The sequence below is a fragment of the Nicotiana sylvestris genome, chromosome 9 (genome assembly GCF_000393655.2).
Source record: "Nicotiana sylvestris chromosome 9, ASM39365v2, whole genome shotgun sequence".
NCBI lineage: Eukaryota > Viridiplantae > Streptophyta > Magnoliopsida > Solanales > Solanaceae > Nicotiana > Nicotiana sylvestris.
The window spans coordinates 34,970,089-35,042,177 of NC_091065.1; the positions used below are offsets into that span (position 1 = coordinate 34,970,089).

General features: G+C 37.3%; 3 protein-coding genes and 1 long non-coding RNA gene across 5 annotated transcripts; all 4 read right to left on the minus strand.

Annotated features, from left to right (window-relative positions):
- Positions 1 to 12,545: 12,545 nt before the first annotated feature.
- On the minus strand, positions 12,546 to 14,733 carry LOC104240453 (uncharacterized). Its single transcript, XM_009795296.2, has 2 exons — positions 13,855 to 14,733; positions 12,546 to 13,700 (listed from the first exon to the last, which is right to left on the minus strand). The coding sequence occupies exons 1-2, from the start codon at positions 14,029 to 14,031 to the stop codon at positions 13,383 to 13,385; spliced, it is 495 nt and encodes a 164-aa protein (XP_009793598.1). The 5' UTR covers positions 14,032 to 14,733; the 3' UTR covers positions 12,546 to 13,382.
- Positions 14,734 to 15,953: 1,220 nt separating this feature from the next.
- On the minus strand, positions 15,954 to 31,893 carry LOC104240452 (uncharacterized). Its single transcript, XM_070155912.1, has 6 exons — positions 31,463 to 31,893; positions 28,975 to 29,038; positions 20,252 to 20,326; positions 16,897 to 17,026; positions 16,690 to 16,812; positions 15,954 to 16,545 (listed from the first exon to the last, which is right to left on the minus strand). Exons 1-6 carry the CDS (start codon positions 31,620 to 31,622, stop codon positions 16,402 to 16,404), a joined length of 696 nt encoding a protein of 231 aa, XP_070012013.1. The 5' UTR covers positions 31,623 to 31,893; the 3' UTR covers positions 15,954 to 16,401.
- A 23,486-nt stretch (positions 31,894 to 55,379) lies between these two features.
- LOC138878774 (uncharacterized) lies at positions 55,380 to 59,909 on the minus strand. 2 transcript variants are annotated; one of them, XR_011402552.1, is made up of 4 exons: positions 59,838 to 59,909; positions 59,130 to 59,182; positions 58,383 to 58,518; positions 55,380 to 55,435 (listed from the first exon to the last, which is right to left on the minus strand). It is a non-coding gene; the product is annotated as an uncharacterized lncRNA (long non-coding RNA). The 2 variants fall into 2 exon arrangements; XR_011402551.1 differs by lacking the exon at positions 55,380 to 55,435 and having other exon boundaries at positions 58,142 to 58,518.
- A 7,109-nt stretch (positions 59,910 to 67,018) lies between these two features.
- LOC104221859 (probable arabinosyltransferase ARAD1) lies at positions 67,019 to 70,718 on the minus strand. The gene is made up of 2 exons (XM_009772996.2): positions 69,043 to 70,718; positions 67,019 to 67,791 (listed from the first exon to the last, which is right to left on the minus strand). The coding sequence occupies exons 1-2, from the start codon at positions 69,958 to 69,960 to the stop codon at positions 67,240 to 67,242; spliced, it is 1,470 nt and encodes a 489-aa protein (XP_009771298.1). The 5' UTR covers positions 69,961 to 70,718; the 3' UTR covers positions 67,019 to 67,239.
- Between the last annotated feature and the right edge of the window lie 1,371 nt (positions 70,719 to 72,089).

Genomic DNA, 72,089 nt, shown 5'->3' on the forward strand with positions numbered 1-72,089 from the left:
GGCACCGCATCTGCGTAAATATGGTCGCAGGTGCAGAAGCTGGGTTTTAGTGAATTGTCGCAGATGCAACTTTAGTTCCGCAAAAGCGGGACCGCAGGTGCGGTCCCATTACCGCAGAAGTGGATTCGCTAGGTAAAACATATAAATAGTTGTCTTCGCGAATTTGAGTTATTTTTCACCTCTTTTCAAACGGGAAGAAGCTTTGGGGAGTATTTTCAAGGGAGATTTTCATAGGAACTCATTGGGATAAGGTCTTTGGTCCTTAAAATCGTTATTGAGGTGATTTTTATCATTGTAAGCATGAAATTTGAGGCAAAATCTGTGGTAAATTAGGGGTTAGGGCTTGGTTAATTAGAGAGCTTTGAGTGATGATTTGAGGGATCATTTGAGGTCTGATTTTGGTACTCTTGGTATGACTGAACTCATGAGAGTGTGAGGATTCTGAAAATATAAATTTTACCCGATTCCAAGACGTGGGCCAGAGGGGCGTTTTGGTCATTTTACCTAATTTCGCGTATTAGCTTAGAATTTATTTGTAGAATCAGTTACTTGAAGTGTTATTTACATTATTCAATTGAATTGAATAGATTTGGGCCATTTGGAGTCGAGTACTCGTGGCAAGAATGTAGTTTCGGGTTGACTTTGAGTCGGTTCGAGGTAAGTGGCTTGCCTAACCTTGTGTGGGGGAACCCCCCTTGGGATTTGGTATTATTGATATTTGAAATGCCTTGTACGTGAGGTGACGAGTGCATACTTTTGCTAATTGTTGAAAATCTGATTTTCATTAAGAAATTACAATTGTGTTTTCTTTTCCTATTTATACTACTTGCAATTTAAGCATGTTGTTAGCTTAGGGAAGCATGTCTAATTGACTTAATTGCATTACTTGATCAAACTACCCTATTTGGATCACGTGCAGCATGCTAGGCTAGAAATACCTGTTTTACCTTGGTATGGAATTTGAATTGAACTGTGTATTCTTCTTGCTGTTGCTATGTGTTTACTTTGGGACTACGAGACGGTATCCCGGGAGCTCCTCCTGTATGTTTACTTTGGGACTACGGAATGGTATTCCACGATATCCCTCTGTACATTTACATTGGAACTACGGGACTGCACCTGGTAGATTCCCCATGTACTGAGTATTTACATTTGGGACTACGGATCGGTATTTCGGGAGATCCCCTCACATTTTGAGTTGGACTACGGGATGGTATTCCGGGAGATCCACTGGATATTTATATTTGGGACTAGAGGATGGTATCCTGGGAGATCCCCGGTTATTATCTCTGTGTTGAGCTGTATTTTCTTTCCGTATTTACCTTGCCTCTATAGTAGTTGTTGATGTTCTTTCTATCCTGTGTTACTTTTACTGTTGCACTTATTTATATTGTCTTGTTCTATACTTTTAAACCTTGTATTTCATTTAACCTCAATAGGGCCCTCACCTTCCTTGTCACTACCCGACCGAGATTAGGCTTAGCACTTATTAAGTACCGCTGTGGTATATTCATGCCCTTTCTGCGCATGTTTTTCATGTGCAGATCTAGGTACTTCCACTCAGTCTTATCATCCTTGAGGTGAGACGCTTTTGTAGAGACTTCGAGGTATATCTGCTACGTACGCAAACCGAGGACTCCCTTTCTATCTTTCTGTAATAGTATAGTCCTTTTGTATTTTCCTGTTGTTAAACATTTCTAGAGTTAGAGCTTTTTATATATCTCCTAGCTTGTGATTCACGGGGTTCCGAATTTTGGGAGTGTTAGGTTGATATTTTGTACTGTTATATGCCAGGAGGCATCTTAAATATTGTTTCATTTTTCTAACTCAGTTTTTAAATTATTTTTTTTGGCAATTGTTTCTTTTCCGCATTTGTTAGGCCTACCTAGTCGTAGCGACTAGGTGCCGTCACGATAGTTCACGGAGGGCGAACTGGGGTCGTGACACTTTAATAGATGCAGGTGGTTCCACAACAGGCGGTATTGATCAGTGATAGCAGTACACCCTCTCCTCAGCTGACTTGGTGAGCGCTGCTTCATTCCGGAGTCTTGTATCTCTTGTCCTCTATGTATAGTGTTTTGAGGTATAATCGGAGCCTTGTTGCTGGCACTATCGTAATACTCTTTTGTTTTTGTTAGAGGCTCTGTGGACATAGTGTGGGTTGTATATTGGTGTTTGGAAAGTCAAACTAGTAATGTTGTATTTGTATCACATGTTCAACTTCAAACTATGAATGTGTAATGTATTTTGAGACTTATAAATGAAGTAACTAATGGTAATGAAATTGTGTTGTTCACATGATCTTTTTATTGCCTAATTAATGGATATGCACCTTCACCTTATTCATGGGTAAGTTTGGGTAGAAGGCATTTAATAGGTTTGCTTGGCTGCGTATCTCAGTTGAGCACCGGTCATGCTCCCCAAGGTCGGGGCTTGACAAAAACTGGCACATGAGGGTTCAAAGCTTTCCAAGTTTTACTAGGGCTAGGGTTTGTATTCCGCAAAGTTGTTTCCTTCTCAACTAGTTCTAGTTGCTTCCTTGATTCCTTCCGTTCATTATCCACCTCCAAAACTGCATATTTGTTGGTTGTTTTCACATGTTGACCTTCTCCATTATTAGCTGAACCAATTTCATTTCCAAATTTTATTTGTTCTCCATCCCCATTACCTTTGTTGAAAACTCTATTGTCTGTAACTTGATTCCACTGCTCCTTAGGATTACCAACTACTTTACCACTGGTTAAAAACTTAATAGGAGGTTTATTCCAATTGAAATAATATATATTTTAGGTCTTGGAACTAAAATTGAAATAGAATTCGGCCAGCCTCACTCGTACATAAAGCATCATATTATTGTTGTTGAAGAACAACAACATAGTTTCAAGAACTCACTCAAGGAAAATAGCAATTCATAGCAAGAGGTGTTTTCAAGGATTCAAACTGCTCAAATGAAGAACATGTTCCCGAAGACAAAGTTGCTCCAGTTCTTCAATTGTTTAGGGTTGAGTCAATTGTTCTTTAATTGTAACTTATTCTACTTATTGAAAAATGTAATTATAGATGAATAATTCTTGAGAATTTATTTCGATGTTTAAGTTAGAGTTAGGTTAGAAAGGGGTAGCTACAATTGGCTTTATTGTAAGGGCTAGGTACTAGAGTTAGTTCCTTTGGTTGTTGAGTTGTAACCTAAAATCGCTATTTGAAGCTAGTGAGATTTTTAGACAAATCCTACAAGGGTAGGCCATGGTTTTTACGCCCTTGAGTAAGGAGGTTTTTCACTTAAACTTATTAAGTAGTTTAATTTTCGCACTTTATTTTCTATTTGTGTCTGAATTACTTAGGTTAAAGAATCGGGTTATTCAACAGGCGAAACATTTGGTAAGATACAATTCATCCACCTTTTGTGTCTAGGCGCATCCTAACAATAATAGTTATTTAAATTAAGTTATTTCTCATTGGTTTATCTTAAATATACTATGCATATTTTATGCCAACTTTTCAATTTATAAATTTATTTCTCCAGATTTAATGTCTATTTGTTCAACCATTTATTTTCTTCTTTTTCGGACAACTTTGTTAAAGACTTGGCTGAAACTCCATCATTTAATTAACCAAATAAAATTAATTTTAGCCAAAAATAATGGATACCAACAGTGTATTTCTTTTTATTTATTTTTTAGATGTAATGACTGATGATAGGTTATAATTACGTATTTTAGTCGATTATTACATTCCAATTCACTGCACTTCAGTTGAGTTTGCGCTTTAATCGCTAGTGTTTTGCACTAATTGTGTGTTTTGTGCCTTGTAGGAGTGATTACGAGCTATGTAGATGTTATGGAATGAATTCAAGTGATTTGGAGCTTTGAAATCTGAGTAAAAGCCTAAGGAATTAAGTCGGGATCGGGTTCGGGGATCAACGGATGATTGTTAAGAATGAACGAAGAATCGAGTAGGCATATTATACAGTGTCTAGTAAAATGCACATATGTTTTTGCTCAGAACTCCATTTGGGCTTCACAATATACGTTTGGAAAGCTAATTCAAAGAGTTACAGCTTTTGTGTTTTACGTTTTTCCAAATTCCAAACGGTCCACAGTCAGGTACGCGGTCGAATCCGCGGCCGCGAACGTCCTGACCAAGAAAAATGTCCTTTTTAGCGTAGGAGAAGGTATAATTGTTTGGGTCCAACCCTACTTGGTATATATACATGGAAAAATGTTATTTTGGTGACTTTGGACACACTTTAGACCTAGGAAGAGCACAGAGCCGTCGTGGAGATCGGAGATTCGACCTAAGGAGGCAAGAATACACTAGGAGCAAGGCGGAGAATTCTTCCACTAGTTTTTCACTTCCTTCTTCCTATTTTCATTATTGGTTATGAATTCTAGTTTGTAGTTATGCATACTATTATGAATAGTTAATTTGTTATCTAGGGTTTTGATGGAACCTATTGGAGGATGATTTTCCTGTTACGTTAATATAGTTTTGCTGTAGTATTTTCTCTATTTGTTCAACTATATTATTATTGTGGTTGGTTGAAGAGCTCTCAATCGACTGTACCTATTTAGTGTGTATTACTCAGGAGAGAGTGCATATTTAGGTAGTTGTTGGACAATATCACTCCTAACATATATGAGGGATCAATACGGGGGGTTTAAAGGTGGGATTAGGGATAACGAAACCTTGGGTGCGATCCGAGTGAGCCGTAATTAATACCAACTAGCGTAATTCAGGAGAATATGTCTAGTAAATTGTGGTAATTACTCAGGAGAGACTTACGACAGTCAGATCGCCTATGATCGGTAGAGAATACTTAGGCAAATTTATAAAAAACGTAGCGGAAAAAATTCCGATAATAGGGCAATCATAACCCTAGACCTCCTTAATCTTTTCTCAAACCCTTAGTATCCCTAGTTATTAATCTACTACTTTAACTTGTTAGTTAATTAGATATAAGAATCTTAATATTTATAACATAGGAATTGTTCGAGCTTGTCTTTTTAGCAATATTGAACAGTTGTAGCTAAGTCTTAGTTCTCTGTGGAGATTCGACTCCGGACTTGTAAACCGGATTATATTTGCAACGACCGCGTTGTCCTTTTTATAAGGCATAGTTGGGCATGATCAAATTTTGGCGCAGTTGCTGGGGAACTAACAGTGTAGCTGTAGGTGTACATATTTCTAGGTTGCAAGTTTGAACTATTATTTCTTTTTTGTATTTGATTTTTTTTATTTTGTTTTATTTGTTGATTTTAAAAACATGGCATCTTGGAATTATGAGAATTTTGATGTTGGTAATTCTACTTTTGATCCTCCTTATGTATATTGTGGAGGAAACCACCCAGGGTAAAATTATCAAAATATTCCCGAGAGCGAGTTATGTGCACCAACTCAATCTTATGTGTGGAATGTGTGTGTTATGTGTGGTGGTCAAGATGGTCACTTTCATGGTTGTGCTTATATTTATTATCTTCCCCCAACCCCTTACTATGATGGTTCTACTTTTTCTTGTGAGGATAATAGGAATAAAGAACCTAGCGAAGCTGACCTAAAGGAGATCAAAGATATATTAAAGTGCCATGTGGAACAATATGATGAGAAACCACGGCAGATACAAAGGTAAGAGGCAACTATTCACAACTTGGAGGCTCAAGCGAATAAATTAATTGAACCTTGTAAAGCACAACAAGTTGACATTGTGGATAGTAACCAATATGAGTATGAATTGGCTACAGAAATTGCCATTATACTGGATGAGTTAAAAAAATACGGGGATGAGCTAGAGGAGAAGGTTAGAGTAGAACAACAACAATCAATCGAACTAGATTTTGAGGATGTCGGTGTCGTAGAAGAGATACTAGAGTCAACCAAGGATATTGAGCATGCATATTTAGTTGACTTTAGTGTCATTAGTGTTGAGGATGTTGACAATCCCAATATTTACATAGTTGAGCACATTGGTCCACATTTCAAGCATTTTTCCACATTGTGTTTGGATGATGATATGGAAATAGAGTAGTCCGAGCCACTTGAGGAGTCAAGGAGTAAAGAACAAGATGCCTACATTCTGGAATTCTTCTTGTTGAAAGTCGGGAATACACATCTCATCCAAAGGCCAAGAAGTGCAGAATACTACATTGTTTTATTGGGCCAGTCAGATTCATTCTACCACCCCAGGAGCATGATCATAGAGCAGAATCAAAACTTGGATCCAATTGATAAGTTCAAAGTGGAGGCAGAAAGTGATTCGCGTTGTGCCGCGACGTTAATCAAGCGCTTGTTGGAGGCAACCCAGCTTTACTGCTTTCTTTCATTTTTTATTTTTTTATAAATTTTTTTAATTGTATTATTTTTGTAGTGTCGATTTTTGATTTTCTAGGAGCATGGAAAGCAAAGCTATTGGAAGGATGCAACAGCAAACCAAATGATTGACTAAGTGTGAGGTACCCGCACGAAGGACCAGGCCTTGGAGAAGTCTGAGTACCCCATGAGCTGCTAGTGCTTCGGCCTTTGGCCTACCAGGGAGTTTCTTTTACCCTATTATTAGTATGGTGTGCATTGGGGACAATGCACAATTTTAAGTGCAGGGTGAGGAGATTGTCTAGGTGACTTTTTATGCTATTCTAGTTGTGTTAGTTTAATTGAATAATTTTTTTTATTTTTTTAGATAAAAGAAAAAAAAGAGTAGACTTTTCCCGACGATGGATATCCTAGATAATTTTCTTGAGGGATTTAAGTCTAAAGAAAAAAAAGATTTTCTATGTAGGTAGTGTAGTAATTCCCCCTTGATTTTTCTTTGTATTGTGGTTCTTTTCCAAGGGTTTTGTTTGAACCGGGTGTAGTTAGTTTTTTTTTTAGAGTAGGATCCATTGTGATATGAATTTAATTGAAGCAATATCTCTTGACTTTGTTATGCCTTGAGAATAGTGAGTACATTGGATGTGACGCTTAGGCTCATTTTTTTACTCTTGTATAAGCACCTTAAATTGTATAAGCTTAACTTTACTTAACTGCTTTGACTAGAGTGTCTTGATGAGTCCAATCCTGAGTGCCATGTGTGTCAGAGGTTTGGGTGTTATTATGTGCATTGCATTTGATGCCTAGAACTTGCCTCGTGTGTTTGAAAATCGAAATAGTAGTTTTGTTCAGTCTTGGAAGTGATATAGGCGTTTCTTTGTTGAGCCATATATATATATATATATATTACCCGCCTAATTGCTATATATATATATTACCTGCCTAATTGTTATGTATCGTAGTTAACCCCTTCGAGCATGTAATCCTGTTTCTTTGGCAACCACATTACAAGCCTTACCCATTTGTTTGAATTAACCATCTATTTGAACCTTTTAACCTCTCATGAGCACTTTAATTGTTATGAACTTTGTAAAAGTTAAAGTGTGGGGTGGTTTGAATTTTGAATGGAACTAATGAAATAAGGAGAAAGGTGCACAGTTTAGAATAAGTAAGAGCCACTTGAATTGGAAAAGAAAAAGAAAAGAAAGGAAAAAATTAGTTGTATTGCTGTGAAAAATATTCTTTGATAGTGGTAACTCTTGATGTAATTGCGCTTAAGTAATTTGGGAGTTGACGTATATTGATGTGAAGGTGGAGTCATGGTTTGACATAAGTGTGGGATTTTAAATGTTAAAGTATATGTATTAAAGTGCTTAGGGAGGTGTAGTCACTCTTATATCTAAATGTATCCTACCTATCCCGCAGCTTACATTACAACCAAATAAAGTCCTACTTAATCCTAAACTGAATGACATCGATTAGTAGAGGAGTACAATACGGGAAAGCCTATGTTGCATCTTTTGTGGTATATGAATGTTATTTTTGAGAGTGAGTGAATTCTTTATATCTTGAGTTCCTAATTGTTCTTAAATTTGATTGTGTGGAACTACTCTCTTTTGTTATGTGAAAGCACTTGATTCATGAAGGAAAAGTAATTTCAGTGACCTCTATGTTAGAATAAGTGGGTGAGTTGTGAATAATGTGTGGTACTTGTGAGTCAAATCTTGAGGTGAAGATGTTACGCTTTTGTGCTTAGTCTATTTTAAATATTCTTGGTGTGATGAGTTAGGAGAATTGTTTAAAAGGATCGTGTCTATATAAAGTGTAGTTTGATTGCTCGAGAACGAGCAATGGTTTAAGTGTGGGGTGTTGATGATAGGCTATAATTACGTATTTTAGTCGATTATTACATTCCAATTCACTGCACTTCAGTTGAGTTTGCGCTTTAATCGCTAGTATTTTGCACTAATTGTGTGTTTTGTGCCTTGTAGGAGTGATTCCGAGCTATGTAGATGTTATGGAATGAATTCAAGTGATTTGGAGCTTTGAAATCAGAGTAAAAGCCCAAGGAATTAAGTCGGGATCGTGTTCAAGGATCAACGGATGATAGTTAAGAATGAACGAAGAATCGAGTAGGCATATTGTGCACTGTCTAGTAAAATGCACATAAATATTTGTTCAGAACTCCATTTGGGCTCCACAATATATGGTTGGAAAAGGTAATTCAAAGAGCTACAACTTTCATGTTTTACGTTTTTCCAAATTCCAAACAATCCGCGATTAGGTACGCGGTCGAATCTGCGGCCACGGACAGAACACTATGCAAAATCCGCGGTCAGGTCCGCGGTCGAATCCGCGGCCGCGGACGTCCTGACCTGGAAAAGCGTCCTTTCTAGTGTAGGAAAAGGTATAATTGTTTGGGACCAACCCTACTTGGTATATATACATGGAAAAACGTTATTTTGGTGACTCTGGACACACTTTAGACCTAGGAAGAGCACGGAGCCGTCGTGGAGATCGGAGATTCGACCTAAGGAGGCAAGAACACACTAGGAGCAAGGCGGAGAATTCTTCCACGAATTTTTCACTTCCTTCTTCCTATTTCCATTATTGGTTATGAATTCTAGTATTGTAGTTATGCATACTATTATGAATAGCTAATTTGTTATCTAGGGTTTTGATGGAACCTATTGGAGGGTAATTTTCCTGTTACGTTAATATAGTTTTGCCGTAGTATTTTCTTTATTTATTCAACTATATTATTATTGTGGTTGGTTGAAGAGATCTCAGTCGACTGTGCATATTTAGTATGTATTACTCGGGAGAGAGTGCATATTTAGGTAGTTGTTGAACAACATCACTCCTAACGTATATGAGGGATCAATACGGAGAGTTTAAAGGTGGGATTAGGGATAACGAAACCTTGGGTGCAATCCGAGTGAGCCGTAATTAATGCCAGCTAGCGTAATTCGGGAGAATATGTCTAATAAATTGTGGTAATTACTCGGGAGAGAGTTACAACAGTCAGAGCGCTCATGATCGTTAGAGAATACTTAGGCGAATTTATAGAAAACGTAGCGGAAGAATTCCGATAATAGGGAAAATCATAACCCTAGACCTCCTTAATCTTTTCTCCAACCCTTAGTATCCCTAGTTGTTAATCTACTAATTTAATTTGTTAGTTAATTAGATACAAGAATTTTAATATTTATAACATAGGAACTGTTTGAGCTTGTCTTCTTAGCAATATTGAACAGTTGTAGCTAAGCCTTAGTTCTCTGTTGGATTCGACTCCGGACTTGTAAACCGGATTATATTTGCAATGACCGCTTTGTCCTTTTTATAAGGCATAGTTGGGCGTGATCAATGACTATTTAATTCCATCGTGTATTTTTTCTTGTTGAAGGAAAAAAAGAAAATTACACCTAATGACCTTTAAAATTGATGATCTTGAATTTTTTACCACCGCTGGTTCCATAGGCAAATCTTTAAGGTCAAAAGCCAAAGGTATTGCCCATAGAGGGACATGTTATACTTAAAGTTCTGTCCGTGGGGCAAACGGAGTAAAAGAAAATTAATATAGCACCAAAATATCCTATTTCTGCAAATCATCCGGAAAAAAAAAGTCCACTAGAGTTCTATTATTTTTGCCAAATAAAAAAAGTTTTGTCAAAATAATGGAGTTGCAACAGTGTACTTTTTTATTTCTTTTTTAGATGCAATAACTATTTATTCCAATTGTGCAATTTTTTTTTTCTTTTTGGACCAAATCCGTAAAAAGATACTTGGCTAGAGCTCCATTATTTATTTATTTTTACCAAATAAAAAAGCTTTAGCCAGGATAATGAAGTCCCGACTACATATTTCTTTTTATATCTTCGTTGGAATTTGGATACAACGATTATTATTATTTTTTGAACTATATATTCCTTTTTTCGAGCCAAACCTGTAAAAATATTTGACTGAAACTTCATCATTGGAGCCAAACAAAAGATTTAGCTTAAATAATGAGTTCCAGCCAAGTTTTTTACATATATATAAAAGCCAAGCGGACAAAAAAGTTTCATGTGACAGATAGTATATATCAATCCTTGAGATGAGATAGTTCTAGGGTGCAAAAGATATCAAATATCCAAGTGCAAGGAGGTAATTAAGATTCCTCATAGTCCAAGTGTACAACTAATAATCTATGTCAAGTTTCCAATATTCTGCCTTTCTTTAATTTGTAGAAGCTATTTTTTTTTTTCCGGAAAAGAAAAAGTTCCTCAGCATGACTTTTAGGGGCGCATTAAGATGTTAGTGTGGTGTGTTAGGAAATATTAGGTGTATCTTTCCATGTATAAGAAATATAATGTGTGGTATATTTCCAATCTTTGGATAGGTATATATTGTATTTCATAAGCATCAACTGATTTAAGCATTCTCCAGACTTCTCTTGTTTCCTTACACCGTTTGAATGTCAAACAGTCTTTGTGCGAGACAAATGTTTGAATCGCGCAACATTGTGCTTATTGCTTTTCCCTTGATAGATCGGGGATAATTTCCCTTATTTCCAGCATTTTAAGCCTCTTTCTACAGAGGACTCAAAAGCATTCCACGGAGCAGAAAGCATTGGAGACAAGTATGAAGCCTTGGGAAGTGTCAAGGGTGGTTTGGTTACTTTCTACAAGCATTTGGACGTAGAAAACCTGATAGTAAGATATTTAGATATAAAGCTAATCGGTCGACAATCAAAGAGGCACACCGACTCTCACGAGCAGAAAAGGACTGCTGATAAGAGAACGGTAAAGGAAAGCACAATGGCAAGCTCGCAGAATGACTACGTTCGTTCTTTTCTAAGGCTCCAAGGCTTCTTGCTCTCTTGAATGCTTTTGAGGAGTCATTAGCAGAGCCTTAGAGATCCTTAAGCGCCGAGATAAGGATAACATCACTAAAGCTGTCAATATGGGTTGTTACATCACTAGAGCTGTCAATATGGGCCGTTACATCACTAGAGCTATCAATATGGGCTGGGCCGGGCTAGCCCAGCCCGTAGTAGGCTGGGCTGGACTAGCCCACCATTTTGATGGACCTTATAACGGTCAACCCACCCCAGCCCTATGTGGGTCACGGGCCGGCCCATCATTTTTAAAAATATAATTTTATATTTTTTCTTTAAGTTCTGACCTAAAAAAAGATAATTATTTAAAAGTTAAAAAAAATCGCAAAACTTAATAACTTTTTATATTGTTCCAATATATCACAATAAATACTAAAAAAAGTAAAAGACATGACTATATTTCATTCACTAAAAGTCAAAACTTAAAACAAACTATTCAAGAGAACGTTCATGATGCTTATGAGATATCCAATACACCATCTTCATCAAACACATTTGAATCCGCTTGTGACAAGGTTGTCTAACATCTTCACTTTCATCTACAATATTAATTAGTTAAATATTAAAAATAATTAAATTTTAAAAATTAATAATATTTAAATTCACATAAAAAAATATTACCAGTTTGAGTTCGGGAAAACCTGTACAGCCAATTTCAAGTAGTAACAAGTGTTTGGACATTTTCATAATAAATGCAACTTCTGTACTTTGTAAGAACACGCCACCAATGCTAAATGGTGATTCCGATGGTACAATGGTAATAAGAATGCTAAGTACATCACGCACCATTATTGAAAGATCGGGATATTTTCTAGAATGATCCTTCCAATACATGACAACATCATCTCTTGAAACTTCTCAAGATCAAGTTTTGGTTCCTCTTAGTAAAGATCCAATTCTGACTTTTTATCTCTAAAGGCAGTATACTTTTTATTTTTACATATTTTAAATAAATATTTTATTAGGCCCACGGGCCGGGCCGGCCCAGCCTCAGTCAAGCCTCACGGGCCACGAGCTTACTCGGGTCGGGCTTAAAAGCCTCATTTTTAAACAGGCTCCAAAAATTCTAGCCCAGCCCTGCTAAATCACAGGCTGGGCTGGGCTGGGCTGGCCCAACGGGCCAAGCCCATATTGACGGCTCTAAACATCACCAATCTGTTGTGGATGAGACTAGCATAAAGCACATTTGTTGGTTCTTGATAAAAGAAATTAAGGGAAATAACTGGGAAAGATGACAAAAAAATAAAAAGAGTATACTGGAATAGATGTAAAAGGAACTGAAGCTGAAAATTCTATGTTATTTTATTGCATTTAGACTATAATTTATAAGAGAAATACTAACTTAACAGACCTAAAAATCAGCACAAAATCTACTGAAAATAACTAACTCCTAGAGACTAGTTCACTCCTAAAGACTAGTTCAAAATTATTTCAAATTCAAACTAAATTACTGTAGTAAATAACTCTTAAGCTGAAACAGTAAAATAATTTTACTGAGAGCGGCTTCTAAAGCATATTTCTAACACTCCCCCTTGCTTTTGAAGCTGCAAATTCTGAATTTGTGTCTTGTAAACCTTTAACTGGAAGCGCCTTTGTACGTAAATCTGCCAACTGATCTTTGGACTTGCAGTGAATCGAGTGCACTTATGTATTTTGCTGCATCTCATGATTGTCAATGAAATAAGTTGGCTCGTTTTTCAGCTCCATTTGCATCTTGCCTTGAGACTTGCCAACTTTCTTCCAGATTTGCATTTTCTGAAATATTGAAAACTTCTTCCTTGCCTCATTTTCACATATGTCCTCAGTTGGAAAATTACCTGCACTTAGTAGATTCTTTTGGCTCCATTCTTCATCTTCGGTTGGATCAAATGAGAAGTTTTTACCTCTCATTTTAACCCTTAAAATCTCAAGTCCAGTTGCATCATAAATGAAACAATATTTATCTTCAAAGGATACTTTAAATCATTTTTCCATTAGTTGTCCAACAGTTAATAAATTTTGATCAATATCAAAAACATAAAGAACGTCTGAAATTTTCTTAGTACATGAATTTGTTGGGATTGCAACAGTTCCTTTTCCTTTAGCAAGAATATAATCACCATTTCCAATTCTGACTTTCTTATTTGCTATAGACGTGAACTCTTTGAAAAGATTTCTGTCATATGTCATGTGGTTTGTACAACCACTGTCAATCAACCAAAAATCAGATTATTTTGGTTGAAAGAATAGTTGCCACAAACAAGTGATCTTCTTCTTCTTCATTGGCGACTTGGGCATCTGCTTCATGCTTTTGATATTTGCCTTTGCAAATTACAGCTTCATGACCAAGTTGGTTGCAAACTTTGCACTTTGCATCTGGCCTCTTCCAACATTTGAATGGTGAATGACCTTTTTTGCCACAGTACTGACAAGGTGGGTAATTTTTCTTTACATTATTACCCTTGCTTTGAGTTTTGTGGTTGGTTGCCAAGGCTCCTTCAACCATACCATCTTGCCTCATAAGCCTCCTTTGCTCTTGTGCCTGCAATGTATTTAACAATTCTGCCAAGGTAATCTTGGATAGATCCTTTGTATTTTCCAAGGTAGTTATGGATACTTCATATTTTTCAGGCACCGTAACAAGAATATTTTTCAACAATTCTTGAATCTTTAAATTTAGTGCCAAGCAACCTTACCTTATTAACAATGCCAAGCAACTGATCTGAGTATTCTTTGACGGTCTCAGATTCTTTCATTTTCTGCAACTCGAATTCCCTTATTAAATTCAGCAACTTCATGCCTCGAATTTTTTCATCTCCTGTATATTCTCCCTTCAAATAATCCCATATTTCTTTTGTTGATTTGAGAGCCATAACTTTCGTGAAAATTGTTGCACACACCAGCAAACAAAGTTGCTTTCGCCTTTGATTTCCTGGTTTTCTTTTCCTTGTGACTCTTGATCTGGGCTACCGTGGGATTGTTAGGCAGCGGAAGAACATCATAATCCTCTTCCACGGCCTCCCAAAGATCTAAAACCTCCAAGTAAGCCTTCATCCTCACTGCCCACAATTGGTAATTTTCACCATTAAAGACTGGAGGAGCCAATTGAGAAAAACTCATTTCAGTCGAAAAAGATTTTACTTAGGTCCCTTAAGAAGATGGTTCTGATACCAATTGTTGGTTCTTGATAAAAGAAATTAAGGGAAATAACTGGGGAAGATGACAAGAAAATAAAAGGAGTATGCTAGAATAGATGTAAAAGGAACTGAAGCTGAAAATTCTATGTTATTTTACTGCATTTGGACTACAATTTATAAGAGAAATACTAACTTAAAAGACCTAAAAATCAGCACAAAATCTACTAAAAATAACTAACTCTTAGCGACTAGTTCACTCCTAAAGACTAGTTCAAAATTATTTCAAATTCAAACTAAATTACTGCAGTAAATAACTCTTAAGCTGAAACAGTAAAATAATTTTACTAAGAGTAGCTTCTAAAGCATATTTCTAACAACATTTCATGCAATTCATACCGATGAGAAACATTCTATGATCCTTAACTTACCTTATCTAACTTGGACAATTACCTTATCTAACTTGAACGTCGCGTTGATTGACATGCCTACTTGGATTATAGAATGAGGGGGGTAAATGCATTGCCCTCTGATATAACCCAAGAAGAACCTACACCAAAAGCTAGCTATTGAAGTAGAAGAACCACACACCAAAAGCTAGCTATTGAAGTGGGAGAGCCCCGACCACGCTCCGCATACATCGTTCAGACAGTTGTGCACTAGACCTTTCTAACCTCCTGAGAACATTGCAATAACGATGTCACCATCCATAGCACAGTGGGCACAGAGGGTGGTGGGTGGATCTGATACCATTGATACAACTCAGGAAAAGACACACCCCAAAAGCTAGTTATTAAGGAGGGAGAGTCAAAGGCTATGTAACCCCCACATGAGCACAATGCAATACCGTGGGACTCAAGTCTTATACCTTACAATAGACCATAACACCCTCAGTTATGAGATTTCCAGCCTTAGCAAAGCCAAGACTGGAGAATTGCTTTGCCATCTTGAACATCCCACTGAATCATTGGACCTACCTATGAACAAGAATATTCCAAAAGGGAAGGCTCAGATGCTGGCAATAAATAGAGTGAGGATGACAACTTTTACGGGTACCATCTTTTGCTGTCTGATTACCAATGTCTGCAAAGAAATTTAAAGGACATTACTTACTTGTGGACAGAAGCTTTTATTGACCTTTCCGATGTTATTAGCAGATATCCTATAGGAAGGTTCACAGCATACTAGGAGCTTGTGGTGGTGTATACAAGTGCTAAGAAGTTACATCCACTCCCGCAAGATTGAGTAAACCCTGCTTATGCTAGGCAGTGAACTTTGAACTTCGAACTTCAGACCAACTAAACAAGCAGAAAGTCTTTAGAAATGACTAGATCCCCTAGCAAAAGGAGGTAGATAGATTCTTTCAAATTCTTCTAGCTGAATACGATGCTTTGCTTTGTAACCTTAGAGTTGGTAGTGCTGTCAGTAGCCCAGCACAAAGCAGACAACGTAGAAAGACAAATGCTGAGGTGAAAGCTTAGGAAAGAGGAACTCTTCTGTGTATAAACAGGGCGTGTGTGTCAATATGATGTAATACCAATACATCACCTTAACCCACAAAGAAGAGCTTATTCGTGTAGCAAGAAGCCAGAAAAGCACAAGATCCATCAACAACTCCTCAAACTTAGACCATGCACTTAACTATTAAAGGCGCAATCACCTTGATAATCAGAATATTCTCTATGCACAATGCAGCTATGAGACAATTGGACTAAAGCTCACATCTACTACAACAAACACGTAATTTATTTTGTTTACTTCATCACATGAGATGAAATCATGCATCTACAAGCATATACTAGCAAATTGCATGGACAATTCAGAGTTTTGAGCACATCTTCTCACAAAGAGGAGTATGGAGAACCCGGACGCAGAAGGCCGTCACAATCTTAAGTGTCCTATATTCAAAATTCTACAAAACTTGATGAGTCCAAACCCTGTCGGAGGGCCTGGCGCACTGGCAACTTGAAGCCAGATCTTACAGTTAGGATCTAATATCATTTCCAGTTGTCAAAACCCGTTACATTGGTGGAAACAAATGGATTTTAACATCAGCCTATAATCAAAGTTAACTCAGCTACCAAGCTAAAGTTGGAATGGAAACCAACATCAGCTGATGATCATCTTGTTCAAAAATTCAGCTTGCTCAGGAAAGTATACCAACAATTCATCTTTCGTCACCCAGACAAAATCATCACACTTCCTAATATTAAATTTATTGGTCGCAATAACTTGGGATTTGAAGAAGAAGCGCTGCCACAATAAATATAAATAAACACATTAGTGGCACCTACACTTTGCAGGCAGAAACTATCAGAGAATTTCTCTGCTTTTTTTTTGGGTAAGAATTTCTGACTGTTCTTTTCTCACTTCTTTGACAAATAAAAATATCCATACCTTAAATGATGTCTTTTCCTTATCTTCAGTGGGTTGTACGGCGATATGTCCCATAGGGGCATTTCCAACAAAATATGTATGTGAAAGATCCCCAATTACAGATTTTAGGGCAGATTCAGCACACTGCAAATGGTTGCAACTTATATTTATTTTTCAAATATTAAAATCCCTAATTTTGACAGGAAATATTGAATAAATACCACTAACCTTTCGCAGGGTCTCTTCGGAATCATAAACTTTTTCTGGAAAATGCCAGACAGGCTTTTCACTAGGAGAGCCATGTGTGGTACCATGAACAAGAAGATAGAGTCTCTTGTCTAGTGCTCGTTGTAATGACCTTATGCATATGAACAAATTTCACAATCAGTAACATGAAACAGTAGCCAGCAGAAGGATATAAATGCTGTGAATATCCATTTACATACTATTCACGTTCAGGAGATGCGACAGAAGGTTGTGCGAGGATTGCAAAGTTATCCCAGGTGAGACCCTTGCAACGCAACATAGGCTTTTGGTGATGGACATTAGTATTATGATAAGGAGGAAGCAGAGGTCAGTACGAAGCCGCCCGAGGATTAGGTGGGGCCGCCTTGACTGAGGATAAAGCTAAGGAGTTGGAAGGAAGGTTGTCGGCAATGGGAGTTTGGAGAAGTAGTGGGGCCGCAAACACTATGTGGTCGACGACGGCGGACTATATAAGGAAGGCGGCGAGAGAGGTGTTAGGGATATCTTGGGGCCGCACCGGTGGCCACAAAGGAGACTGGTGGTGGAATGCAGTTGTCCAAGGTAAAGTGGAAGCGAAGAAGGTGGCTTACCTGCGGTTAGTAGGGAGCACTGGCGAGGAGGAGAAGAGAGCGAACATTGCGAGATATAAGGTAGCTAGGAAGGAGGCGAAGATGGCAGTGACGGAGGCTAAGACGACAGCTTTTGCTCATTTGTACGAGGAATTAGGGAACAAAGGCGGGGAGAAGAAGTTACTCCGACTCGCTAAGGTGAGAGAGAGGACGGCTCGGGATCTGGACCAAGTGAGGTGCATAAAAGATGATGACGGCAAAGTTTTGATGGGGGATAACCAGATTAAGAGGAGATGGCAGACCTACTTCATAAACTTCTAAATGAGGAAGGGGATCAGGATATTGTACTAGGTGAATTGAGGAATACCGACAGCCCCCATGAATTAAGTGATTGTAGGGACATTGAGGTCGATGAGGTCATGGAGGCAATGCGTAAGATGAGAAGGGGCAGAGCTACCGGGCCAGATGAAATTCCGGCTGAACTTTGGAGGTGTGTGGGTAGAGCAGGCTTGGAATGGCTTACTAGGTTGTTTAATGTTATATTCAAGACTAATAGGATGCCTGAAGAGTGGAGGTGAAGTACAATAGTTCCGTTGTATAAGAACAAAGGCGATATCCAGAGCTGTAACAACTATAGGGGTATCAAATTACTAAGTCATACCATGAAAGTCTGGGAGAGAGTGGTAGAAATGAGAGTGCGAAGGACGGTGCCTATTTCAGACAACCAGTTCGGGTTCATGCCGGGGCGATCTACCACAGAAGCTATCCACCTTATTAGGAGGATGGTGGAACAATACAGGGATAAGAAGAAGGATCTCCACATGGTGTTTATCGATCTAGAGAAAGCGTACGACAGGGTTCCTAGGGAGGTCTTATGGAGATGCTTAGAGGCTAAAGGGGTCCCGGTTGCCTACATTAGGGTGATTAAGGACATATATGATGGAGCTAAGACTCGGGTTAGGACAGCAGGAGGCGACTCCGAGCATTTTCCGGTTGTTACGGGGTTGCATCAAGGGTCTGCGTTCAGCCCTTTCCTATTTGCCTTGGTGATAGATGCCATAACGCATCATATTCAAGGGGAGGTGCCATGGTGCATGTTATTTGCTGATGACATAGTCCTAATTGACGAGACACGACGCGGCGTCAGTGAGAGGCTAGAGGTTTGGAGACATGCCCTTGAGTCAAAAGGTTTCAGGTTGAGCAGGACAAAGACGGACCTCGAGTGCAAATTTGAGGCCGAGCCGACGGAAGCGGGAGTGGAAGTGAGGCTTGATTCTCAAGTCATCCCTAAGAGGGGTAGTTTCAAGTACCTTAGGTCAGTTATTCAGGGGACCGGGGAGATCGACGAGGATGCCACACACCGTATAGGGGTGGGGTGGATGAAGTGGAGGTTAGCGACGGGAGTCCTATGTGACAAGAAAGTGACACCGTTACTGAAAGGTAAATTTTATAGAGCAGTGGTTAGGCCTGCCATGTTGTATGGGACCGAGTGTTGGCCGGTTAAGAACTCACACATCCAGAAGATGAAAGTTGCAGAGATGAGGATGTTGAGGTGGATGTGCGGGCATACAAGGAGGGATAAGATTAGGAATGAAGATATTCGAGAGAAGGTGGGTGTGGCCCCATGGAGGACAAGATGCGGGAAGCAAGACTCAGATGGTTCGGGCACATTCAGAGGAGGAACACTGATGCACCGGTGAGGAGGTGTGAGCGACTGGCTGTGGTGGGTATGAGGAGAGGTAGAGAGAGACCTAAGAAGTATTGGGGAGAGGTGATCAGGCAGGACATGGCGCGACTTAGGGTTACTGAGGACATGGCCCTTAACAGGGAATTGTGGAGGTCGAGTATTAAGGTTGTAGGTTAGGGGGGAATTGTGAATATTTCTACAGCGCACTAGGGTGAGACTAGCCAGTTAGGAGTTAGTCTTAGGATGCTACTGATCAGCTACTGATGATGGGCTTTATCTATTGGTTATTAGTATACTTTACATCTTTCTCGTATTTCCTATATTTCTTATATTGCTGTTGTTTTGTTATTTTATGGTATTTTATGTTATGTTATGGAATTTATGTTATTTTATTATGAGTCTATTGATAGTACTTATATAGCGTCTCTTGTTGCTTTCTTGAGCCGAGGGTCTCCTGGAAACAGCCTCTCTGCCCCTCGGGGTAGAGGTAAGGTCTGCGTACATATTACCCTCCCCAGACCCCACTTGTGGGATTATACTGAGTTGTTGTTGTTGTTGTTATTGTATACTATTCACATTCACGCAACTGCAAACATTTTGCATATGCCATATTGGAGCCCAAGGCCCTAAGCTGATTAAACCAAAAAATGAAAGTGAAGCGAGGATTAGAACTTTTTGGCGAAGTTAGACTTAGTGATGAGTTGAAGAACAGAGGCAATCTTAGTGTGTGGGGGGGGGGGAGAGGGGGAAGGGGGGGTGAAGAAGGCATTCAAGGAGAAAGGAAAAAGATAAAGGACAATGGCTCTCCATTCTAAAATTAAAATATTAATGTTCCATTAGACAAGTCCGAAGTAACTATTACATCAATTACTTAAAATAAAAAAACTAAGGCACGTCAACGTCAAGAATTTATTGGCAAACAATTTAGAAGTCAATAATTGCCTACTGTCAGGAAATGTCGAGTCTGCATAAGTAAATCAACACTTGAATATAAAATTTTAAAAAAAAAATCTAGTATAATGTTCTTATTTTAAATTTCGTCTAATGTTTCACATAAAGTTAGAAATCCAAGATTGGTTACCTTCGATCATTAGTTTTATTAGCTTCAGTGATTCGAGGAGCTGGCTTATAATCAATTTGGTAATCACCTTTTCCCCTGCATATGAATATAGATATCACTCGCAGTTGACCACGTGGCATTTGATAGTAGACAGAAAGGCCAATGATCAAAAACTAGACAAAAGGTTGTGATTAGCACACACGCCCATGATATTTCAAAAAGAACCATGTACAATAATTAATGACTAACCAGAAACAGTGCATGAAAGGAAAAGGCAGTAATACTACACTAGTCAAGGAGTATAAATCAGATAGGTCATAATGCTCTTATGTATAAAAGAGGGGCAATGTTTGTCGTCCAAGATGTTCAATGTTTGCATGAAGAGAACTCAATTCCTTAGAACCGGAAAAGTTAAGAAATATTTTAATGAAATTAGGCCATTTCTACAGCACCACATATTTTTTTAAGTAACAGCATCATTAAATGCTAGCTTAAAGCATGCTCAAGCCCTGAAGCTTGATGAAGTCCAGGTTATGCGCTTCGCCTCGCTTAGTTGGCGCTTTAAGTGTCATCATCACAGTTGACTATGTCTTTAAGAATACAAAACTAGACAATAAATATAGTTGTCAAAGTGATACATTGGTCGTTAAGAAACCGCTATTTGTATTTGTAGCTACATTTTCTTGCATTACATTTCTATTTTTTTTCTCATTGGGGTTTTCTTCGCTAAAGCTCACGCTTTACTTTTTTGCTTTGCGCTTAAAGCCCCAATGTTGTGTGATGGGGAGATAGACGAGGAAGTCACGCACCGTATAGGAGTGGGGTGAATGAAATGGAGGTTAGCATCTGGAGTCCTGTGTGACAAGAAAGTGCCACCGAAACTCAAAGGCAAGTTCTTTAGAGCGGTGGTTAGACCGGCCATGTTGTATGGGACTGAGTGTTGGGCAGCCAAGAATTCTCATACCCAGAAGATGAAAGTGACAAAAATAAGGATGTTGAGATGGATGTGCGGGCAAACTAGGCTGGATAAGATTAGGAATGTAGATACTCGGGAGAAGGTGTGCATGGCTCCCATGGACGACAAGATGAGGGAAGCGAGACTTAAATAGTTCGGGCACGTGCGGAGGAGAAGCATAGATGCTCCGGTTAGGAGGTGTGAGCAGCTAGCATTGGCAGGTACGAGCAGAGGTAGAGGACGACCTAAGAAGTATTGGGGTGAGGTGATCAGGCAGGACATGGCGCGACTATAGATTTCCGAAGACATGGCTCCGGATATGAAGGGGTGGAGGTCGAGCATTAGGGTTGTAGGTTAGGAGGGAGTTGAGCGTTTTTTTTTTCTGTCCCGGGGGCGGGGCTGGCCTGTTGATGTTTCGCTGTGGGTTGTTAGTGGTTTATGTGGTTTCCGCACTATTTCCTATGGTAGTATTGTTGTTTATAGTTATTGCTTTTACATCTATTTTTCTATTTCTTATGATGTTGTTACTATTTTTTATCTTCTATTGTTGTTACTGATCTATTGTCTTTTGTCTATTGTTTATTTTTCTTGTTCTCGAGCTGAGGGTCTTTCGAAAATAGCCTCTCCATCCCCCGGGGTAGGGGTAATGGTCTGTGTACACTACCCTCCCCAGACCCCACTTGTAGGATTTTACTGGGTTGTTGTTGTTGTTGTTGTTGTTAATGTTCAGAAAATTCCTTCAAAATTTGTGTTGATAATTTTCTCTCTCTTCGACTAACGACCATCTCCCTCTCTCTCCGACAAACGCCCTCCACAAGCAAGTCGGTGCCGGCCTCTTTGAGCAGCGGCCCAGGTAGTTCATTTTCCCTATCTCTTATACTCTCTCTTTCGATCTACTCCTCCACTGAGGATTTGCTGAACTCATGTTCGGTGATTGTTCCGCCTTTTGATTTTTTATCTAACAATTTGCCAAACTCTTTTCTCTCGCCATTTTCTTCTCAAGTTTTCCCTCTTTAGAAGCTCTTCCTTAATCTCTCTAATTTCATATAATCGATTCACTTGGGTCTCCATTCCTCTTTATTCTAAGATTCGATCAACCCCAGCAAGTAAATTCCAGCGGCTCTCGTTGACATTTCCGCAAACACCTACGTAACATCCATTTTACAGCATCAAGACAATACAATAGGCCCTTCCCACGGAGAATCACTTTCCTTCGTTGTTCTTCTTAGAGAAAATTCAAGCAATCACCACTTCACACGTAGAAAATCTTTCACAGCAACGTACGCCTTTTTCACTATTGGCCATCCTTCAATCTCTCAGTCAAATTCTCTTCTCCAATTACGCCTAAATATCGACTGACGTACTCACAAACATCGCCTAGACAATTTCTTGCATTAGTTACTCCATTTCATATAGTGTACATTTTATATTGTTGGGGCTATACCAGTGGTAGCGGTGATAGCTCCTTCTAGTTTTTGGGTCGTGGTATTTTCTGTGTTTTCAGGAATTCTCGGAGTATTGGAGACAAGTTGGGCGCACGAGCACTGGCAAAGGAGAGCAACCTGGGCGAGTGTCAGCAAGGGCGGTAGGAAGTGGTGCGTGAGCGTACAACTACATCGAGCACAGCAAATCAGCCACAGGTTTTGTTATCGGGAGTTGGTACCTCCTGTTTTACTATTTCCCTTTTGGTGTTAGCTAAATTACTGTTACTTTACTTCGCAATAGTTAAACCTTTCAACTAGGATACTAGTTACCACGTGTTTCCTTCTAGTTTGATTTGTGTACGTTGTGCACTAGCGAGTCTTCTCTAGATTGTTGTAGGTGTAGTGGCTGCAGTCTGGGATGATATAGAATAAGGGCATGTCCTCGGGTGGGGCAGAGTGTGGGGCTGGGTTCAGGGGGTGGGTCGGGTAGCAGGGGAGGTAGAGGGGGCAAGGGAGCCTATAGGTTGAGAATCAGGTCATGGAACATAGGTTCACTAACGAGTAAATCCATAGAGTTGGCGAAAATCCTGCAGAAGAGGAAGATTAATATAGCGTGTATCCAGGAGACTAGGTGGGTCGGATCGAGGGCGAAAAACGTGGATGGGTATAAGTTGTGGTACTCTGGTGTCCTGAGGGGTAAGAATGGAGTGGGTATCCTGGTAGATAGCCATCTTAGAGAGTCCGTGGTAGAGGTCAGGCGGGTGAATGATAGACTAATGACTATTAAGTTGGTGGTGGGTGAGGGTACTTTAAATGTCGTTAGCGCGTACGCACCGCAAGCAGGCTTGGATGAGGATATTAAAAGGCGCTTTTGGGAGGGGTTGGATGAGATTGTTCGTAGTATACCGCCTTCTGAGAGGTTATTCATAGGAGGAGATTTCAATGGTCATATTGGGTCATCTGCAGGTGGGTACACTGAGGTGCATGGCGGATTTGGTTTCGGAGAGCTTAACGGAGGGGGCATTGCGCTGTTGGACTTTGCCAAGGCTTTCGATCTAGTCATTGCAAACTCGAGTTTTACGAAGCGGGATGAACATTTGGTTACTTACCAAAGTTCGGTGGCGAAGACTCAGATTGACTATCTCCTCCTCAGGAGATGCGACAGAAGGTTGTGCGAGGACTGCAAGGTTATCCCAGGTGAGACCCTCTCAACGCAGCATAGGCTTTTGGTGATGGACATTTGTATTAGGATAAGGAGGAAGAAGAGGTCAGTACAAGGACGCCCCAGGATTAGGTGGGGCGCCTTAACTAAGGATAAAGCTAAGGAGTTGGAAGGAAGGTTATCGGCAATGGGAGCTTGGAGAAGTAGTGGGGACGCAAACACAATGTGGTCGACGACGGCGGACTGTATAAGAAAGGCGGCGAGAGAGGTGTTAGGGATATCTACGGGCCACAATGGTGGCCACAAAGGAGATTGGTGGTGGAATGCAGTTGTCCAAGGTAAAGTGGAAGCAAAGAAGGCGGCTTACCTGTGGTTAGTAGGGAGCACTGACGAGGAGGAGAAGAGAGAGAACAGTCAAAGGTATAAGGTAGCTAGGAAGGAGGCGAAGATGGCAGTGACGGAGGCTAAGACGACAGCTTTTGCTCGTCTGTATGAGGAACTAAGGAACAAAGGTGGGGAGAAGAAGTTATTCCGACTCGCTAAGGCGAGAGAGAGGACAACTCGGGATCTGGACCAAGTGAGGTGCATAAAAGATGATGACGGCAAAGTTTTGATGGGAGATGACCAGATTAAGAGGAGGTGGCAGACCTACTTTCATAAACTTCTAAGTGAAGAAGGGGATCAGGATATTATACTTGGGGAATCGAGGAATGCCGACAGTCACCATGAAGTAAGTAATTGTAGGGACATTGAGATCGATGAAGTCATGGAGGCAATGCGTAAGATGAGAAGGGGCAGAGCTACCGGGCCAGACGAAATTCCGGTTGAACTGTGGAGGTGTGTGGGTAGAGCAGGCTTGGAATGGCTTACTGCATTGTTTAGTGTTATATTCAAGACTAATAGGATGCCTGAAGAGTGGAGGTGGAGTACAATGGTCCCGTTGTATAAGAACAAAGGTGATGTCCAGAGCTGTAACAACTATAGGGGCATCAAATTACTAAGTCATACCATGAAAGTTTGGGAGAGAGTGGTAGAAATGAGAGTGCGAAGGACGGTGTCTATTTCAGACAACCAGTTCGGGTTCATGCCGGGACGATCTACCACAGAAGCTATCCACCTTATTAGGAGGATGGTGGAACAGTACAGAGATAGGAAGAAGGATCTCCACATGGTGTTTATTGATCTGGAGAAAGCGTACGATAAGGTTCCTAGGGAGGTCTTATGGAGCTGCTTAGAGGATAAAGGGGTCCCGATTGACTATATTAGGGTGATTAAAGACATGTATGATGGAGCTAAGACTCGGGTTAGGACAGTAGGAGGCGACTCTGAACACTTTCCAGTTATTACGGGGTTGCACCAAGGGTCTGCACTCAGCCCATTCCTATTTGCCCTGGTGATGGATGCACTGACTCATCATATTCAGGGGAGGTGCCATGGTGCATGCTATTTGCTGATGACATTATTCTAATTGACGAGACAAGAGGCGGCGTCAACGAGAGGCTAGAGATTTGGAGACATGCTCTTGAGTCTAAAGGTTTCAAGTTGAGTAGGACGAAGACGGAATACCTCGAGTGCAAATTTGGAGTTGAGCCGACGGAAGCGGGAGTTGAAGTGAGGCTTGACTCTCAAGTCATTCCCAAGAGAGGTAGTTTCAAGTACCTTGGATCGGTTATTCAGGGGATCGGGGAGATTGACGAGGATGTCACACACCGTATAGGGGTGGGGTGGATGAAGTGGAGGTTAGCGTCGGGAGTCTTGTGTGACAAGAAAGTGCCACCGTTACTAAAAGGTAAGTTTTATAGAGCAGTGGTTAGGCCTGCCATGTTATATGGAACTGAATGTTGGCCGGTAAAGAACTCACACATCCAGAAGATGAAAGTAGCAGAGATGAGGATGTTGAGGTGGATGTGCGGGCATACAAGGATGGATAAGATTAGGAATGAAGATATTCGAGAGAAGGTGGGTGTGGCCCCCATGGAGGACAAGATGCGGGAAGTAAGACTCAGATGGTTCGGGCACATTCAGAGGAGGAGCACTGATGCACCGGTGAGGAGGTGTGAGCGACTGGCTGTAGTGGGCACGCGGAGAGGTAGAGGACGACCTAAGAAGTATTGGGGAGAGGTGATCAGACAGGACATGGCGCGACTTAGGATTACTAAGGACATGGCCCTTGACAGGGAATTATGGAGGTCGAGCATTAAGGTTGTAGGTTAGGGGAGAGTTGGGAATATTTCTACAGCACAATAGAGTGAGACTAGCCAGTTAGGAGTTAGACTAAGAATATCATTGGTCGTCTATTGATGCAGGGTTTTACCTTCTAGTTTTACTATACCAGCCATCTATTTCGTATTTCGTATTCTGTATTTCATATCTCTTATATTGCTGTTATTTTATTATGCATTTTTATGGTACTAATATATCGGCTCCTGTTGCTTTTTTGAGCCGAGGGTCTCCTGGAAACAGCCTCTCTACCCTTCGGGGTAGGGGTAAGGTCTGCGTACATATTACCCTCCCCAGACCCCACTTGTGGGATTATACTGGGTCGTTGTTGTTGTTGTTGTTGTTGTTGTTGCTTAAAGCCCCAGTGCACTTTAGCGCTTTTTGCACTTTTCGCTTTTGAGTTCTGACTACTCTATTAAATAAAGAAGTAAAACTATACAAATTGTAAAATGCCAAGCCGCAAGCGCTAAGATAGTGCTCGGTACAAAAGGGTATTCTTCTTGATGGATGGAACTGACAAAATATATCACGGTATCCTTCTTATGTAGTTTATCTTATTTAATTGATAACAAAAGGCCACTCAGTGGCATCTACTACAAAATCTTTTGGGCCTCATACTATTGAAGAATGCCAACAGTTTCCACAGGTTAATCGGAAATCTCATTCACTCACAAATGAGGCTACCAGAAATTCTGAATGGCTCAGAAGCAGCAAAGATAGGATTAAAATGGCTGTAAGAGCTAAAAAGGATTAAAATGGCTGTAAGAGCTAAACCCTTGATCTTCACGGGATACACAGATTCAGTTAATTCAGGGTCATAAGAAATAGAGTAAAACAAAATAAATAAATGCAGGGAGGCTAAACTGAGGCCTAATCGTGATCCCTTTACAATTTTCTTTTGGCTTTAGATCATGGATATTGAAATCAAGCAGATAAGTTCTTTAGTTGTGTCTTTCCTTGAATTGATGCATTTATCATACTCAATCCAGCAAGTTCCCATTTGTTGCATATCCACTAATTCAAACAAATACCCAAAAAAGAAGAAAGGATCAGCAGCACCTAAAAGAAACAATAATGAGCAAACCTCGCTCATCGATTTATTGGATCTTCACAAGTATCTAGCACGCTATTGGATTTAGCTGTGAGCTATATTGATTCTCGATCAGACTACCACTTAAGATAGGGTGTATGTCCATTATTATAGAAGAAAATACTTGAAAGATGGGAAAAGAACTGACAATATGGAAGAGGTATATCTACAAAAGGGGAAAACCCACTCCTGTAATAAGCATGCATAGCAGTATTAATGCATACTGGTGTCTACTTTATTATCTTTCAAATCATTTGGCCGCTATCGCACCCAAGGGTGTGGCCTGGCAGTCAATGAAGTAGGTACAAACCATAGAGACCAAAATTCAAATCTCCGTAGAGACAAAAAATAGTCGGTGATTTCATCCCGTCTGCTTTAGTTTTGGTGAGCAAAGTTACCCGGTACCTATACTAGTGCAAGTACCCTGTGGAATGGTCGAGGTACAAGCAAACTGGACCGGACACCACCGTTATACATTATTTGGCCAATGTCATGGAAGAAGCAATTGGAAAAGACCAGACATTCATTCATATAGGGCGGGTAATCCAGCTTAAGTATCACCTTGTAAATTACTAGAGATATCAATGCAAATGGGATGTTTAGGTAATAGGATTTGCTTACTCCAGAATCAAATTTATTTTAGAAATGCTTCTGGAGATTCCCGCAAGATCATTATACACGTTGGACATTATGATATCTGATAAATGGATCTTAGGCCTAACGCAATCCCGAAAGCAGCTCATGAAGTTAGGATTGCCCAAGTCCATACAAGGAGACCACCCATCCCCTTCATTTGTCGATGTGGGACTCAACACCTCCTATCACGCCCCGGACTGGACATCTAGAGCATGGACAATTATGGGAGCCGAACATCGGAAAATTAGGATGGGTCCTGCCCTGATACCATGATAAATGGACCTTAGGCCTAACTCAACCCCAAAAGCTAGCTCATGAAATGAGGATTGCCAAGTCCATACAAGGAGACCACTCATCCCCTTCATTGTCGATGTGGGACTCAACAACATCATCAAAGGCAGCATATTGAACCAGTGCAAGGAAACAATAGTAGATAATAAGATTTATGAATATTTTAGGGGTCGCGAACCAAATAATTTAAAGGCATCATAAAGGTTCTATAACCATCCAGAAAATCAGTGGTCAGTGAATTATTACGGTCCCTAACTCCTCATGCTTTGATGAGCTACATCTGCCATGAAATGAATCATCACACATTTGAAGGAAGAGAGAACCGAACCAGCACCTAGCACCTAAGAGTACTATGCCCTATAATCTTTTTCTGGAGTAAACATGATGCTTCAACATGTATAAATGTATGAACAATTTGTGACAAATTGTTCTTTTTTTTTACTCATATGCTTCTTGAACACAAGGAATTCCCAAAACATTTATTAACGAAGCTTCAAACACAGGAAAATTCATAAGGCAAGAATGCCAAATTTTTGTTCTTTATCTTTGCCAATACAGGATGCAACAATTATTCATGTCTTCCTGCAGAGTAAGGTACAGCCGACAACCTAAGGTCCTAATTAGGCTTAGGATGCTTGACAGCATTGTGTGGATTAACTATGGAAAAGTCCAAAAATTGGGAAGAAAGGAAGGATTGGTATTGCAGGACGAATCAGAAATTGAGAAAACTAGTTTCAGCAGTAAATTTCAGACTTGAAAAAGCCAGATAATCAAGAAAAAAACATTAGTAAAATATGGAAAACCTCGAAAGCTCTCGAAGGCCCTCAAGCAGTCTCACGTAGAAGCTTGGTACCATTTGTTGGTATAATATTCACCTATGAGAAAATCTACATACGAACATACATAATCTACAAGAAAAAAATAAAATGACAATGTGTAATTCAATCAATGCAACAAAAACTATACCTGGTATCAGACTTCTTCAGAAAACTTTCTGGATACTCCCGCTGATACTGCTGCCTCCAAATAATAATAATAATAATAATAATAATAATAATAATAATAATAATAATAATAATAATAATAATAATAATAATAATAATAATAATAATAATAATAATAATAATAATAATAATAATAATAATAATAATAATAATAATAATAATAATAATAATAATAATAATAATAATAATAATAATAATAATAATAATAATAATAATAATAATAATAATAATAATAATAATAATAATAATAATAATAATAATAATAATAATAATAATAATAATAATAATAATAATAATAATAATAATAATAATAATAATAATAATAATAATAATAATAATAATAATAATAATAATAATAATAATAATAATAATAATAATAATAATAAACTAATCATTGATCAAGCTTTAATAATGTATCTATATGTCATTCACCAACTCTTTGACAGGAAACTTTGCTCTTTTTTGCCTTCTCATTTTCACATGTTGCTGACATCTTCATTACCAACCAAATCTATGACCTCATTATTCTCAACTTTATTATTAGATTATCTTTTACCATTAGAGGGCTCTAAAAATTTGAATATCTTTCCCAATTCCCACACTCTATTCTCTCTTGAGTGTACTTCATCACACTTACAAATCAAAAGAATGAAACAGCATGAAGGCCATATTTTCACTTTCGGTTAGCACTATAACCATTATACAAGATTCATGTAGTTCACCTGACTTGTTTATAATTGAGGACCTAATTGTCGTTATTGTTATTAGCACTACATATGCGAAGCACATATACTTAACTCCCCCAAGTCCCAAATTAACCATTATATTTTCTACTTCAGGTTGTCACAAAATTATTCGGAAAATGAAAAGAAATTCTACATTAATCTTTATTTTGGTCATTCTATTTATCAAAAACAGTAAATTTACCAACTTGAAAGACTTAGGCTTCATTTGTTTTTTTTAAGATTAAGACGTCTGAATCTGAATACACATCTGAATATCAAGATGTGCATTAAGATTAAGACATCTGAATCTGAATACACATCTGAATATATTAAGATGTATATTAAGATCTGAATACTAAATAATTAAGACTGTTTGATTTTTAACATCCGAATGTATAAAATTTATCTTTATTTGAAAATTAATAAATATAAAATTCAAATGAAATACTAACTAATCTAATGTTCTATCGATAAATATTTAGTTTTTAAAAATATGATAATCGTTAGTGGTGATGGCTAACGGGTAAATGCCGAGTAGAGACGCTGGTTGGTGGTAGTTTTGGTTGATGATGGTGGTTCATGCTAGTAGCTAGTAGTGATTGGTAGTGGTGGCGATTATGATTGAGGATGGTGGTGGTGGGTGGTGATAGTTAATACTGGCGGGTGGTGGTAGTAGTTGTGACTAAGGAAGGTGGTAGGTGGGTGGAGGTAGGTTATAATGATGGACAGTGCTGGTTGTGGTTGTTGATGGTGATGGGGTGGCCAGCTGTGGTAGTTGAGGTGGATGAGTGTTGATTGTGGGTGAGAATGATGGTGGTCGGAGTGGTGGGGATAGTGAGTGGTGATGGTCGATAATAGTGGCAACTATGATTGAGGATGATGGTGGTGTGGTGGTGTTGGAGGTGGTGGTGGCATGGTGGTAGTTGATAATGGTAGGCGGTGGCGGCAGTTAATAATGAATATGTGATAGCATCTTAATGAAATTAAGTCTCTGTTATAGATCTTAATCATACAGACCTATTCAAACTCATTAAGTGATTGTAAAGTAAAAAAACAAACACACTTAATGATTAAGATCTAAATAATAAAGATTCAGACTTTAAAAACAAACGCACTTAATGTCTGAGATCTGAATGATTAAGATTCAGACCTCCATTAAGTGCAAACAAATGAGGCCTTACTCTTTTCAGCATGACATGATTTATAGCGTGTTTGGATGGTTGTTATGTATTGTTTCATAATATATCGTATAGTATCATACTATATTGTTTTGATGTATACAATGTTTATAGTTTGTATTGTTTGTCGTCGTTTCATGATGTCATACACCAACAATACAAAGAATAAACTTACAATATTATAAAGAAAAAGTAAGTTACGAGGTAATATTGTTATATAAAAAAGTAGGGTAAAGAATAAAATAGGATTTTTTTAATAATAAAAAAGAGCAAATAAGAGAAAACATAAGGAAACGGTGCGGCCACACCAAATCAGTGATACGATATAATAAAATTTAAATAACAATCAAAACAAATATTATATTTAAAGTAACAATAAGATACAATACAACATGTAACAATCATCCAAACAAGCTGTTAGAATCCATTGTTTGTTGCTCTCAAAATAAATCATCATTCAGAAGGGAAAAATCTGAACTCTTGTAGACAATGAATATAAAACATTTCGAGAGAAAAAAACACACACACGCAGGGGAAAGGAAAGCTCACGAGAATTCTTGAAAAGCATATACAGTTGGATCGATTTTGGGCACAACAACTGGTAATCTCTCGAAAAGCACGGACGCCACAATCTTATCGTTGTTCAATGAAGAAAACCATCGTTTACCTATCACCGATCGACCCGCAGACGTACAACACCTATGCATTTTCACAACCCTAAATCGCAAATTTCACAGCTCTTCAGAATGTTATCAGGTAAATACAGTAATTAAAGTCTTCTCTGTGACTGTGTGAATTAGGAAATGTCCAACTAGGTTTTCCTTTAGAAAGAAGGTGAGGTGAAACGAGGAGAGAATGATGAGGGGTGTAATTTTGCCCTTCAACCGTGTTTGATTCGACTGAAAACAGGAAGAGTGAGGAGCTGATACAGCGGAAAATATGTTCAGCGGAAACAGCGGAAACTGTTTGGCGAAGCTTCAAAAACAAGGTTATTTAGAGAAGCTCTCAAAGGTGGTTTTTTTAAAATTACTTTTGGTAAATAATAATTTATGTTTGGCTAATTAATTTAAAAAATACTTTTAAATAGTAATTAGTGTTTGCCAAGCTTTTAAAATGTACTTCAAGTATATTTTTCTCAAAATTACTTTTTAAAAAAGTACTTCTGGGAAGAAGCTATTTTTTTCTACTTCTCCTCAAAAATACTTTTTTTTCCTTCCAAAAGTTTGGCCAAACACTTTAACTTTAAAAAAAAAGTGCTTTTAAATTTGGACAAGCTTGGTCAAACATGCTATAAACAACAATATAGCATGTGTATTCCCATAAGTGGGGTTTGGGAGCATAATATGTACACACCTTACTCTTACCTTATAAAGGTAGAGAGACTATTTCTAGAATACACTTGGCTCAATAAAACAAACTCACAGCAGTTATGATAAAGAACTGCGGAAAGCAAAAATGTAACAACGATTAGAAAAAATAAAAAAATCGAAGCAAAGGGAATATCAGGTAATAATATCGATCTAAAAATAGGGAACACGGGAATAACACTAGTACTACAGTTATGAAAGTAAGTGTAGGTTTGGGAAAGAGATAGGCTCGACTACTTACTAACCTACTACCCTAATTTTCGATCTCCACACCCTCCTATCAAGGGGTTATATCCTCGATAAGCTGAAGATGTGCTATGTCCTGTCTAATCACCTCTACCCAATAATTTTTTCGCCTACCTCTACCTCTTCTTAGACCCGCCATAACTAACATATCACACCTGCTCACTGAGATATCTCTGCATCTCATCTTCACGTGCTCGACCAATTTCAGCCTCACTTTCCGTGTCTTGTCCACCACACATATCACTCTCACCTTATCCCGAATATCTTCATTCCTAATCCTATCCTTCCTAGTATGCCCACACATCCATCTCATCATTCACATTTTCGCAAATTATAGACCAAAGCTACTTAAAACTTTCTCTCTTGGGTATGACTGGTACGTCCAGCCTCATTTCAATGTCAGCCTCTCAAGTCACGTCACTAAACTTGCACTTCAAACATCCTGTTTGAGTCATGCTCAACTCATAACTTTTAGACTCCAGGGTCTGCCTCCAGACCTGCCGTTAACACCACATCTCCTCTCGTCAATAAGTACTATGTCATCTAGGGCTGTTCATTCGGATCGGATATCCGGAATCCGAACCAATCCATTCAATTTCGGATTTCGATTTTCGGATTGGATCGGATTTCGGATTGTGTTTATTAAAATTTCGGATATCGAATTCGGATTGGTATATTTTAATCCGATCTGAAATCCGAAATTATTAGGGCATGTATAAATACTACACTTTAATTTCGGATAGTCAGTACTTTATTTACATCAACCTCCAAGTTATTACCTTTACAATTGCTAGCCATGGTACTCTCATAATTGCATAAAAATGAATTTTTTCTAATGTATTGCCTCTTTTACAAAAGAAATATATATATTAGTTTAACTTTGAGGCATAATAATACGATCCGAAATCCGATCTCATCCAAACTTTAAAATCCGATCCAATTCGATATAATCGGATCGGATTCGGATTGCATTTTCTAGAATCCGAAATCTGAAATTCGAATCTGAAATGTGCTAAATCCGATCCGATCTGATCCGTGCACAACCCTAATGTCATCTGCAAATAACATGCACCAAGATGTCTCCCCTTGAATTATGTCGAGTCAACTCATCCATCACTAAGCAAATAAGAACGGGCCAAGCGTTGATCCCTCATGTAACCCTATCTCCGCTAGAAAGTATCCTGAGTCCCCTCCCATTGTTCTTATCCGGTTTTTGGCTCCATCGTACATATTTTTAATTGTCTTGGTATATGCGATAGGTATACCTCTAACTCCATTAGAACTTTGTCGTATGTGTTTTCTATATCGATGAACACGATATATAAGTCATTCTTCCTTTCCCTATACTTTTCCATCAATCTCCTAACAAGATAACTAAAAAATAAAGTGTAGGAGCTGCTTTGCTCTTTCTCTCATTAGCTACTCCCTAACTTTTATTTTATTTTTTTCAAAACGCATCTTAAAGAAAAAACCGATTATACAAAATGACTCGAAAAAAATAATTAGAATTCCATTGTTTTTATGCCTAAAAATTACTTTAAATCTCTTAATTATGGTTTAGTGATGTGTTTCATTTTAATGTGTAACTCTTACAATTAAATTGTTTGAATTGGTACAAACACCAACTACAAATAAGTAATTACATTTAAACTATTCATAAGAGTAAATATTTTTTAAGCTATCCATGTAGGTTATTTGTCTTATTGTTCAAGTGCCTACTTTCATTTACTATGGACTTATGATTATCTTTGGGATAAGTTGACAGTGCAAAATTTATTTTATACCTCCCAAGTTTCGAATGATTATAACGAGTCTCCTTAATTGATTATACAATAAATCAATATATATATATATTAAAGGAATAAAGTTACCAAATATAATTAGCATTGTGGTTAAGCCAAGTGGCAAGCTAATAAATACTAATAATGTATGGTAACTTTATTCTATATTTGATTATGTTAGTCAAATACAAATATATATATATATATATATATATATATATATATATATATATATATAATTGAATTTGAATTAAAAGATAATTTTGAATTTTATATATAAAGTTTTAAAATTTGAATTATCTATATATATATTAAAGGAATAAAGTTACCAAATATAATTAGCATTGTGGTTAAGCGAAGTGGCAAGCTAATAAATACTAATAATGTATGGTAACTTTATTCTATATTTGTTTATGTTAGTCAAATACAAATATATATAATTGAATTTGAATTAAAAGATAATTTTGAATTTTATATATAAAGTTTTAAAATTTGACTTAAAATAAAAATAAAAAGAAATTTATCTTTTGTTATCATGTTATCATGCTTAATTCAGTTAATGATCATATGCAATCATGTTAAGAACTTTTGTTAATTTTTAATAATTATTTAAATATTACTTTGCCTTGGGCAAAAAAGAAAAAAAAAATCTCCATATAATTCTAAACTCTGTCACATCTAAAACCCTATAATTATAGTTCTTTAAAACACTATAGTTAGATTTGAATAAAGCCGATTTCTTTTAAAATAAATATAATATATAGAGTACATGTCTATGTTTATTCAAATAACAAAAAAGAGTTTAAAAATCAAATAAAAGTTTACTTACATATATAATGAAGTAAAGCTACATGGTATAGAAAGAAACATCACAATTATGTATTAATATTCAAAAGAAAAAGTTGTTTTTCTTTCTTTTTTTGAAGAATGTTTGTTTGAAGAGTCAAATTGTATAAATGTACATAAAAAAAATAACAAAATATTGGTTATACAATTGCTATCATTACTTTTAATTTAGCATCTTTTAGAAATTAAAGGGTATAAGCTGAAACCTTTTCATTTAGCTGCAGTCAAGCCAAAATTGCAGGGGTATAATATTTTTTTCGTTGAAGAATATTAGTTTTGAATCATTAAATTATGTGAAAGGTTTCTCGAATTTCAACAAGAAGAATATTGATTTCTAATTGGTAGTTTCTATATCGATTTTCAAGTATAACAAAAAGTATATTTTGAAAATAAATGATATGACACCAAATATTTATTTTTAAAATGTAAAAAGATTATTTCAAAATGTGATTATTTTTTAAAATATAATGTAATTTTAAAAATAAAAGGATAAGATATTTTTAAATTTTAATAGAGAATTTTTAAATTATTATAATAGAAATCATATCATGGATGATACAAGTCCACGTTTTCAAAAAAAAATGGATGAGATTGGGTCCCAGCGGATCTAAACAATCTTATTTTTTTGAACATGAAGAAATAAAGAAGCCATTGCAATTGCCGGAAAGACTAGGCCTACTAACGGCACAAAAATAGATGGAAGGTTCAAATTTGTCATAGAAGGGGTACCTCGATTTACTATTTGTATCTGTTATTATGTTATTATATAAATAAAGATATCTTGTAATAATTATAATTAAATTAAGAATTTGAATTCTAATTACTAATTAGAAATTAGATAATATTTATTATTAATAGAATTTGAAGAATTTGAAATTCTTAGTATAGATCTAAGTATCTATATATCTAAATCTAACTGAGTAGGTATAATAAGTGCAAAGAATGTAGAACTGTAGAACTAAATAAATGGACTTATTCATCCCCTACATGAGAAAGATATGTATCATAATAAACTTTATTATTTTTCTTCATTTCTTTGTCTTTTGTTCTTGTCTTCTAATTTTCTAAAAATAGATAAAGAGTTTCTTACAGATTATCGAAAGATTCGTTCGAATCCGACCCAACATGAATTTTTAGCTAAAATGGTTTTTCGGGAGATAGAGAAAGATACAAAACTCTATTATCTATATTTGAATTTCAAATTATATACCTAAGACAAGAAGAAGAAATTCGTTTTATTTTCCTAATTTCACGAAAGGAAGAAAAATTTGGAAGCTGATCTCATCGATTTAAAATATTTTTTTCAACTCAAATACATAGATTATAAGATAAGGATATCTTAGAATATATTTTTTTCTAATTTACATTGTGTGTCGTTTTCAAAAAATTACTATTACTAACAAACTGATATGATATTCGAATGTGAATTTAGATGCAATTTGAGTAGTTTGCATTGATGTTAAGCCATGTATAGTGTCGAAAAAAAGCTACTTGATAATTTTAAGACAATATGTGCAATGTTATATAATAACAATCAACTAATTTAACATTTAATGATTCAAAGAAAAAAAATTGTATATATATAGGGTATTCAAAATTTAAAATCTGTGGCTAAAGATATCAATAAACTCAAAATAGAGCCATACTGAAATAAAGTTTCGCCGGCTAAAAAATTATTTAAATTTTTAGATAGTCTATTAAAGTGAATTTTAAATTAAGGATGATATCTTCACTTGCATCATTATAAAGCTAATCATTATTGAAAGATAACAACATACCAAGATAAAATTAGAATTTCAAAATAAAATATTTCTTTGAAAGATAACAACATACCAAAGAAGAATTCAAGTCATAGTAAAAGAGTCATGTCGTAACTAAAAAGTCGTTCATATTGTGTCAGCCTTTGTGCTTTGCCATAAATACGAGTTATTATTTCGCTTCGTGACTATTTTTAGGTTCCAATGACTCCAATAAGAATGGTGCAAAAAAAAATCACTACGAGATTTGAAAAAATATTAGTTTTTTTTCCATGTAGTATTTCTTAATTAATATCTAACGATTATCTATAATTATATAGAAGGTTTAAATTTTAAGGTTATTTAGATATAATTCAAATAACTCAGATGTTTAATATGGTCAGTGTCAAATATCAAAATGAAGTCATAGTGGAAAAAATAAATTCACTAGCTAAAGAATTATTTAAATTTTTAGATACCCGACTAAACTGAGTTTTTGAATTAAGGATAATATTTTTACTTCCATTATTATAAACATAATTATTATTGAAAAATAAAATTTTAGAAACTGAAATATTAAATAGAAATATTTTTTGAAAGATATCAACACACCAAATAAGAGTTCAAGTAGTAATATAAGAGTCAAGCCGTATCCAAAGAATCCTTCATAGTATCAACCTTTGATTGTTTTGCCATAGATATGAGTTATTATTTTGCTTCCTGACTATTTTCAGGATCCAATGACACCGCTGAAAATGATACCAAAAAAGAAAATAGAATTATAACTAGGAAATTTGAGAAATGGTTAGTCTTTTTCATGTAGTGTTTCTTAATTTATAGGAGTATCCAATAATTATCTATATTTATCAAGAAGGTTTAAATTCTAAGACTATTGACACATAATTTAAATAAATAAATATTTAATATAATTAGTGTCCGCGCATCCGCGCGGGGGCTAATACTAGTGGTTAATCAAAGCATAGAGACTAGATTACCCTTCTAGATAAATTATCTTTCCTCTCTCTGGCCTTCAAACTCTAATATTTCCTGACCATACATAATATACTATTTTATTAGAGTATGAAATCGAATGCATTATGCGTTTACCTAATTATTTTAAGTATAAAGTATTACTAGAAAAACTTTAAAGGCCTTCCTTTTTCTATAATATTAACCTCCTTTATAGTTTGAGATATTACGCTCTCATCCTATTTTGGTTCCTTTTTTTCCATAATAAGTTTCTTAGCCTAATCATCGTCAACAAAAAAGATTTCATATTAACCAATTTATAATTTTCTAATAATTTTATTGTTCCATATTAGGGAATTCTTGAAAAAAAAAATCTTCTATGATATAATTTAATAGTAATTTTATGTATTTAGGTAATAACATATATAACTTGTGTACAACAGGCATATACGTAACGATCCGATCAGTCGTTTTGAGCATTTGAATGCAATTCGGTGGTATAATGTCTCGAGTAGCTTTATATGGTGTATTAGGACTTGCGTGTATCGTTGGTTTTGGTTTTCGAGAGATTCAAAGCTTATTTGGAAGAATGATTCTCATTTTAGAAGCTTTAAGTTGGAAGAGTTGACCAAGTTTGACTTTTGCGTATTTGATCTCGGATAGGAGTTTTGAAGGTGTTGTTAGGCCTGGATTGTGATTTTGGACTTGAGCGTATGCCCAAAATTTAATTTGGAGGTCCCTAGGATGATTTGAATTATTTTGCCGAAAGTTGGCAATTTGAGTTTTAGAAGTTTTCCTAAGTTTGACCGTAGGTTGACTTTGTGGCTATCGAGTTCAGAAATTAGTTTTATGATTCAGAATAGGTCCGTTTTGCTATTTGAAACTTGTCTGCAAAATTTGGTGCCATTTGGAGTTGGTTTGATAGGATTCAGATGCTTGGTCGCAATTCTAGAGGTTTTTGAGTTTTCTTTTGGAAATCATGTGTTTTGGCGCCCGATTCATGGTTCAAGATGTTATTTTGGTGTTTTGATCGCGCGAACGAGTTCATATGATATTTTTAGACTTGTGTGGATGTTTAGTGTGGGGCCCTGAAGGCTCCACTGAGTTTCGGATCGGTTTCGGACTGGTTTTGTAGAATTTTGTATGTTGGTGCTGGTTCCATCGCATTTGCGATGTTTTGGTCGCAAATACTACAATCGCATTTGCGAGGTCATTCTTGCTTTTGCGAATCATGGGCTGTCAGGGTCCTTGCATTTTGTGAGGATTTGTATAGCAATTGCGGAGATTGGAGGCTCACTTTCGCGACGAGTCGTTGGGGAAACTACTTCGCATTTGCAAAGTTTATTGTCACAAATGCGACATTAGCATGTATAACTGGGTTCGCTTTTGCGATCCTTTTTCCAAAATTGCGGGGTTCACATTTGCGAACCTCAGGTAGCAAATGCGACATCCGAGGCTGGTTATAAGTTTTGTATTTCGGGGCTTAGTCTCATTTTATCACTTTTTTGAGCCCTAGACTCGGTGGGAGGCAATTTTGTGGAGGGATTTTCATACCAAATTATTGGGGAAGTGATTTTAATCAATTTTCAACTATATTTCACGATTATATATAAGATTTAACATCAAATTTATGAGAATCTAAAAAAAAATTTAGGGATTTTTTTTTATATTTTGAAATTTGAGATTTTGAGAGTCAAGTTGGACTCGGATTTGAGAACAAAATACATATATGGACGTGTGAGGTTAGGGGTAGTCAAAATCTATCCTTGGATCCTGGTTTTGACCGGACGGACTCGGGGTTGACTTTTGTTGACTTTTGAGGAATTGTATAAAGATCATAGCTTTATTAATCGTAGTTGTTTTCTTTTGCATTATTTGATGGTATTAAGTCATTTTTGTTAGATCTGAGCCGTACATAGGCGAATTTTAAAGGGAAAGCTATTTTTGAGCATTGATTTGGCCTAGTTGAAGCAAGAATCTTGCGTAACTTTATGTGGGAAAACTACCCCTTAGGATTTGAGTTAATTGTATTATTTGAAATATGTGGAAGACGTATACACGAGGTGACGAGTGTGTACACGGGATTATATGTGGTATTTTGACCGGTTTAGACGCTTAGGCTCTTTCATGCAGTTAATTGACATTGTCATATCATGTTATATTATTCGTTGTTAAATTACTCTTACATGCTTTACTTGACGTTGTTGACACATGTTCTATCTTTTATTGTCAATCTTGCTCTTATATGCCTTAATTGATGTTGTTACCTCTCTTATTGGATGTTCCTCTTTATTGTTGAATTATTCTTATTTGAAGTTGTTATTTCATGAGATCTCTTCGTATTGAATTATTCTTATGCATTTAGACGTAGTTGCTATTTCATACTATCCTTTCGTTGTTAAGCTTATGTTATACACTTGGATTGGAAGTTGGATCTTGTGGGAACACCTTCATTTTGAGTTATTGAAGTTGAAGTCGTGAAAGTTATTAACACATTGAGGTTGAAGTTGTTAACCATTGAGATATCTTTCCTTGTTGAGTATTTTTCATTCATTTTGTTATTTTGAGATTCTTGTACACATTGTGGTTGAGCTGTGGGCTATACATTGTGGTAACATTGGTATTGTGATTTTGAAAATGTTGTGGTATTTGGTCACATATAGTGTGAGTTGATTATTGTGTTGTAATATTGATGCGCATATGGCAGTATAAGGATACGAGTTCATGTGCATGCGGCGACATAAGCTGTGATTTATATGTGTGTTGCTAGTAAGGGAATTACTTGAAGCCACACGACGACATGGGAGGAGGGGGCTAAAGCGCATGTAGCTATATCAGAAAAAATATTTTAAAATAAATACAAGGCTCACACCGCGGTATAAGGAAGATTGTGATTGTGAATTGAGAAATGTGAATATGAGGTGTGGTACCTCGATGTGATTTTTATTGTACATTCTATGTTGGGACGACTTGTTGACTTCGATTATTTCTCTTCCTTAAATCATTCATTTGTATTTTGATTTTACTTAGTTATTCGTTATTATCTTGGTGTTGGAACGATTGTGGCTTCTTGTGTGAGTTATGCATTCTACGTGGGTTGTTGTGTTGCTTTAACATATCAATCTGTGCCTCTGTTATTACTTGGCAAATTGATTGTCGAGGTGACATTACTTGCGTGGAGTCATTATCTCGTATTCTGTTAAGTTGTTGAAAAAATAACGGTTTAAATAAAAGAATTATTAACATGCTTTATTCTATGTGTCTCTTAAGATAGAACTCGTTATCTCGCTCGGTGCTTTATTATTTTAAATAGTTATCATATTATTACTTTAATTGGGTTCTCAAATTATACTCGTCACCGTATTTGATGTTTACTTTGCTAAAAATTGTTATCACGTTTTACTTTAATAAATTTATATTTAATTCGTTAATTTAATTAATGTTTTACTTTATTTAAATACGATATTTTTACTTTATTTTATTAATTTCTAAACTAAGCCCACATGATACTCTATTTTGTATAAATTATACTTTATTTATTTTCAAAAAAAAAAAATAAACTCATTATCTCATTTGATGTCTTACTTTATTCAAGATTATTATTATGCTTTATTGTGTTTAATATATCCCTCGAACATTTTAATTGATATTTGACACAGATACAATGTAGATGGTAGCACGTGCGAAGGTGATTGTTATTGTGGGCGCGAGGTACCAGACGTGTAAGATTTGAAAATTGTGGCTCATGATTTGTGGTTACGAGGTATGGTGCCTCGGGGTAATTCTTGTTGTAAGTCCATCCATTGGGAATGATTTGATTAATTGAGTGGTCATTTGTTTTTCCTTATTTGAGTTCATTTATATCTCATCTGAGTTCTGATTATGTTGTTGCTTTACTCCCCGTCTACTCTTTATCTTCATTTGTGCTTCTATTATTTTTATTGTTGGTTGTAAATCAATAATCTTTCCGTTGTCAGTCTTACGTTGACGTTCTTTCCATTATTAGCTTTATGTTATATCTTACACAGGTTTTTATGTCTAGTAGGTGTTTTGACCTGGCCTCGTCACTACTCTACCGAGGTTAGGCATGATACTCACTGGGTACCGCTGTGGTGTACTCATGATACGTTTCTGCACATTCTTTGTGCAGATCCAGATAGTTCTGATCGTATTGTTGAGAGTTGTTTCTGCGCAGCGAGAGATTTCAAGGTATACCTGCTTGACATTCGCAGGTCTCGGAGTCATCTTCAGATATTACTGCTGTTTATCTTCAATTCAGAATAGTATTGTATTTAGAAATTCTAGTGTATGTTAGTAGAGTATATGACTCCGTACTATCGGTTTTAGAAAATGTATAACTATTGGTCGTTTGCAGCTCTGTATGTCATTTAGTGGTTTATGTTTAATAATTAAATAGTTCAAACATGTTATTAACTCAGCATGTGTTAGGCTTACCTAGTCTTAAGGACTAGAAGCCATCACAACATCCTAATGTGGAAATTTGGGACCGTGACAATATCACTTGTGAATGTTAAAATTCTTAGAGAAAACATCTAAGAATTTTTAGTTGGTTGGTGCATCACATAGCTTGATTGATTACGATTGATATGTTCGAGCAGTCAATAGACGACATGAACTAGATAAGTTAAGATATGTATTTTTACAGCAAAAAAAGTTATAATAGAGAGAGTAATTTTAGAGAGGATTCTTGTAATATTTCCGTAAAAACCCCTTAATCCATTTGAAATAGTGGAGTTTCTTTTCTAGTGGATTAACATGCCTGAATAGTCCGATAGGTGGAGGAGGACAGAAGAAAAGATCGGTTGTTGTAGTGGTGGTTCAAGATGGCAAAGATACGATGGTAGGAATGTGGGAGATGACTAATTTACAGTCTCCAGAAAGTTTTCTCACTAAAATCTAGTGGTACATTCTTTGCTTGCTGCTTTTTTTTTCCTGAAAATTTTGAGGCCTTTAATAGAATATTTTTTTGTCACTCTTTGATTTGACTTCGAAATATGAATATCAGGAGAGCTATAATGGAGATAAAAATCTCTATAATCTAGCGATTTTATCACCAAAATGATGACTCTTCAGAGAAAGTTGAAAAAGGAGGAGAAAAGAAACTTTTCACAAAGATAAAAAAAAGGGAGGGGAAAAACTTTAAAAGATAACAGACATTAAAGTCACGTGCGATAGAACGTGAAAGAAGAAAAATATTATAACGATCCTACCGGTTGTTTTGAACATTAGCATTTCCGTGTGGTGGTTTAATGTCTTGGATAGCTTCATATGAAGTATTATGACTTGTGTGCATGGTCAGTTTTGATTTTCGAGTGGTTCGGGATTTATTTGGAAGAATGATTTTCAATTTGAAAACTTTAAGTTGGAAGAGTTAAACAAGTTTGACTTTTGTGTATGTGACCTCAAATAAGAGTTTTAATGGTTCTGTTAGATCAGATGGTGATTTTGGACTTGAGGGTATGCCTGTATTTGCATTTTGATATTTCTAGAAGGTTTTGGCCCTAATTGGTGAAGGTTGACAATTTTTAAGGTTTGGAAAGTTCATTGGTGATCGGGAGTTGACTTCGCTGTTATCGAGTTTGGATTGTTGTTCTGGGAGTAGGAATAAGTTCATTATGTCATTTGGAACTTGTGTGCAAAATTTGAGGTGATTTCGAGTTATTTAGACGTGTTCGACGTAAGTTTGTAATTTGGAAATTTGAAATAGTTCATTAAGCTTGATTTGAGGTGCGATTCATGGTTTTGATATAGGCCTCGATCAGGTCTGTATTATATTTTAGAACTTATTGGTATGTTTGGACGGGGTCTCGAGTGGTTCAGGTGAGTTTCATATAGGTTTAGGTTGTGTTGCTCTTGTATTTGATGTTTCGACGTCGTTTCTTCAAGCATAAATGTTATCATGTTAAGCAAACGAGCTCTAAATTCTGTATTGTTTGAAGCATTAGATTTTTATCGTAGTTACGGAGTCATAACAAAAAGAATCGTTGAATTTGGACATTATATGAGAGAGTTATGCCCATTTTAGTGTCGGAGAAGATAGCTGGTGCTGGTGTTTTATAGATGCGAAGTGGGGTTTGTATCTGCGACCCGGCAGGTGCGAAAATGGTTTGTAAATACGGAATTGACAGCTGGTAGACCGTAAGTGCAGCTTTTTGGGCGCAGAAGCGGAATCCATGTGTATTAAAAAAAATCAGACTGTGTTTATTTGATATTTTGAGCATATCTTGAGTTCTAGAGCTCCATTTGAGGTGATATTTGTGGTGTTCTTCTAGTTTTTACGGGGGTAAATATCTAACCTCAATTTTTATATTTTAACATAATTACACTAGTTAATTTATGAATTAATCCATGTTTTGATCGAAAAATTGGGGATTTTTATAATAAAAAAAAATTAAAGTGAATAATCGAGTTTTGAACATCTATTTGAAGTCAGAATTGGATGAAATTAGTATGGTTGATACTATTAGCACGTGAGTTGTCCGTACAATGTGTGGATATGGATCCACCCCCTAGGGTCACCATCTCATGTTTCTTCTTGATGGTGTACATGCAGATTGTGATAAACCGATGAGTTTCTGGTTGATGTGGGCCTTAGGAAGGTTGATAAGTGGTTTGGTTTAGTTATTGAGATTCTGATGTTGGCCACAAAGTTGTATTGTGATTTCTATTTGGATCGGATTGCGCACAGTGACAGATTGATATTTGGTTATTGCATTTAATCTTTACTTGTAATTTCCTTGGCTATTTACCTGATTTATTTATATATCTTCCTTATATGCTAGATTGTTGACTGAGTGAAGTACGTTAAGAAAATTGTGTGTACCAAGGTAGTTTTATTTGTGATTTCATAATTGGATCATATTATTGTTTTGCACTTGTTGAAATTTATGAATTGTACTGGTGATTGGTAGGTATTATTTATAATTCTTGCTTTTATTACCTCACCAAGATTAGTTATGATACTTTCTGACTACATGAGGTCGGTTGTACTCATACTACACTTCTGAACCATACGTGCAAATCTTGGAGATGAGATGTTGCGGATGACGGAAGCTGGCACTGAAGATATACTTATTCTGGATATAGCTACCACTTGTCCTTGGTAGTTTTAGATTCGAATTCTGTTTATATACGTGACAAATGAATGTTGTATTTATTTTCACACCAGCTTTGTAAATCTAAGACTTAGTGGCTCATGAATTTGTACTACCAATCCTTTGGATATTATATGGGAATTAAGTTATTTCACTTACTGATTTTTTATTATTTTCATTAGAGTTGTGTTGGCTTACCTAGCGGGTTGGGTTAGGTGCCATCACGACTAAATGGATTTTGGGTCATGATAAGTTGGTATCAAAGCTCTAGGTTCATAGGTTCTACGAGTCATGAGCAAGTGTCTAGTAAAATTTTGTAGATCACTGTGATGGCACCCACCTATCTTCAAGAGGATACAATGCATGTCAGAAAATTTCTCATCTTTCTTTCCTTATCATTCAACATCGATTCAGCTTGAAACATATCTCTTTGAATTCCTTCCATCTACTTGTATGTTATGTTTAGCACTCGGTATCAGTTGTGCATCGACGGCTTGTGATGTTATGGATATGGTGGGAGATGTGTTCTCTGTGTTGTGGAGATAGGCCAGTCTAGGAGACTTGAGGCCAAGTTCAGATCGCAGCTTGGGCTCGGTGATTTTAGTTGTGTAAGTATGTGCTTTTGGACTTATATATTCTGTAGTATCCTAGGAGTGGGATTGATGGCTCAATGCGTGGTTGGATAGCTATATGATGAGTACTATGTGACTGAGGGCTGTGCTTAGATGGGTTGGATGTGATGAGAAAGATTTGCTTCAGGCGTAAAGGACTATGGATGCTTGATTTCTGTCTTGATGTGTGGTACAGTCTCGAGTTATGAACATGTTGAGGGGTCTTTCATGTTGTTCATTTATGGAATAAAGTATATTCTTATGCCTTGTTGACAGGTTCAGGCTCGTGAAGATATAAAAATTGCATAGTGGTTATGACCATGATAGGGCATAGAGAGATGCTAGTTGAGACTAAGTAGGAGGGTAATCTCCTGCAGGATGTACTTGTGTGATTCTTGTGATATTTCTGTGAAGAGTTTTTCTTCCTACCTGTGGGATGCGTATGTGCTGCAATTTGAGTTTGGATCGTTTGAAGGAGTTTGCACGACTATCACGAGGATGGATGTGCATTTAGTTGGAGATTTGAGGTATTCTATGGCTGGTGCTACATAAGCGTATGAATGGTTTAGTTAAATTACATTGGGGGATTATGCACTAATGGAATAAGGGTATTGCAGTTTATTGGATGTAATATTCTATGGCTACTAGCTAAGTGGAGAAGTCTGCTATTGGCGATCAACTTGCATGGTTATGTGTTATATTAGTTTCGGTCTAAGGCATATTTATTGGTCAGTTGTGACTTGAAGAGGTTGGTTTTGAGGATGACTTGAACAAGGTAATTACTAGATGCATGATGAGATATACTGTAGGGGCATATTGGAAATCGTGGAATAATTCAGGTTTGTTATTCGTGGTGGACGTAATGTGCAAGGAGAAGGTATTTCACTTGGTTGCTTAAGATGAGGTTGCTTCTTAAGGTATTCATGTACTAATAGAGCATAAGTCGTTCGCTTTGTATTGGTAGTGCATTTGAGATTAGAGCAGAGTGGATGCCTTTCGAGAAAGTTCTAATGAGTTCAGGATTCATGTGTGGTATTTGAGGAACTACATGTTATTGTATATGGTTAAGATATGTGATTTAAATTGGAAGGTGTCGATACTTGCGATATTTCTGTATCATTAGTGGTTCTATATTTCAGCATTAGTAACGTTAAGGAAACAACTTCAGATTCACAGAAGGCAACTTCAGAGTGGGTATCTCGATTGCAATATGAATGGGTATCTAAGAGGGAATATAGTGGCTTATGTGGCTTAAGTTGATGTGGTTTTATTCTAGGATCTTTTGGGATAAGCTTTGGGTTAAGCACCATAGTGTACTAGCAAGGATGAGTGTTAAATTGAAGGCAAGTTGGGAGGAACTCGAAGAAATAGGACAACTTGGTGGTGGGTTAGATCAACATAGTAGTAGAAGTGATCGGTTCCTTTGGTATGGTAAGACTCTATGAGCATTTTGTGGCAATACTCTTGGGCTTGGCAACCTGCGTGACTTGGTGTAGTTAGAGGGATTTAGTTCTGATGGTTTGGTTTTGTGTTAACATGTTTCGAAGAGTTCGTGAAAATTTCTACCACGGCTTGGGACGGATTTTTCGATAGGCATGAGAAAGTTCTGTTGCACGTTGTGATTTCTATCTTAGATGGGATTAAGCAGAAGATTTTTAGCTGATGAAGTAGGTATTCTGTTTGTGATTCAGGGTTAATAATGGGGTTCTTGTATTTTCATATGATGGCATAATAGATACGGTGCAACATGTAGGATTAAGGTTCGCATGTACGAGGTTGCTATTCAATTAAGGAAAGGTCATGAGTTCTAGGCAGCATGGATAGTTTTAGATGTTTAGAAGAATGCTGGCACTGTCTGGTAATACTTGAGAAGGGTTCGCATTTCAGAGGCACATTGTGTTTTGACTTATGGATGTTCGACTGGTATTACGGTAATCTCCTAGTTGATTAACTGCAGATGTTCAGAGTTTGCTATGTGGTATGGAAGTATTTCTCATGAGATGATTGTGTGTAAAGGATGTGTCAGTCACTGGAGTAGTAGAGTTGGGATCAGACATAGAGATTTTCGTATTCTAGGGATTTGAGGACTAGGAGGGTTTTTAGAGGCAGATTTTTCCTTAGTTGCAGTCGATAAAGGTATGTTAAGAGGTTGACGGATGATTGTATTTGTTGTGAATAAATTTTTGTGGATTTTTCGGAGGTTATCTACCTATTTTGGGAGGATCGAAATTGATTTGGAGGCTACTAGTAGGCCTAATGGGGATGTGTATTTTACATCGGGTCGAATTTATTTACTCAGCACGACTATTTTTAAGGGGTATGTCATTCAGTTAGAGTTGATCTTATTCGTGTTCTAGTTTGTTCCATGAGTTACTCATCTATGCTATGGTAGGTTATGAGACTATTGACTATTTGCACATATGATGCAGTACTGTTTGGACCTTGTGGCGAAGTTCGAGCGAGATGACTCTTGGGGTGTTGAATGGTTGATTGCACCTTGGTTACGGTCTTTCTGTTTCTGGTATATTGTGCTATCTGTTTCTCAAGGGTATTGTAACGACCCAACCTTTTGTTTTGAGAATTTGTACTTTGCTCGGTAGTTTGGGGGCACGAGTAGCTCCGTATGATGTATTATGACTTGAGTGAATTATCGGCATCGGTTTTCAGGTGTTTCGAAACTTGTTTGGAAGAATGAATTTCATTGTTGAAGATTTAAGTTGGAAGAGTTGACCAAGTTTAACCTTTGTGAATTTGACTCCGGAACGGGGTTTTGATAGATTCGTTAGTTCCGGATGGTGATTTTGGAATTGGGCGTGTACCCGAATTTGGATTTGGATATTTCTAGAAGGACTCGGCACTAATTGGCGAACGTTGGAAATTTGAAAGTTTGGAAAGTTCATAAGTTTGACCGAGAGTTACTTTGATGATATCATATTCAGATTGTGGTTCGGGGATTGGAATAGCTTTGTTATGTCATTTGGGACTTGGGTGCGAAATCTGAGTTCATTCCGGGTTGATTTAATATGTTTCAGCACCAGTATTGGAAGTTGAAAGTTCGAAGTTCATTTAAGTTCGAATTGAGGTGTGATTCATTGTTTCGATGTTGTTATGTGTGATTTGAGGCCTCGAGTAGGCCTGTGTTATGTTATGAGACTTATTGGTATATTTGGACGGGGTTCCGAGTGGCTCGGATGAGTTACGAACATGGTTCGAATCATTTTTATCTCTTGTTGCATTGTTGAAGATTGCTGGTACTGGTGTAGCCGCATCTGCGGAGTCTTGGTCGGAGAAACAACTTCGCAGATGCGTGTTGTCCATCGTAGAAGCGTGAAGAGGCTGGGTAAGGAAGATCGTAGAAGCGGAGAATTGAGCGTATGCGCGGACGCACATGTGCAAGGAATTGAAGAGCATGCATGAAGGTCTTTGCAGAAGCGAAGTTTTGTTACCGTATATGCGAGGGGTACTGGGCCAAGCTATTTTCGCAAAAGCGAAGAATTTTACCGCAGAAGCGGGGGTCGCAGATGCGACGATATGATCGCATATGCGATGAAGCCTGGGCAGAACTATATTTCAAGACTTGGTCATTTCTTTTCACATTTTGGAGACTTGGAGTTCGGTTTTGAGAGACTTTGAAGAGGAATTTCACCACACAAATTGGGGTAAGCATTCTTAACTCGGTTTTGTCTATATTTCATGAATCTATCCTCGTTTTTGGCATTTGGTTGATGATTTCAAAAGAGAAATTGGGGTTTTTTGTCTAAAGTTTCATAGAGTAAAATTTTGAGTTTTGAACATCGATTTGGAGTCAGATTAGAGTGAAATTAGTGTGGTTGGACTCGTAATTGAATGGGTTGTTGGAGTTTGTGAGTTTTTTCGGGTTCCGAGGTGCGCGCTCGATTTTGAATTTTTGGTTGATTTTGGGCTTTTGATTAAAGATTTGACCTTTATCAATTGAGTTTGTTTTCTTTGGCTTTATTTTATGTTTGAGTTGCTTTTGGATAGTTTCGAGCTGTTCGGAGGTCGGTAAGTGCGAGATGACTTTTTTGGAGTATCGTTTGGCTTACTTGGTATTGGATTCAGCTTGTTCGAGGTAAGTAGTACTTCTAAACTTGGTGCTGAGGGTATAAAACCCTAAATTACACGTTACATGATTGATGTTGAGGTGACAGGTGTGTGGGCATGTACCGTAGAAATGGTGATTTAGTCGATTCAACAGAAATATGTAGCTATCTTATCTGAACACTTGTACTGTACTCTATATGTTAGAGCACTTGAGCTGTGATTTATGCTAGAAATCATGTTTAGGCTATATGTTAGTACTATTGGGACCCACATTGGTCGTTCTTTGCTGTTGAGTTATTTTCTTAATTGTATTTATGTACTCAGTCGCATTCATCATTACATATCTTATCTCACTCTCTGTTATTGTATATTGTCACATCTCATATCATTGATTTGGGCTGCTTAGCATGAGTGTTGTGAGCCCGAGAGCTGGAGAGATTGATGATTGAGTGATTTTAATGCGATCGGGCTGCACGCTACAGCAGGCTTTATTGATTCATGCCAGGATTTGGCTTATTATAGCATTTGGGCTAGATCTGGCCTGTACAGTACTGAGTGACTGAGTGTGCTGAGTATTGAGCATGATGAGGGAGAATACGAGATCATGCGATTGAGTACTCTGAGAGTGTGAGTACACGAGTTCATCATTGAGATGCATTGCATTTGACATGCGTATTTGAGATACATACATAGAGATGCATTTCCTCATCTACCCGGTTTTGGTGACATTCATGATTTCACTTGCATATCGACATGTATATATAAAGATGTACTTTCCTTATGCTATCTGAAAATAAAACATCTTAAATATTGTTGAAAGATTTTTGGGAAAAATCACAGTTTTCAAACATACTTATATTTTTGGTGTTTTCAGTGAAAGATTTCGGATTTACTATAATACCTGAAAAGCTTGCCTATTTTTCGTAATTGTGAATGAGTTGAACCTCATATCTCTGATTTATTTCTTGTACCATTGTTATTATATTGTTATGAGCTGTTGTTGGTTATTGGAGTTGGACTCTGACCCTCGTCCCATCTCGTCACTACTTTCAACCTAAGGTTAAGTTTGTTACTTATTGAGTACATAGGGTCGGTTGTACTCATACTAGACTTTTGCACCTTGCGTGCAGATGTTGGATGCTGATGTTGGTGCATACGGAAAGAGCTGGATCGAGAGATGTACCTGCATTCCAGTTACGACTATCACTTGTCCTTAGTAGCATTAGATTCGAATTCTGTTCATTTACATTTCAGATAGATGTTGTAATTATTTCAATTCAGCCTTGTAAAAATCTAAATCTTAGAAGCTCATGATTTGTACTACAAGTCCTTGGGAAATTCCTTGTATATAAGCAATTATATTATCTTTTCTTCTCTTAATAAATCTCATTAAATTGGATAGTTGTTTATAGGCTTACCTAGCGGATTGGGTTAGGTGCCATCACGACTAGTTTGATTTTGGGTCGTGACAAGTTGGTATCATAGCCTTAGGTTCATAGTTTCTACGAGTCATGAGCAAGTTTCTTGTAAAGTCTTGCAGATCGGTATGATGACGTCCATACCTATCTTCGAGAGTCTACAAGGCATTTAGGATAAACTTTCTATTTTTCTTTTCTTATCGTGCATCAGTGATTCAACTTGAAAAGTAACTCTTTGAATTCTTTCCACACACTCGTATGGGCATGTGAGTGCTCAGTATCAGTTGTATATCGACGGCTTGTGATTCTATGGTTGAGGTGCGAGAAGTAATTTCTGTGTGCTGATGATGGGCCAGTATGGAGGACTTGAGGCCTAGTTTTGACTGTAGCTTGAGCACAGGGATTTTGGTTGTGTGAGCATGTGCTTCTGGACTTATAAGTCTGGTAGTGTCCTTATTAGTGAAATTTATGGCTCGATGAGTGGTTGGATGGCTATATGATGAAGTATGATATGACTGCGGGAGGTGTTCAAATGGTTGGAAGGTGACGAGAAGAGTTTGTTTGGGATATAAAAAGGACTATTGGATGCTTGATTTCGGTTTTAATGTGTTGTACAATCTCGAGTTATGAGCCCGCTGAGGGAAGTTTGATGTTGTTCATTCGTGGGGTGAAGTAGATTCTTATGTTCTGTTGACGATATTAGACTCAGGGAGATGTAGTTAATGCTTAGTGGTTATAGCCATGGTAGGATGCAAGAGTTGCCAATTTGAGGCTAAGCAGGTGGGTTATATCCTGCGGTGTGTCCCGAGGTTGTATGATCCTTATGTTGTTTTATGGAGAATTTTCTCTTACCAGTAGATTATATGTGTTGCAATTTGAGTTTAGATCGCTTGAGAAAGTTGGTTTGACTGTTACAAGGATGAATGCGAGATTTCCAGATAATTTAAAGTATTAGATGGTTTGTTTTACATGATCTTATGAAGGATTGAGTTGAATTTTGGTGCGAGATCATGTCAGTAATATAGTAGGGGTATTATGAGTTATCGAGTGTTTAGTTCTATGGCTTTGAGCCAAGTGGGGGAGTCTGCTATCGACGATTTGAATGCATGGTTATGTGTTGTACTGGTTTCGGTTTGAGGCATACTTTGAATCAGATACGACTTGCAGAGGTTAAGATCGATGATGACTCGGGTAAAGGAATTTCTGCATATGAGTTATATTACACTTTATAGGTATATTGAAATAATGGAATGATTTGAGTTGTTATTCGAGACGGATGTAGCGCACAAGGTGCATAATAGATGCGGTGTGTTTTGTGATTTGCATGTGCAAGGTCACAGTTCAGTTTTGAATGGAAGGTCATGCATTCTTAGACAACATGGACGATTTCAGATGTCTAGATGAATGCTATTACTACTTGGTATTGCCTGAGAAGTGTGCGCATTTCATAAGGCGCATTGTGTTTTGACTTACGGATGCTTCATAGGTTGCGATACTTGTCTGGTTGATCGACTGCTGATATTCAAATTTTTGCTATATGGCATAAAAGAATTATAGAAGTATTCCTCGTAGGATGCTACTATACATTCTCCCACTAAGTATGTCTCTAGACCTTGCACGAATCAGTGAACTCTATCTCTCATGGAGGCCACTATAGTCAGAGCTTACCTGGCTAACGAGTCAAAACTAAGGTTATATTGCCTTACGCTCATATTTCTCTGCTTAAGGGCTAAAAACTGCTCAACTCTAGATAGTCGGATCTCTATTGGTAAGTAATGATCTAAGAAGGCCTTGGATAACTCCTCTTATACCACTGCTAGTGCATTCCGGCCTTGAGATCGCTCATATGCGTCGTACCAAAATATAGCCACATCCCTTAGCCTATATGCTACTAGCTCCATCGCCTTAGTATTTGTAACATGAATAAATCTAAAGGTCTTCTAGAGCTCATCTATGAAATGATGTGGCTCCTCAGGTGGGTCTGGTCCTGTGAACTCTGGGGGCTTTAGACTAAGGAACTCTCGTACCCTCGAACTAGTCGATCTACCTGAAGGTCCGACACCTGAAGTTTCTCCTACTTGCTGCTGCACTTGTGCAGCTATTATCTGGGTCAATAACTTTACTGCTTCCCATAATTTCTGCTCGGATACACCAGATGAGGGTGTTGGGGTACTGGAGGTACTGGGGGTCCTCAAATCTCCTTTGGTGCTAATGAAGACGAGGGAACCTGCGATGTCGACCCATGCTGGGTCTCAGTCTGACTCCCGCCTATTGTTGGTCTACTACCAAGCCCCTCATGTGTAGTAGGATGACCTTCTGTCATTTTCTTATGTATTGGCATTTCTATAAACACATAATAAAACATATGTTAGAATCAAACTTCTATGACTTACGCCTATCTGACAGTACATATGAATGCAAGTTAGGCTCAACTTCCTATGACTCAACTTTATGGCACGATCTGGAAATGAATGAAAGAAAACCAATCCTAAATGCCTTGGAGCTTCTTGTTTATAAAATATGATGCACAACATACTTATAAATAAGTCTCTACTAGACATGGATTTGTAGACTCTCTAGGGCACAAACTTGCTTTGATACCACTTTATCATACCCCAACCTAGGTGAGGGGGACATGCACTTAATACCTTATGTACGTGAGCCACCCATTTTGTAAAACAAGTAAACTTACCACATTTGCAACATTTGAAATCATAAAATCCCAAACACACATTATATATATATCATAAGTCTACAAAACCAACATAGACATCTATCTAGCATACGGTAACTAACCACATGTACACATATGTCTACAAAAGCCTCTAAGAACATCTGACAGACATAACATAGTCATGACAGAGTCCCGACCTACCCATAAGTCTATATATAAAATCAAAACATAAGGACCTTTAGGCTCGGTTGCACTTCGAATGATATGAAATCTATTGATCAATAATTGGAACCAAAATTATTTATGATGTGGGTTCGTTAAACTGCCTATCTGAACCTGCACTATAAAATGCAGTGTCCCTAGCCAAAGGGACATTAGTACGATATAATATACCGAGTATGTAAGGCAACTGAATAATCATAAATAAGTACTTTAATCAAATAAAAGAATGCTGAAGGAAGATAACTAGATAAAAAAGGGTCAATTAACCTGAAGAGTAGAGCTCACATCATACAATAAGTCTATAAGGTCATATACCATAATTTTACCATAAGTCTAGAAGGTCATATATAATCTTACCAAACAAGACCCATAGCATTGTCTTCCTAAACTTTCTATAACAACATCTCACAACTCATACCATGTCTGGTCTATCATATGTCAGTCGCACAAATGCATAAAACTGGAATGCTAACAACTCATATCATGACGAATTTATGTGCTAGCTACCATACTCGTAAGTCTGTACTTTCCCTGCTCGCGCAATGGTACTATCATCTCATACCCGACTAATAAGTCGGTACTTTCGGACTAGCGTATCTGTCATCTACCAGGCTATCATGCCCATATCTGCTAGGCTAGCACTCCTACACTACCAGGTCACTGGACCTATCCGCTATACATAGCTATCGTACCAACAATATTCCTTAACAAGTAGAGTTCTCATATCACTTCTACTAAGGTTATCAAATCGTAATACAAGCAATAACTATCAACAAAAGTCAATCTCATCATTTCTACAATCGTCTACAACCAACAACTATCATAGTGCCAACTTGTGTCATCATGATACATGAGTCCTCTTAAGGAAGTCACTGTAGCTCATGGACACCTTCTAAATAGCATAATAAGCTACTAACAAACATTTGAAACAGGACCTACCAAGGTTCTACCAGTTAAGGCATGTACGGGCTACTAAAGGCATGAATAGAGCAATCTTTAACGGTGGTCATTTTAATATATGAATACTATTGAGGGAGCCGTTGTTATTCATATGTACTTTCGGATAGAAACTAGGGATTACTGAACATACGTACTCGTGAAATCGGAGCTATCTTAAGTAAGGAACATATGCATCTAGCTAATATACAGGTAGAACAACTTGCATTAAAAGTTGTTATACTAAGGAGGTCTTTACGAAGGAAAGGTTATAGCTCAATTACACTCTCTGGAAAAGAACATGGTATGTGAAGAGCTATATGAAACACATTCTATCAGGGCGACATCAGTTAAGAGCATAGAGAGTCATTGAATACACGAGTATAACATTTCTAAGCATTTTATTTTGGAACTCACTTCTCTGGAGGGGAAACTTACTATAGATTCATGCCAAGTAAGGGGATAACGAACATCCTTACATACCTCTAAGCCGATCTTTCCAAACGATGATGGAACCAATCTTCTCCACAAATTAAGCTACACAAGAAACAATATTACTATTAATGAAAAAAAATCATAACAACTAGCCAACGAACGACAATTCGTTCTATACATGTTTCTACCGGGAATATCTTCACCTAACTCCCTTCTAATCCTCATAACACCATTAATAACATATAATTATACATACATCAATAACTCCAGCACCTCCATACCACAAAACCAGTCCCAACACGTCACACAACAAATAAAATAACACTAGCATCAACAAGAGAAACATGCTAACTAACAAATGAGCAACAAGTTTGCTTTAAGGAAAATTGGACATCATCTTCCCCATTTTTTTTACATCCCTCAAGTAAAGAACAACATGAAAACAACAAAAATCATAAACTATAAGTGTAGCACATGAAGAAAAACAAGAATTGCCCCTCAAAACGTCACACAACAACACTAAACAACCCAACACAACTCAACTATATCACAAACAACTTCCAAATGTTATGTTGTAAACTCATCCTTACAACTTAGCTAAAACTTAGATATGCTCAAGCACAAGTAGAAGAGGGGAAAAACTACCTTATATAACACGAACAATCTTCAACAAGTGCTTCCTTCAACTTAGAACAACCCTCAACATTACAATAACACAATAGATGAACGTTCTCTAGTCTCACAAGATTTTTGATGTTGGATTTGGATAATTTTGCTTTGGATTTACTCTTGAACAATAAGAGGACACTTAGACAGAGTTTGGGAGTTATTAAGAGACTGGTCTGGTCATAAAATGAATAAAGAGAAGGTGCCCTCGCTTTAAATAGAAAGGTGGAACCTTCCACCGCCTATGTGGGCCTCAAAGGGGCTGCCTACGCAGTATCGCAAAAATGCAAATATCTCTCTACTCTAAGGTCGTATCAATAAACGTTTTAATGTGTTGGAAACTAGGCTCGTAGAGCTTCAATTTTGTGGGCAGATAAACCCATAAATCCTTGTATATTGGGAAAAGCTCAGTGATATTAGACCCAAACTTCAGTAAGCTTATGAACGTAAATTACGATAACTTTTGCCGACTTTTGTCAAAACTTATTTTCTTCGATTCATTTAAATTCTAACCCATCCAACGTGTGATGTACATGGTTTTATACACTTATGAAATGAGAATAGTCTTGCTATTTGAGCTTGCGTCAACTCACTTATGACGCACTTCAATGTAAGAAATTATGGGATGTAATACCAAACCAGTAAGTGAAAATATTCCAAGTCCCGAAACAACAATCCGAGTCCAATATCATAAAAGTCAACTCCCGGTCAAACCTATGAACTCTCCAAACCTTCAAATTGCCAACTTTTGGCAAATAGAACCAAATTCCTCTTGGAATCTTCAAATTTAAATCCGAACACACACCTAAGTAGAAAATCACCATGCGAATCTACTGCAACCATCAAATTACTAATACGAGATTGTTTATACAAAATTCAACCCTTAGTCAACCCTTGAGTCTAAGTGTCCCAATTCAGTCCTAACCTTTTTGAAACTAAATCAACCAACCCCACAAGTTGCAAAACAACAAACAAGCCTACGAAAAATATCAAATAGGGGAACATGTCTCAAATATACAAAATGACCAGCCGAGTCTTTACATCGCTTGAGACTTAGTTATCGATTGTTTATCCGAGTTAAGTATTTATTTGTTTTTTGTTCACGTTTTAAATTTCTATTTACCTGATGCATCTCAGGTACTTGTGTAGTGAATGTAAAGGATGACGGATAGGGAAGAAGATAATCTTAAACCCTTTGATAACGAACCAGAGAGAAATATCCACAAGAATAAGAAATCAATAAAACTAGCTAAAGCTGAAGAAATAGTGAAAGAAGTTTTAGAGGTCGACGAAGCAGATAAAGCAGCAAAACAGGTTGAGGAGGTTAAGAATACTAAAGCTATTGTTGATCCCCCATAACTAGTAGAAATGGAAAAGAACATAAATAGAGTAGTTATTGAGGTTGGGAGGCCTAGCCTTTGTAAATATGACACGTGTTATCATCAAGACTGTCACTATAGGGAATTTTGAGCTAAAACAGAACATGGTGCAGTTGGTGAAATCTCAAGGACAGTATACGGGGTCTACTATATGAAGATCCCCAAAGTCACATTCAAAATGTTCTTGGGATAACAGACACCTACAACTTCCTAGGATTTCATTGGACTACATCAGGCTGACCTTGTTTCTTTTCTCACTATTGGGAAAAGCAAAGGCGTTGCTACAAAATAAGCTACCAAACTCAATCAGAAACTGGGACGAATTAGCCAAGAAGTTTTTGATCAAGATCTTCCCATCTCGAAACACAAAATTATTAAGGAGCTATCTTCTTAGACTTGAGCAAAGAGAAGGTGAGTCTCTCCGTCAAGCATGTGAAAGGTACACGAAGTTACTCCAGACTATCCACATCACCGTCAAATAGATAAAGTATTGGGGAACACTTTCATATATGGTTAGATAAAGCTTCCAAGATGTATCTAGATTTATCTTGTGGAGGTACGTTCATGGTAAAGACTTATGTCAAGATTCAAACTTAGGTAACAATTTTACCGCCAACGATCAGAATTGGCAGGGAATCAGTGGAAGTTATCTCTGTGTGGACCTATTGTCATGCCCCAACCCGGGGAGGCATAGCTGGCACCTGGTGCCGTATTGGCCTAAGTAAACCACTCTGTAACTCGTGATCATTTAACAAAATCAGAACATACATAGTCCAACTTGGTTGAACTCATCCTTTCTATAACTATCATGGGCCAACGTGGCCACAACTCGTAATGTATAATTGTAAGTGGGAAAATGATGTATCACCGAACCATCGTACTTAAAACATGAATACACACGGGTCGTCAAGGCCTCTTACATACTATACATAATGAACCTATGTCTACAAAACCTCAAAGAGTAATTGATATCGAAAGATCGTCGGGACATGGCCCCAACTTACCCATAAGTCTGTAGTAAAACTCTGACATGATGACTTATAGACGTGGCTGCACTCCAAATAAAGTGGAGTCTTAGCGATCCTTCACTAAATGCTAACCTCGTCTACTATGAGGGCTCGTCAAACTGATTATCCACACCTGCATGCATGAATGCAACATCCACAACAAAAAGGACGTTAGTACGAATAGTGTACCGAACATGTAAGGCAAAACTGAAATATAACAATAAGCCAACATCAATGAGAGAGATATAAGAATCAACCTAAACTTCTGAAGTGCCACTGAGGGCCATAATATGCATACTAATTACATTTATATATTTAATGCCTCTCTTTGAGACTATTATCCATATCATAACATAACTGTCCAACCGATCAGTGGTAACTGCCCGACCGGCCGTAGCTCCGTAGTAAATACGTGTCTTCCTAATCGGTGGTAAATAACAATACGTAAATGCCCAACTGGTAGTAACTGTCCGATTGACTCAGTGGTAAATGCATAACTGCCCAACCGACCTTAGCTCGGTGGTAAATGCATGGAGAGACTTTTATGATCATTAGGACATCTTTATCGTATGCCTCAATAGGGACTTAGGAACATACTGAGACATGATTTGGATTACATTTCACAAGAATGAATAACGTAGACATCCTTAACTACTAAGAGTAGAACTATTTATGGAATATCATTACGTTTACATTTCGTTACCTGGATCATGCCAAAAAAAGGAAGGATTAGCCTTAACATACCTTTTTCGTTTACTTAACCTCATGGCATTGGTTCAACCTGTTAGTGCTTCAATCTACAACAAACGATAAGGGAGCATTGTTAAGCTTACGAAAGCTAGAATTCAACACAAATAAGCGACTAGCTCGTCTATGAGTATTTGGACAACACCCCCTTTATTATTTTAATTTTCTCAAATTAAACAACAAGACCAACATGTCCAGAATGTCAACAAACATTTTACATCAAATATCCCACCTTATATCCATTGCAGTACATCACCAAAATAGTCCACACAATCTCACACAACAACCCAGTGCCACTTTGCACTTTACGATCCCTAAAACTTAGTTAGAATTTGAATATACTTCAATAATTACAACCACTATATACTCAGATTATACATACTGATTTTTAAGCCATAACACAATATAAAAACGAACTCATAACAGTCCACAAACTACAACAACTCAAAACTGATTTTCAGATTATTACTTCATCAATTCTTACTCCTACAACTTATTTAAGGCACCAATAAGCTTAAATAAAATATGTCCAAGCCCATACTCACATGTGATAGCCATATAATAACATGAAACTACTCCAAATAGTCCATAATACCACAACAACTTCAACTTAATTTTCAGCCCCTACTTCACAAGTTCTTCACCAAACAACCTAGCTAGAACTTAGATAAACTCAAAGATATGAAGAAGAGAGGATTTTCTTACCTAGATAAGATCTTGTAGGGATGAAACAATGGTAGTATATTTCCCTTGATGACCATTAACTTTCTTCACTTCAGATCCTGTAAGATTGTAGATTACTCTTTAACTTGAATTGAAAGAAGAAGAAGATTATCGGCAACATCTTGAGGGTTTTGAGTAGATAAATTTGGAAGAGAATTTCGTGGCTCTCTTTATGTTTCTACTACTTGGATATTATGAGGAGAGGTGTCTTGATTCAGCACCAAAAAGGGCCCTCTTGGCTAACCTACACATGTCTATTTAGGTGGACTAATTTGGGCACCCTTTTAGCAAGTAGGTGACACACCTACTTGTCACTTGCTTGGTTAATTAATAGGTGTCATATGCTGCCCTTATTCACTTACACACGTACCTTTTCCTCGTTTAATAATCACGACATGTGTTAAGTAGCTCAAGCTAATAGGACGAATAAGCAAGTAGCTTAAGCAAGTATCCTAGTAAGCAAGCAATTCAATTTTATATATTCGTTATCTCATTTGTTTATCCAAGTCTCATTCACCTTAACTTAATTAAGACTTTGATAAACCTTCCTTAGCCTTGTAGAAGGGTTTCATCCTTTCTGGGCTTACATTAGATTATCTTATGATGATAGTGGCGTTTGAAGTACGGGGTGCAACATCCTTCCCCTCTTAGAAACATTTGTCTCCGAATGTTAACTCTCAAAGTCTTGCGAAAAAGGGGTGTAACATTATTAAGTTACTTTTATACATTCAAAGAGGATCTCGTTTCTGAGCTTATATCAACTGACTTATGATGTACTTTTGCATTCGAAAACATGGGGTGTAACACCTATAGGCCATGATTTTGATCCGTAGAAGTAGCCACTAATATATGCATTGGATTAGACCATCAATATCACAACCCTCGGGGTGCGGCCCTTCCTCGGATCCTACGCGAATGTGGGATGCTTTGTGCATCGGATTGCCATTGATTGGAATTGGCAAGAAGATGGAGAAACAAGCAGAACAGTCAAGCAAAAGTCAACGAGTATGATTGATATTGATGTCCTCACATCTATGAGAGCCGATATGAAAAAAAATTACAAATTAGGTTGGTAAGTTGACAATGGAACAGGAGCTACCAGTACAACATATGCAAGAGATGTCTACTTGTTGCGAGATATGTGAGGATGGTCATGTAGGTGACCAATACCCTTTGAATCCTGACTTTATCTACTATGTGGGATAATAAAACAGGGGTCTAATAGTTTAGAACTCCCAATATGAGAACACGTACAACCCAAATGGGAGGAATCACCCTAATTTCTTATGAGGGTGGAAATCAAAATAACAACAGTTCCCAGGGGAACTATCAATAACCACAAAAGCCATCACAAGAAGCTGAAAATAGTGTGACTAATTTGTTGAAAAAGTTATTTGCCGACAATCAGCAAACAAGGTTAGAAAATCAGCCGTTAAGGAATGACTTATGGAACTTAGAGAGGCAAGTTGGGCAGATTGCAAGTGAAAAGGCAACTAGACCGGGTGAAGCTCTCCTAGCGACACTGGAAAAAAAATCTACAACTTAATACAATGACTTTGAAAAATGGGAGAAAGTCTGTAGAAATACCAAAAAACGAAAAGGGAACAATATGCAATTTCCAACATTGTCCCATGCAAATCTTAGATCTGAATCATATACAAATTTTGGGGAACCTTCTAATACCACATATATACATCTAAGGCCAAAACTAATATAACACATGACCCTGCAATCTGGTCGTTGATAGTAGACTCCCCCACTTGGCGCGAAGCCATAGGACAGAACATCTAATGATCCACGATGCTAACCTTCATAGCTCGTACAACACCAATTGTAAGATACCTCAAATCATCTACAAAACACGTGCCCATCCTCGTGACAGTTAAACTAGCCTCCTCTAGTGCCTTGAATGATAATATGTACCTTCCACTGATTAAAAATCCCATACAAACCACATAGTCTCTAATACCACCAACTATCCTCAAATTAACATCCACCTCGTGACCCTACCACGATTGCGATGATTAGGTAACCAATTAAACCTTCCCAAGCTCGTACTTATCAACCAGATGCTAGATTCCGCTACACCCCTACGTGAACAACTAAATGATCTCTCAATACCTCTGCATCCTCAGTTTGGATGACACATTGAGACAATGTTTGAGCATTCATGGCTCTCTCGTAGCCCATCCGCAGCGTCGGCGCATAGTTGATACCGAGTGCGCAATATTTTACACGAGTGGATGCAAAGGAATATAAAATATATTCTTCAAGCTGAATCAATATCGCACGATAAGGAATGAAGAAGTGAAATTTCCTAATAGTTTCGTAGCCTCTCGAAGATAAGTATAGGCGTCCCCGTACTGATCCGCAAGACTCTACTAAACCCGCTTATGATTCGTAGCACCTATGAACCTAGAGCTCTGAAACCAACTTGTCACGACCCCAGGTTTCCCACCTTAGGATGTCGTGATGGCACCTAGTCTTTAAGACTAGGTAAGCCTAACACATATCGATTATTAATGGAATTTAACTAACATAACTGTAATACATTGAATAATATCTGTAGCAACATAGCTGACCAACATCAGTTACATAACCCCAAAACTAGTAGTACAAGTCATAAGCTTTTCTAAGAGTAACTAGAAATAACAAGTACATCACTGTCCCGGAATAATAGTAGACAGTGGAAATAAAATACATCAGAAGATGACTTCGGGGCCTGCGAACATCGAGCAGGTACACCTTGAAGTCTCCAGCCGTGTAAACATAGGTCTCAAAACCAGCTCGATCAGAAGTACTTGGATATGCACAAAAATGTGCAGAAGCATAACATAAGTATACCACAGCGGTACCCAGTAAGTATCAAGCCTAACCTCAGTAGAGTAGTGACGAGGCCAGGTCAAGACACTTACCAGACATGTAAACCTGTGCAGGATATAATATAAAGCTAACAATGGAAAAACTTCAATGTCAGACCAACAACACGAAGATCACGAATTTAAAATCAACCCAGGTAATAAAACAACAACATAATTAGACTATAGATGAAATATATGAATTCAAGTAAGGAGAACCAATGGCAACTCAATCAATCAAATCCTTCCTAATGCACGAATTACAACAAGCATAACCCGAGGTACCACTCCTCATAATCCCAAATCATAAGTCACAACTTCCAAATCTTACACATATGACACCTCGTGCCCACATTTTCCCAAATCACTTTCGCACGACAAAGTCCACGTGCTACCATGTTCATAGTATGCGTGTCAAATGCTAATAAAAATATTCAAGAGATCAACTTATATACAATAAAGCTTAATAACAGTATTGAATAAAGTAGGAAATCAAATGAGAAAATAAGTTCTATTTAGGAATCAAATACAGTGACATAGAGTACAATTTATACAAGATAGGATATCAAATGAGTTTAGTTTAGAAGTTATTTAGGTAAGGAAAACATCTTTTTCAAATAAACAAAGCATCGGATAAGTCACATAATTAAATCTAGAGTTTGTTAAAATAAAACGTAATAACGATTTTTAAGTAAAGTAAAAAAACGTCACATAGGATAAGGAGTTTAATTCGAGAAATCAATTAAAGTAAAATATGAAAGCTATTAAGACTAGTAAAATACTGAATGAAACGACGAGTTTTAACTTAAGAGTCATATAAGGTAACCATACTCGTAATTCTTTCATTTAAAATCGTTATGTTATCAACGACTCAACATGGTATGGGATAATGACTCTGCGCAATAAATTCATTTTGAAAATCAATTCACCAAGTAACCACGGGAGCATATATTGACACATTGAAGTAATACAACGGTTCACGTAGGATGCATGACTCACATAAGATACAACAACAACAAGTACAATACATACAATCCGTTGCGACACACAACCTGATCCCACCATATCATCATACATCAATATCATAATCCTCTTTTAGTCCACCGTAGTATCATTCATCAATATTAAATATCACATATACAATCCGTTGTGGCGCGCAACCCCATCCCATCGAAGTATCATTTATCAATATCATAATCCTCCCTTGTTCCACCATATCGTCATTATCAATAGCAATTAATACGTACACAAACCATTGCGACGTGCAACCCGATCCCACCTTATCATCATTTATTAATATCATAATCCTCCCTTATTCCACCATATTATCATTATCAATATTGCTTCCCAAGCAATATGAATTAAGCAAAAAAATTACAACCAACTACGGCAAATCACAAAATCAACGCAATAATGAAGCTACACAAAGAAATTACAATGGATGAAGAAGTTACACGATAACTCACAAAATCAATTAACAAGAAATGACCATTCATAAACCAAGACATAATTTTCGAGAATCAATTAACAATGAAGGCATATGACAGACATGGTATGTATTCAACAAGTAATTAAAATTAACAATTAAAGACATATGAGGGTGCACTTGGCAAATGAATGATTGAAAATGATCTAACAACTTCAAGTAGAGTACGTAAGAGCAAGCCTAACAACAAAAGATATAACATGAAACGATAGTTTCAATTAAATGCATGAAAGAAGCCTAATAGTGTAAACCGATCAAATACCACATATAAGCCCCTGTACATACTCGTCACCTCATATACGCGTCTTCCACATAGTTCAAATAGTACCATCAATCCAAAACCTAAGGGGTAGTTTTCCCCACAAAAAGTTTGGCAAGATACTTACCTCAATTCGGCCAAATCAATACTCAAATTAGATTTTCCTTTACAAATTCACCTCTGCTCGGCTCAATCTAGCCAAAGACGACTTAAATACATCAAACAATTCAAGAGGAAACAATTTCAATTAACAAAGCTATGATCTTTATACAATTTTCAAAAAGTCAACAAAAGTTAATCCCGGGCCCGCCCGGTCAAAACCCGGGTCCAAGGATAGGCCTTGACTACCCATAACCCCACGAGTCTATCTATGTGTTTTGTTTTCAAATCCGAGTCCAATTGACTCTCAAATCTCAAATTTTCATTTTTCAAAACTTTGACAAAAATCTCCAAATTTCCTCTTAGATTCCCATGAATTTGATGTTACATCTAGCATATAATCATGAAATATAATTGAAAATTGATTAAAATCACTTACCCAATAGTTTGGTAAGAAAATTTCTCCACAAAATCGCCTCCTACCATATATATATATGTGGTATTCTAGAGTCTAGAGTTCAAAATATGTTAAAATGAAGCTAAGTCCCGAAGTGCTTAGCTATACACCAGCTGCAGATGTCGCATTTGTGAACCCTCAGTAAAGCGGGCATTACTTTGCAAAAGCGAAGCTTGAACAACTCTTCACATATCGCAAATACGATATAATAGGTCGCAAATGCGAAGACATGACATTCACAAAAGCGGCCCAAATGTTCGCAAAAGAGAACTACCAATAGCCTAGTTCACCATAGCATTTACGAGGCTGGCTTTGCATTTGTGAGGCTGGCTTTGCAAATGCGAGGCTGACTTCACAAAATGCGAAGCCTGCCATTCCCCAGCCTCTTCGCAAAAGCGATCACAAGTTTGCAAAAGTGGTAGTCGCAAATGCGACCCTCAACTCGCAAATGCGAGATAAAAAACACCATCAAATCTAAACCTTCTTCCAAACACTCCGAAACGCGTCCAAAACTCATCCGAGCCCTCGGGGCTCCAAACCAAATATCCACACAAGTCTAAAAAAATAAAACGAACTCACTCGCATGATCAAAACACCAAAATAACATCTAGAATCACGAATCGGGCGCCAAAACACATGAAAATCACAATGAACTTCAAGAACTTCTAGAATTGCAACCAAGCGTCTGAACTACATCAAATCAACTCCAAATGACACCAAATTTTGCAGACAAGTTCCAAATGGAGAAACGGGCCTATTCCAAGTCCCGAAACCAAAATCCGAACTCGATAGTATTAAAGTCATACCATGGTCAAACTTAGAAAATTTTTAAACCTTTGAATTGCCAACTTCCGCCAAATGGTACCGAAACCTTCTAGAAACATCCAAATACAAATCCAGGCATACACCCAAGTTCAAAGCACCATCTGGACCTACTGGAACCATCAAAACTACGATCCGAGATCAAATACTCAAAAGTCAAACTTGGTCAACTCTTTCAACTTGAAGCTTATCAAGTGGGAGTCCTCCTTCAAAATCAATTCCCGATTACTCAAAAACCAAAGCCGACCATGCACGTAAGTCTTAATACACTATGTGAAGCTACTCATGACCTCAAACTGCCGAATCGAACGCAATTGCTCAAAATGACCGGCCGGGTCATTACAGACTTAAACTTTATGAGTTTAACCTTTAAGGTTCTTAGCATAAAACTTATTATATTTTTAAAGTTAGGAGTTCATATCTGATATTCGTCGCAATTTAATAAAGTGTTGGACATAAATTTATACTCCGCATTCAAAGTAGATGAACATGGTGGATCCGCCCCTGATTGTTCCCCATTCATGTTATTGGGCCATTTTTGCATTGGTTGAGGGCCTATTAGGGGAATCGGTTTCATATGCTACGCTTTATGCACCTAATTTTCTAGTCAATCCTGTTAGATGAGCGGCAACATTGAAAGGTGCACGTCTTGGTCTTCTAGACCTGAGCATGTTTTTCATAGTGGATCCTCTGCCTGAGGAGAAAGAGATGTAAGGTGGGTAGCTATTGTTTGCCCAGTCAGGAGTTGCATTTTTCAGAGCTAGAACACTTTCAAGAAGTAAGCTATAGTTGAGGAGCAGAGTGCACTCTCAACTTGCCAATTGTCTGATATTCAATTGGGAACATTGATAGGCAAATTTTCGACTGTTATATCTCATTTAGCTCAAGGGGTTCAGAAATTTTACCCGACAGTGTTTCCTTAAAATTTGAATCTTAAAACTTGAGATTTTAATTTACAGTTTTCTCTTCTCAAAATACCTATATAGAATTCTAACTATCAAACAGTTAAGGAATAACGGTGAACCAAAATCCAACTGCGTTCAGCTCTGAATGCGGATTCTCCGGAGGGGAGGAGGAGGTAGGTGGGGACTGTGGAATCCCTTACATTACCAGTATGAACTTAACCTACAGGAGCTGCCCCTTTTAATACAAACTAAAGAATAATATCAAGACTAACACAGATAAAAAATAACGAATGAACAAATTGATCAATTAGTTCCAACTGATTCAACAAGCATAAGCCTATAACGTAACTTTCTTTTTTCTATCTTTCACTGACTATGTTTCCTTATATCTATTGTCTGCTACACTTGGCTTTGTTCCAAAATCGGTATAAATAATATGCTGCCAAGACATACCAAATGTTGTGTCAATTTCAAATACAAGAACTACTCAGTAAGTGCTTACCAAAAATTTTTAGGCAACAAAGTTGATTTCAACCCTCTTTCCTTCCAAGGGCTCCGATAAAATCTCCAGGATTTATGCAACTTCAAATTAACAGCAGGAACCTTACGGGCAATGGCTTGCCAGATCATTTGAACAGCATCATTATCCTTAGAAGGATATCTATACTCGAAGAGATTTTCAACCTCCTTTAACCTAGCCCACATTCTAGTCCATTCTTCTTTCTTAATACTCCTAATGAGGTTTATGAGGAATTTTTCTTTGAGAGCATCTGAGGTACGGACAAATATGCAGAACTCTGAATAGTCAAGAATATCTTCATAGGGGAGCTCTATTTCATCACTAATGATGACTGGTACACAATGACTAGCAATCGCATCAAAGAGGCGATTCGATGAAGGAGTGTCACCAGCAATGTTAAGGCAGAACTTGGAGGAGTGCATTCCCTCTGTAGCTTGTTTTATTCCGTCCTTTTGAACGCTTCCAAAGGAGAAGTGAACATCTTTCTCATCTTTCAACATATAGAATAATTCTTGCCGGATAAACCCACCCTGAGGATGAGAAACAAGAGTAAGAAATACAAATCCAGAGAACACAACATCGGAGGAACTAGAAACATGTATAAGGAAGAGCAAAGCATAAGAAGGTAAAGCTTGACAGTCATGCATCTAAAGTTCAAGTCTTCAAGACTCATGGGTTCATTATGATATTTAGGCTTCAGTTCTTTATATTGGATCATAATGGAAATGCAAGGAATGGAGAGGAAATGCTGGTGTAATTTAACCAAAAAAAAAAAATCGAATGCTTTAGGGCGTGATTATGGGTATTAATTCATATTATCAGATCACAGTATTAATCACATGGGTTTCAGGCATTCAATATTGTACACGTTATCCACCTAGCTCTGGTGAAAATTACTCTTCTCAGTACCCAAATCTACATATTGATTGATGGCATATAATCACAGGCTTATTATTCACAATGCGTACACTGAAATTCATTTGAGAGTTAACCTAGTGAATCATCAAGAGAAATGTTTGAGAAATCAGGGTAAACATACAAGAAACTAGTCCAGATTAAACCTTGCAACATTTTGATATTAAATTAACCATGTTTACTACTCTGCTACTAAGCTTAAGTACAGAACTACAGATAGTAAAAACTGGATGTGAACAATTTCAGTTGCTCAACAAAGTATCATGTTATCTGCATCCTACGCCTCATTGCACTTCCAAAGATAGAAGAGAAAAAAAGATCATCACAAAGAAGTAAAGGGCAAAGCTAACACTTATGGGGATAAGGTGTTTCTTGAAAGTCAGAACGTCAAGGAAACAAGGTGGGCTGGTTCCTTGTGTCATCCATGTTCCAGTATGGTTCGACAAAATCCTCAATAAATACTCAGTTACCACTGTCTAACAAAGGCATTTTCATATGGGCTAAAAGTTGTGTTTCATGGAAGAGTTTCTTCATCATCTCCCGATAGCACCCAATTCCAACTGGCTCCTCATTGTAGTATAGTCCAACTCTTCCTTATCTCTCTAAACAAGATACACATTGTCACAAGACACTAGTGTCAGCTGTCAACTGTTTTCCTACACTTTCCAGAACATATGTTGTGCAGTAAAAAGCACACGCATTATCCCGAACAACAGAAATACATCCAAGTTAAATTTTTCCTTCTATCTTTCTCCTAGTTCTGCCTTATTTTGCCACCCACAAGTGAACCTAGATGACACTAACATAGTAATGATCTACAAATAAAAATAGAGACAAATAGCTAATAGACGAATAAAATAACTTACATCTTTTCTGTATATAGCTCCTTGGAAGTAAATAAGAATTGGTCGACTATCAAAACCAGAAGTGTCATTATAATAATTCCTGATTACATGCTTATAAGGTGCAATTATGTCCTTTTCAACATTAGCTACACTTGGAGGATACCTTCCAAAGTCAGAAAGAATGAACATTGCAGGCCAAAGCTTCACTCTTGCATCCAAAAGACTATTCGGATGGTGGGCGACAATAATATGGTCTTTTCCCCCTGATCTTTTCCATTCCTCTTGAGCAGTTAGAAAGGTAACCAATTTCTCCTGTAGTAAGGTATTCATGCTCGTTTTTTGGTGTGGCTTAAGCCTTGAAAATCGATTATAGCTGATTGACGAAAAGAATGGTACAAAAATGACATCAGCTTCACTTGAATTATACACTCTTATGGCACTTTTACCATTCAAATTGTCAGCAAATTCAGAATAGAGAAGATCCAATGTCAACCAATATTCTATACTGTGCTGCAAGTTTAATCCACCTGGATACTCAGGAACCTTATTGCGGATATTGGGCCAAATACTGTTTTTTCCCTCAGCCTTCCATCCTAAAAGTTCAAAATGAAACTGAGGGGGCAGGTCATACATAAAAACTTTAAGAACTTGGTTACTAGGATTGCACTTAAACAAGTTGTACTTTTTTGGTGCTCTATTCTTATCAACTAATATAGGGATCTCACCATCTTTCTGACTCCTAGACCGGGTATTCCCATCATCTGCCAAGGCAAGAAGCTTGGAGTTGGGTAGTATATTCAGGTCAACAAAGTGAGGCCGACCAGCTGAACGCAGCACAAAGGACCAAGACAACATGAACAAAACAGATGTAACCGTAAACAAACAAAACAAGGATTTTCGGCCAAAAATCCCCATTGAATGTGCATTTCTCTCAACCATGTCAATGCTGAACCAGTAACAAACACCTAATACAAACTCATCATTTCTCCATACTCCAATCTAGGCTTGGAAACAGGTAGATTTTGAATCAATCACAATTAGCCAATCTCAAAGAGCTGATGCAACAAATGAGTGGCGAATAAAGCAATGCAAATTAGGCCCAAAAAACCATTAAGATCACATTGATAAAACCAAGAACCAGCTAATCATTCATTCTATCTGAAACCACACGAACCAAACCCATACGTACATAATCTATCTCAGAAAAGCTCACACCAAAAATCTCACCTTTTTCTTATTTCCCAACATCCCCACGGGACAGATAGCAAACAGACGCACCTTCCATTAACCACTGATCTGAATTATCAAATGTTGCTCTATAATTTAATAAGAGTGGACCAGGAAAAAAAAGGTGGGTCTTTGAATATCAATGACAGAGATATCTTATACACAGCTGAATGTGAAAAGGAGCAACAAACAACAAAAGGCCAAGAAATTGGGAACCCAGATGATATTTGATTCCAATGTATAGAATGAGCATAAAAAACCAAGATGAAACGTACCCACAAAACAGAGGAACAGGGATTAATTTGAAGAGAAAACAACGGAAAGAGGGAGTAGTTGCACCAAATATAGAGGGGTTTCCTCTTTGTGTTCTATTCCCTTTGTTTTCTCTGCAGAAAAAAGAAAGAAAAAGAAAATGTTAAAAAGGGTAAAAAGGAAAAGTAGTTTGTAAGAAGCGAAGGAATAGGGAGTGTATCTGAAGAAGCGGGCTTGTCGCTCTCCTCTGTGTGGAACTGAGGGAGTTGTTTACTGTTTTTATTATTAATTTATTATTACAACCTTTAGATGTAGTTTGAGCTTTATTTCCTAATCTGTAATCTTAAAAATATTTCTTATTATAGTAATAATGTAGCTGTTGCATTGGTTTTGTAGTATGCTTTTGAATTTTCGTTTTAGGTTTGGGCGCTATAAAATTAGTGTCCTTTTTTATTGACAACTACGGTATATCTGTATACGGTGGAAATCGACGGCTCGATTTCACGAGCATCACGGCATCTCGAGGGCTTTCAGTGATCGATTCCGAAAATTCTCGACAGTTCGACTTTGAGATAGTATAAGTAATGACCGGCCCCGAGACAATGTGAATTACCGGTTTCAGCGGATCAAGGCGGAGTTCCCAAGGCACGTGCGTATGTCAGGTTAAATCTAGTGGACTAGCCCAAAAAGCGAATCAAGGCATTAAATGGTTGTACCAGCCCCATATCTTTGTAATTAATACGTTTGTACTATGTTGGGATTCTCCCTCATAGATAAAGGGGATCCTTGTCATTTTGTAAACATCCGTTGCTCCATACTAAATATACTAGAACATTCTCTCTGCTCTCTAACATATTCTCTTGATCTCATTACTTCATTTATTGCTCATATTCATTGTGTTCTACTTAAAGTTCATCATTTATTGCTTATTATTGGACATAAAGAGTCGTTATTGATTTATTTGTAACTGTTAGTCTCCATCGACCACCCTCGATAGCTCCTAGCCGAGCTTCAAACTCGACCCCGAGGCCCTCGAATAGGCAAGCTCGAGGCCCCGATCGACAACGATTCGGTTTGGTCAACATCTCGTTTCTAAGTTCTTTTCTTGATTCCAAGTACTTTGCTTAGCATCTATTACCCTAACAACTAGCATAAAAATAGATCACATATTTTTAGAACCACTAAATCAAATTTAATTGTTATTACCATTTTCACGGTAAACTGTTTGGCGCCCACCATGGGGCTAAAAATAATAGTGATTATTTTCTTGCTAGTTTAACTAGATAACGCAAGTTATCTTTCACATTTTTTCTTGCCCAAGATCTTTGATTTCAGGTCAAAATGTCTGACTCAGTGAACAACAATCTTGAGAACCACGGAGAAAATAGTGTGGATGCTCCAGGTATTGGTGTACCACCACGAAACCCTGAGAACGCACCAGAACCGATTCCCGTGGACGCGGTCTCACGCGATGCTCAACACGTCGATGTAAGCTCCCACACTAATAGGAGCGTGCACCAAGGAGACCAACAAGAAGCTTAGGAAACCCCGGCTAGGGAAGAACGGGAGGTTATCCTTCACGTTATTTT

Excerpts from the sequence above, each read along its gene's own strand:
- LOC104240453 (XM_009795296.2), bottom strand. The coding sequence starts at position 14,031 with ATGGCTCTCAAATCAACAAAAGAAATATGGGATTATTTGAAGGGAGAA. Across the intron at positions 13,701-13,854 it reads TGCTTGGCATTGTTAATAAG|GCACAAGAGCAAAGGAGGCT; the intron begins GTAAGGTTGCTT and ends AATACATTGCAG.
- LOC104240452 (XM_070155912.1), bottom strand. The coding sequence starts at position 31,622 with ATGCATAGGTGTTGTACGTCTGCGGGTCGATCGGTGATAGGTAAACGA. Across the intron at positions 29,039-31,462 it reads TGCTTTTCAAGAATTCTCGT|TTATTTGGAGGCAGCAGTAT; the intron begins GAGCTTTCCTTT and ends TTATTATTATTA. Across the intron at positions 16,546-16,689 it reads AGGAAAAGACATCATTTAAG|CGCTTCTTCTTCAAATCCCA; the intron begins GTATGGATATTT and ends TTATTGTGGCAG.
- LOC104221859 (XM_009772996.2), bottom strand. The coding sequence starts at position 69,960 with ATGGTTGAGAGAAATGCACATTCAATGGGGATTTTTGGCCGAAAATCC. Across the intron at positions 67,792-69,042 it reads GAGCTATATACAGAAAAGAT|GGTGGGTTTATCCGGCAAGA; the intron begins GTAAGTTATTTT and ends TCTCATCCTCAG.